This window comes from Gigantopelta aegis, chromosome 8 (genome assembly GCF_016097555.1).
Source record: "Gigantopelta aegis isolate Gae_Host chromosome 8, Gae_host_genome, whole genome shotgun sequence".
Lineage (NCBI taxonomy): Eukaryota > Metazoa > Mollusca > Gastropoda > Neomphalida > Peltospiridae > Gigantopelta > Gigantopelta aegis.
Window position 1 is genome coordinate 22,572,227 of NC_054706.1, and position 72,089 is coordinate 22,644,315.

At 36.9% G+C, this 72,089-nt stretch overlaps 1 protein-coding gene across 4 annotated transcripts; it reads left to right on the forward strand.

The window, feature by feature from the left end:
- Positions 1–9,525: 9,525 nt before the first annotated feature.
- On the forward strand, positions 9,526–40,675 carry LOC121378714 (clusterin-associated protein 1-like). 4 transcript variants are annotated; one of them, XM_041506997.1, is made up of 13 exons: positions 9,526–9,657; positions 11,698–11,809; positions 13,570–13,654; positions 15,031–15,213; positions 17,002–17,022; positions 21,373–21,468; positions 23,130–23,213; positions 23,978–24,111; positions 25,991–26,132; positions 28,083–28,182; positions 30,817–30,921; positions 36,631–36,727; positions 40,603–40,675. In XM_041506997.1, the coding sequence occupies exons 1-12, from the start codon at positions 9,636–9,638 to the stop codon at positions 36,645–36,647; spliced, it is 1,101 nt and encodes a 366-aa protein (XP_041362931.1). In that variant the 5' UTR covers positions 9,526–9,635; the 3' UTR covers positions 36,648–36,727; positions 40,603–40,675. The 4 variants fall into 4 exon arrangements, with proteins under 4 accessions (XP_041362931.1, XP_041362934.1, XP_041362935.1 ...); XM_041507000.1 differs by lacking the exon at positions 30,817–30,921 and adding an exon at positions 31,205–31,220 and having other exon boundaries at positions 40,603–40,643; XM_041507001.1 differs by lacking the exon at positions 30,817–30,921.
- Positions 40,676–72,089: the final 31,414 nt, after the last annotated feature.

Genomic DNA, 72,089 nt, shown 5'->3' on the forward strand with positions numbered 1-72,089 from the left:
AAATTTTGATGCGCATCTCTAATTAATATAATTAATAAAGAAAATTCTACTCATTAAATTTGGTCGCTAGATTAGATCGGGTGGTCAAAAAGAAATTAGATAAGATCGGTGGCCTGACTCGGGATGGAAGAGGTGGGGGGGGGGGGGGGGGGATGGGGTTGAGTTGACATACACCCGAATCATTCAGTTTCCACTCATTCGGAACACTTTGGTCGATATCGACTGTTGTAAGGTCTCATTCGGAACATCTCGGCCCGTCACGATTTCTCAGGTATCGGCCGAGATGTTCCGAGTCCGAGGCGCGAACACTGTTAATTAATAGTGTCATAGGTCATGAATCGACTCGGGAGACCGATTTCTTATTTAGAAAGCAGGTTATCATTCACATCACAGCTATAGCAGTAGACATCACAAATGTCTGTTTGCGCATTATACAGCATCCATTGGGCTATTTCTCGTTCCAGCCAGTGCACCACGACTTAATGATATCGTCTGATGGTTTGTGGCCTTCCATTTGTCCACAGAGACTAGTGGTGCTCCCATTGTTTGAAGTGAGACACAAATCTGGTACCTACTGGCCGTAAGTCTGATGGCTCAACTTAACATAAATCTCTTTAATTTACTCATACAAAAAACAAAGACAGCTAAATCTTTCACAAGCTCATGTGTTATAACCATCAGATGATATCATTAACTGCTGTGATGTGACAAAGTTTGTTTTTGTTTTACGACACCATACGAGTGTTGATTAGTTAAAGGGACATTCCTGAGTTTGATGTAATTTTTAAAATGTTATTGACTGACAGAGACTGTTATATATTTCTGCATAAAATATTAGTGGCTGTATATTAAACGTGTTTCTGATCGTTCTAATATTTGTACTACGTTAACGTTCAAAATGTTATGTCGAAATTACTTCTTTTTTAAAAATATTATTAAATAGTCCAATCCTCTCTTCTTTCTTCTATTTATTTTTGGACTCCCCTTCTAAAATGCTCCAAATTATATAAATATTCAGCCGAGAAGTCATTTCTTTTTTATTTTTGGCTTGTAATTTTGTTCTTCTTTTTAAAAAGTTCTATTAACTTTTTTACTAATTGCTATTTTCAAAATTCTGCCCATTTTCAACTCTACCCACCACCCCCACCACCCCATCCCGAGTCAGGCCACCGATCGTATCGGAGGTCGGACTCTGGATGGGCGTGTTCAAAACCTTAGCGGTATATGGGCACGTTAAACTAGTTGTCTATCTATCTAGTACGTGGGTTAATGTATGGACAAAATATAATACATTTATTTTGACAATGGTGGTTTATTTTGTATTCAAAAATAATATATACTCATTGCTGGCTTACTGGGATGGGTATTATTACAGAACATTGTAGTGCATCTGAAAAAAATCAGGTATGTTTTGTTTCTTCGGTTCTAAGACTAATTCCTGACTTGACACGTTAAGTATTACGTAAACCACCGGCTCACCAGAGGGCGTATTCACTGGAATGGTACAAAATGGCTGCCCCCGTTATGTGTTGGAAAGATGCATACCCGGACCACCAACACATACGGACACTTTAACAAATGAAAAACGTGTAATTTTAGAGTTAATAAAAAAACATGATTATTCCTGCTAACTGGGGGCAGCCATTTTGTTTCATTTTTGTGACGTCTGGTGGTATAGCTTGGGGCGAAGTGGCGTCAGCTCCGCCCACCTTCTCTATGCACAGTGTAAACAAACGCTCTAATTTACGACAAGGCGCTTCGCTTTCATCAACCTGACTCGTAAAACAACATAAATGACTTGATAGTATAATAAACTATTTAACTAAATATATTTCAATTTGCATCAATATAACGAAATGGAGCTACAGTATTTTATGGGGGTTTTTAAATCCAAAGAAAAAATGCATATTATTAGGCCTATTGGTAGGATACGTTCGAGCAAAAACGACCACTCATGATACCCAAGTGATAATTTTCTTTTCTTTGGGACTACGTAATTTTTCAGTTTTGTAATTTTAGATGGGAAAGTCTACTTAATCAAGGGTTTTACAGAATTACTTACAGTAATAAAGCAGGACGGCTGATAATGTCCATTACGATTTGAGGTTGTCACACAATACCCTGTGATCTTAATGAAAGAGGCACGTCATTTTAGTGTGTCTAGACACAGTGTCTGGGGACCGTCTAAATATACACCTGCCAATCAGAAACCACAGGTATAGGCCACGGAAAGAAAAGACCAATTAACCAAAAAACCCCACTATTATTTCAGTACGTGAGTTAATTTATGTACAAAGCATAATACAGTTATTTCAACACTTTGACCATGGTGGTTTATTTTGTATTGAAAAAATAAACCACATATACACGTCGCTGTGTTACTGGGATGGATATTATTACAGAACATTGCGATGCATCCGCAAAAATCAGGTATGTTTTGTTTATTCAGTTCGAAGAGTAATTCCTGACGTGGCATGTTAGGTATTACGTAACCACCAGCTCGCAAGAGGGCGTATTCACTGGGATGGTACAAAATGGCTGCGCCCGTTATATATAATAGCCGTCACATTTAACCGTTTTATTAATTAACTATACGATTATACTTGTTAATATTAAGCAATAATGTGTCTTATGTATCGTTGAATATGCATACCGGTCCAAAAGCCTTGCTTTAGCATTCCTTTAAGACAGTCGAAAGAGTTCTGTAATCCTAACTGAGAATTTGATAATAAAACAAGATCATCAGCAAACATGAGACTGCTTAATTGTGTATCATATAAAGACACCGGGTCACAGTTTGGTGTAAATATATCCGGTATATCACGAACATACAGGCTGAATAGTAGTGGACTCAATACGCAACCCTGTTTAACTCCCACATTAGATTTGAAACTGTTGCTGTGGTAATTAACTTTAATAGAGTACTGGACATCAAGAGTACAAACTTTTAAAAGTGTTTAAAAAGCTACCACCTATGTCTGCAAGTAAACGTTGGTACATCAACGCGTCCCTTGATATAGAATCAAATGCAGCTTTAAAGTCAACAAAAGTTTGTTTTGTTTAACGACACCACTAGAGCACATTCATTTAATAATCATCGGCTATTGGATGTCAAACATTTGGTAATTTTGACATATAATCTTAAAGAGGAAATCCGCTACATTTTTCCATTAGTAGAAAAGGATAGTTTATATGCACCATCCCACAGACAGGATAGCACATACCACGGCCTTTGATATACCAGTCGTGGTGTTAAAGTCAATGAAGCAACATAATAAATATTTCTTTGGTCCTTTAGTATATTTTTCAACCAAGGTCTTTAATACATATACGTGATCAGCTGTACGACTTTGTTTTTTTAAACCAATCTGGGAAGTTGGAATTAAGATTGTGCGACTCTGTAAAATCACGGAACCTAGTATAGTATGTAAGATACTGCAAAACAACTTACAAAGATTGCTTCCTACAGCGGGATGCGGGAACTTTTTGGCGTGCCCCTATCCAACTTAGGTTCGGTCACGCCCGCCCCGGATTTGGCCTCTGACATCGCCAGTGAGCAACTCCGAGGCAGGGTAGACCTTCCTACAGCGATACCTCTGTAATTACCTGGGTTATATTTATCTCTTTTTATGAAGGGGTGCTCAGAAGTTACATCTCCATGAATTTGGGAAAATGCCGTTCACCAAAATGAGGTTGAAGATCTTATACAGCACATGAACCATTTGTTATGGACTAGTTTTAAGCATTTCATTTAAAATAAGATCTGGACCACATGCTTTGTTATATTTTAAGTTTGAAATAACCTGTACAATTTCCTGTATAGATATAGATTTACTTAATTCATTGAATATTTTATCCTTTATTCATCCATATATGAAGAAAGGTCACTGTCAAGAGTTGGTTTCTTCTCCATAAGCTGAGTAAAATGAGCAATCCATTCAGCAATAGGAATTGGATTTAAATTAGTGCTTAGTGATTATTTTAGTTTACTGAATAATTTCCAGAAAGAATAGGGGTTTACGCCGTGCAAAGTTTCAAATTTATTTAGTATACCTTGTCGATATAAATTCTTAACAGCAGCTGCTAAAAACAAAATCCTGCACTTTTAAGTAGAAGTATGAAATTTGGCACAATTTATACCTTGACCCATTGTGAAAACAAAATGTGGATATGGATCCAAGTCAGTAGCCACTAATGGAGCCTGTGGCGGCCATTTTGAAAAATAGCAGCCAATCAATGCTTTAAACCTAAATAACAGCTAAACTATTCCATTTAGGTGTCATATATGTATTGAACACTTACAGGAAATCATATATTGCCGATCCATTCATGACCTTAAAGTGATCTTAAGTTTATTTTCAAGGTCAAATTCTTTATTTTGCTATTTTGCAGTGCTTTAAACAGGGTATACGTGCACTCTTAGCTAGTTGGTGTAATATGATTATGGGTTCTAGTTGGAAATCACAAGGGCTCTGTCTAGGAGTGAAATCTACACGAGTTTGCCATTGATTACTAGTACAAGTGCTAAACTATGCTAGTTTAAATTCAGTTAGATATTGATTATTTGTCAAAACTTACTATTTAGTATCAATTAGTATCAATGCTAACTTAATACATAGTAATAAATAAATTTTAAATAAAATTATTACTCAACAGTTTATTGGTAAATGGAAAATGAAAATAAACAAGCTTTGTTGAACTGAATTTCATATTTAAAATGACACCCCCTAGGGGTTTTTTTAAACACTACAATATGTTTTTTACTATTAGAGCCCTTTTTGATAATGGAAATTAGACATTACTTGCATTTTAGTGTTTAGATTATCCATTTCCATACATACAAAGTGTTTCTGGTTATCTTGGTGTTTGTGATACCACAAAATACAGTTTTCATAATACTAAAAACGTACATACCTCTGAAAAGTAACGATTAGGGAGACAAGCTAATCTATTTTAGAGGGTATTTTACCGTTTTAACGTCGCAGACTCTTGTTTACTCTACTGTAACTTTATCCAGACGTGTTACAAACTTAGTGTACATTATTGCGGGTTGAAACTAGGGTCTGTGAGTTTAATAATACATGGAATGAATCTCTAGAATGTCTTATCTTCCAATAGTTCATATTACTACTTGGAAAGACATATATTTCTCCTGCAAACAACGTCCCTCAATGAATCAGAGGGCTGTGGACATTAGGCTGGCCTTTTTACACTTCATAATCCACTGCAAGCTGTCTTACATCCACAGTCAATAAAAATAAAGAAATGTTTTATTTAACGACGCACTCAACACATTTTATTTACGGTTATTTGGAGTCAGACTTATGGTTAAGAACCACACAGATTTTGAGAGGAAACCCGCTGTCGCCACTACATGGACTACTCTTTCCGATTAACAGCAAGGGATCTTTTATTTTCGCTTCCCACAGGCAAGATAGCACAAACCATGGCCTTTGTTGAACCAGTTATGGATCACTGGTTTACACCTACCCATTGAGCCTTGCGAAGCACTCACTCATGGTTTGGAGTCGGTATCTGGATTAAAATTCCATGCCTCGACTGGGATCCGAACCCAGTACCTACCAGCCTGTAGACCGATGGCCTAACCACGACGCCACAGAGGCCGGTCCCATGGTATAGATTGTGATAAGATCTGCACTATCATCTTTGAAGGGTTTCTCCAAGTTGCAATTACTGATGTGAGCTGGTTGACCTCTTTCTGGAACTTTGCCCAAACAGGGAATTTGATCATGGTGCTTCCGAGATTTCCTTGCTGTAACTTGAAGAACCAGTATGATCCTCAATCATTCTGGATATGTAGGCTGGCCATCATCCATCATCCATCATCTTAGAGTTGAGGGATTTTCTGTCAGACCCACATCTCCACCTCCATCTTTTACTATGGCATTGCCCTGCTCATATGCCTAATCAAGGACCATAGCTGAGAATGGACAGACAAACCCTCTTGATACACAGCTTGCATGGTGACCGACAAAGAGCTCATGTCTCTGAGATGGACGGACAGCCATCTAGTGTAGTTGGTGTGGCCTAAGTTGAAGACCCACAGAATCAACTAGAGACTCGACATAGTTTGTAAACCTCTCATCCTGTAGTGAACTAACCAAGCTAAATATGCAGAAATCAATTTCAAGTACAAGTGACCAATACAGGAACTGTGACTGCTATGATTTCAATTTGGTGCACCAGTTTGCAAAGTTCCGAATTTCATCTCCTGATGTCACCTATGTGTACCGGTCGCATGCTTGGTTTTGAAGAATAAATAAAGCAGCTGCTGTGATCTCACAAGCATAACTTGTGCTCATTAGATGGAGACCTTGATGAGTTTGTTTTCATTTAACGACACCACTAGAGCATATTGATTTATTAATCATCGGCTATTGGATGTCAAACATTTGGTAATTTTGACATATAGTATAAGAAAGGAAACCCGCTACATTTTTCCAGTAGTAGCATGGGATCTTTTATATGCACCATCCTACAGCCAGGATAGTACATACCACGGCCTTTGATACCCCAGTCGTGGTGCACTGGCTGGAATGAGAAATAGCTCGATGGGCCCACCGACGGGGATCGATCCCAGACAGACTGCGTATCAAGCTAGCGCTTTACCACTGCGATACGTCCCGCCCACGTGACCTTGATGCATGAGTCGGCAACTCGTTGCAATTTCGACAATACATATTGCAGTGGTCCAACCACTTCCCTCTAGCCAATTCCCCGAGGTTTTGCAGCCAACCAGAGATAATGAGAAATTATACTCTCCAAAGTTATTGGGAAAGTTCCACTGTTTTGTTTTTAGCATGGGCAAATAGTGGTTGATCCATGGTGATCACTAGAACTTGGCCAAGGACTGAATGTGCATACTCAAGGAAGAGTGGCATGAGAGTAAAGGTTGTGGGCTGTGGGCATATTCATGAACGGTATTTATTTAGAAGCATGGTTGCCCACATAGAATGTAGTCTTCCATGTTCAGCTTAGATTTGTCTAACTGACATCTCAGGTTATCCAACCATTCGTACTTCTTTACCAGTGTAGAAGCCATGTCAGCTGTTTGGGCCAACTGTGGGAGTAACGAGGTACTTTCTTGATGTGAAGAGTCGGAGAAACATGTGTGTACCTAGCAGCAATCTCCTTTCCTTCCTTTGGTATCTCACCAATCACAAGGTGAAATCTGGCCCTAAAAAACTAGTTTGAGTGCTGCATAACTAATATACTTGTTTAATGGATGGAAATGGAAGAGGTTGTGCTGCTTAGATTCTGGTCAATGTTGTTCACAGCAGGTGCTGTAAACACCTGTTTTGAGAGTTTTGCTGGAGACACAACCCTATTGTAACACCAGATGTAAATAGCTAAATTACAGAAATTAACAGACATGGGACTTTAAAAATTACCTGGACGTTATCTCAGGGTCTTGTCGTACATGTATAAAGTTCTCAGTTGAGTATAGTTCCTAAGTGACTAACTTTAGACATAAATTACAGTAATAGCATTCGACCGATGGCCATTGTGGAAAGTATGACATTGAAAATTGATCTAAGTTCATTTCAAGGTCACCATCAGACAGGTCACATAAAACTTCTTATAAGTGTTCAATACAAAAATATTACACCTATTTGGCTTAATTTAGATTGGCGGTCCAAAAAACAAATATAGTAGTGCCAGGGTTGGGGCCCTGGTATCGCTACTTTACAATCATTTAATTAAACATTGTACATAAGTGAATATTACTGATTTAATATGTTAAAAATTGTACATAAGTGAATATTACTCACTCACACACACACACACACACACACACACACACACACACACACACACACACACACACACACACCACACACACATATATATATATATATATATATATATATATATATATATATATATATATATATATGTGTGTGTGTGTGTGTGTGTGTGTGTGTGTGTGTATCACATTAATCGAACAGTAATCATGAAATTAGATACCTAGTTTATAGTTTTATGGAGTTAACAGAGAAGCTAGAAATAATAGAAATAAAGATTAGGAAGGAGAGAACGAAAGAAGAAAGAAAGATTGAAGGAAAGAAAAAGTAATTTAATTTAAAGAATAAATTTCGAAATAGAAAATAGTGCATTTATCATTATTATTATTATCATCACTACCATCATAACCATTACTACTACTGCTGTATTATTATTTCACACATATAGGAATAATGTATAAATGTAATTAACTTAAAATCTAAACAGAATAGTAAAAGATGGAAAGAAAATAGAGTGCTTGGAAAGGTAAGAAACATTTTGTGTATGGAAGAGAAAAGAAAACATTGAAAGAAGGCAGTACTGTGAAAAACAATTAAGGTTTGCTTTGGACGAAATCTATTTTCAGATAAGCTAAATTTCTTAGTTTTTTCCTGTTTGTAAAAAGAGTGATTTTGTTAAGTTTCATTCAAATAAAAAGGTCAAGCCAAGGAATACATTTTTTATGAAATATTTCATCATCATTTAGAATCGAATGCTTATGCTCACCGAAACTGGTTCACCTATGATACGTACGAATTTTTTTTTTTAGGAAATAAAATTAAATGTAACCTATTGTCCGAACCAAATTGTTAACAACTACAAAAAATTACTCTCCTGCCTTTAATTGCCGTTAGATTTCCTCGAAAGTTTGTCCAGACACAAACGCAAAAAAAACACTACAAATAAACAGATTCCACACATGAGACTGCAACGATGTCGCCAATATCGTCTTTGCTGAGATTGCATAGAAAAAAATACATGCAGTTTTCAGCCGTCTGCCATGTTGCTTGTTTATGGAATACTCTTCAAGAGGGGTGAAAGCCTCCAAAGTATGTGACACAATTAATATGAAATCAATTATTTCTAGTGGTATCATTAAATTTTTTTAATAATAATAAAAAACAATAATAAATAATATGACGTCATCACGTTTGCTTTTATATCATAACATGTTATGACGTTGTTAGATTAAGTCCTATCCTTTCACCTCTCTTGCAGAATATTCCATAAAAAGTCAAAATGGCAGCTGGCACAAAATTACATGCTTTTTGCCCTATGCGCTCTCAGCGAAGTCGATATAAGTGACATAGTTATCATCTGGTATGTGGAATCTGTGTCATGTAATGGTTTTTTCAAGATTTCTGTCTGGACAAACTTTGGAGGAAATCTAACGGCAATTAAAGGTAGGAGAGTAATTTTTCGTAGTTGTTAACAATTTGGTTCGGACAATAATACAAATTTTAGAAGGATCAGAAGCACGTTTATTATACATCCGCTAATATTTCAATCCAAAAAAATATATTTGATATGTAATTACAATCGTAAAAACGTCTCTCTTAGTCAATAACATCTTAAAAATTACAGCAAACTCGGGAATGTCCCTTTAATTTTTAAAATAACCGCGCGTACTGCAGTTTCGAAAAAAAAATTCAGAGTGACATACCGTTGTTCATAGATGGCGCTTGCATTAGCTTTTGTAGACTGTGTCGCTGTCTTGTTTTGCGATCTTTACATTTTATAAACATAGAAATAGACCATGCAGAACAGAAAAACAGTCTAGTTGGTTTTAGCCAAATATTTTGTTATTTGCTTTGACATCTGTCTAAAAAATGTCTTTCAGGGATTTAAGAAGTGAATATTTGTTTATCTGTGCATTCATTTATTACTGATGTTAAATGACAATTAATGTTTTATTGAATATTGTTTCTTATCGTTGTAATAATGTCAGGGCATTCGTTTGAGTCACATGCTATTATTTACTTACGTATTACCGCACTATTCTATTTTCGACATTCCAACAAATTTATTGATCGAAATAAAAATAATAATTAAGTTTGTTGATGTACTATAAAGAAGGACAGTCATTAGCCTAGGGCCTGTACATGCCAGTTATTCAGATTTTCCACAAGCATACACCCAATGTTGTGGAAGAGGATGTAATTAATTGCAATGTGTTTTTAAAAGGTTCATAAAATATTCCACACAAAGACAAATTTTCTTTTTCCTTAAATTGAACAAGTTACCTTATTGTGATTTGGGCTAACCTTTTGTTAGGTTATGTTAACAGCTTCTTATTCTCCGACCTGTATGTTACATCTAAGACTAAATAGTCTTTCCATACATGTATTACTGACAATATGTATACTGCAAACCTGGAAATAAGTGGCCGGTCACAGACACTGTCTGGTACAAATTTATCATTTGTCAAGCTTTTACAGTCACAGACTTGATAGCGGTCATTTTGTCTTGACACAAAATAAAGTATTTCTGTGTTGAAGTAGTCCGAAATGAATGTAGCAAGATATTCATATAATGTGGGTCTTGCACTAGTGTTGAAGCAGTTCATGCACATGATTATTTTGGAACTGTTGCTAGAATGCTTTCGCATTGGCCCGGAAATGGTGTTTCTCATGTCTATTAATAGACCTGAGCAAGCCTGATGATCCAATGTGTTCCGGAAGGTCAAAGTTGACAATACATCTTTTAATACAAAAATGTTACTGTCTAAACTGAACTGTGGACAAATAATCTAATGCCACTGTGTTTATTTAATGTAAATTGAACCTCTGAAATGGCACAGTCCCGCGGGTAGCTGTCATTATTTACATCGGCCGAATAAACAGATGTGCGCATGCTCCGGGTTAGCTGTCAGTTTATATTTATCAAAGTACCGTAGCAATGAATAGCATGTGTTGCTGTTTGTACACCTATCAATTAAGCAATCAAAATTAAATGGAAACCTATCATATTTGTTTTTAAATAACTATAGTACACATTATTCAATACGTTTATTAGGTGCTTTGTTATTATAAAGTTATTTCAGTTTCAAACATGATTGGAATTCTTTGACATTTTGTTGGCCTCATTGCAGTGACTGGGCAGTCATGATTGTTTTTTCTGTACAACTTAGCTTCATGGAAAGATATCAACTGTATTTCATTTCCAAATGAAATTGCAGCATGTCAGAAAATCTGACAAAACGTCAAACTTGTTTCATTATGAACAAAACACCCAGCCGCCAATCCAAGTGCTTATAAATTGCATTATTTAATTTATCCATAATTGATTGTAGTTATTTGCCGATTTTATTACTTTTTCTATATTTAACAATACAATACAAACTTTTACCTTAAATGACTCAATCCAAACCCCAGTAAGCTGAATACCCATCCAAATAGGATTTTTGTTTCTTTTTCTTTTCACATTTATAGCTCAATTTGGCCCATGGATTTAATGTTTATAGTCCTCATACCAAAATGTGTTTTGTAAATAATTTGAGTTTGATTTGATGTAAGAAGAAATGTAAAAGTATTTTAGAAATATATATATATTTTTTTTAAATTTGTAACCAATATAGAAAACATTTGGCTCAAAAATAAATAAGTTCTAGTAAATTCCATAGTATGAAAAAAAGGCGTTCTCTGTGCGAAGTACTAGATGTGTTTCACTACATAATGAATAGTTCTACTGGTATAATATAACATACATGATTAATAAAGGACAATTATTTCAATATTTGGTTGACAGGCACAGTTTTATTTTTGACAGGCACAAATTGACTGACACAGGTCATTTTGACAGGCACTACTAAAAACATTTGCAAGCCTGAAACTGTACGTAGACACAAATATAAGGATATTGGTGTTATAATAAATTTATTTATATTTTCAGATTTTACCGAAATGATGAGGGCGCTTGGATATCCACGCCTAATTTCTATGGAAAATTTTAGAACTCCAAATTTTCCTTTGGTTGCCGAAATTTTAAGATGGCTTGTTAAAAGGTAATTTAATTATTCTAAAAAGTAAAATGGTATTCTTATTTGGTTGTTGTAAATTAGATAAACAAAAATATCTCAGAATGATAATACATGTACATGTATTAATAGTGTTAACTGTAGTAAATCTAGAATTTAGGGATGTGAGAGCTATGCGGAAACGCTTAAATGTGCTTTTCCATTTCGTCTAAAGAAACAAAAACATGATGTTCAATACTGTTGACCACACAAGGTTCATTTGCATGTTGTCACGGTTTCAAGTTTATGATGTGTGCCTTATAAGTTATAACCAGTTTAGATTTGTTAGCACTGAATGCAATTTTTGGCAGTTCCAGGGGTTGCAAACAACAATTTTCCTTCAGGGGCCCTTGAGCGGCCCCTGGTCCCCGGCTGCAGTAAGCTTTTTTGTTCCAGCCCCTCTCACATCCCTGAGAATTGAAATATAAGAAGTGAATTCTCACTTCTCAGGAGAACGGGGTGAAGTTTAGGTGAAGTGAACATTTGTCTGTAAATTACATTATGTTTGATCATGTTCTGCATTAATTTGGAAAGGTTCCGAATTATACACTGAGATTGAATAGTTGTAGTATTTCATTATAAAAAAAACCTACTTCTGGTAATAAAACAATAGAATAGTTTCATTAAAAACATGATAGTATATTAAGTAACTGATAATTAATGTGTTATGTTAAATTGAAAGGAATAATTAGTATAATCTGGCATTATTGAAATGAATCTGACTGAGAACCAAACACCGCTTAACTGGTCACTGCAAACAGCACAAAATGCCTTGATGTACAGTCTTGTGCCAATGTAAAACAATGGACTGATAAGGTATTAAGTAAGCTATAACCCTAAACAAAACAGTGTCTTGATGTCTGTTACTTAATTTTGTTTTTGAAATCAGATTTTTTTACAAATTATTCTGGTGTTTTTACTTTTCACAACTGCTAATAACTCAGAGAAAAAAGTGTCATTTCGCTGCCTAGATTAGGGCCTGTTGGATGAAGGTCTTTGCTCTGAAATTTATGAATCAGGTATGTGAATGTGTAATTTAAAAAAGGAAAAGAAATTGTGAGACAATTAATTCGGAGAAATTCTATGTTTGTGGCCTTCCATTTACCCACAGAGACTAATGGTGCCCCCATTGTTTGAAGTGAGACACAAACCTGGTACCTACTGGCCTTAAGTCTGATGGCTCAACTTAACATAAATCTCTTTAATTTACTCATACAAAAAACAAAGACAGCTAAATCTTTCACAAGCTCATGTGTTATAACCATCAGATGATATCATTAACTGCTGTGATGTGACAAAGTTTGTTTTTGTTTTACGACACCATAAGAGCATTGATTAATTAATCGGCTGTTGCATTTCAGACATTTGGTAATTCTGACATGTCTTCAGACAAACCTTCTCTATAATTTCATTAGTACCAAGTGATCTTTTATATATGTACTTTACAATAGACAGAACAGCACATACCATGTTCTTTAATATACTAGTTTTGGGGCACAATTTTGGACCCCCTCCAAAAAAACCCCAAAAAAGCATTGGGATAATTTGACCCTATGACACTTAGCTATATACAACTCAAATCATCATAATTGTTGTTTTATTTCATCAGAGGGTCAAGCACATACACAAATTAAATTTTTCAGTTTGTGGCTATGGCATCAACATTTGCATTTGTGAAGGTTTTTGAATTTATCTGAGATTATCAGTTTCTTACAAACAATTCTTATATATTTTTTTTTATTCTTCAGATATGATCCCAGTGCCGACATGCATCCTGATATAGACACTGAACAGGATCGGGTTATTTTCATCAAGTCTGTTGCAGAGTTCATGGTAACTGCTTGTACCTGTACTCGTTAAAGACGTAGACCCTAGTTTCAACACGTAAAAATGGACACTAAGTTTAGTTAATCTACAAACCTGTAACATAACTGGATGAAGTTACAACAGAGTGAAACAAGAGTGTGACGTTAAAACAGTGAAATACTCTTTAAGAATAGACTAAAACTCGACTCCAGAACCGTTACTTCTCAGACACACATGCGTTTTTAAAAATATGAAAAATTAGTTTTGTGATATTAAAAACACCAGGATGACCAGAAACACTTCGCATGTACGGAAATAGATAATCTAAACAATTAAATCTAAGTAAAGTATGATTTCAGTTATCAAAAATGGCACTAATAGTGAAAAATATGACTTCCTGTTTAAAAACTAAGGTCTGTCACTGTTAAACCTGTTTTCCAAATTTAGTGTTGTTACATGCACTTCAGTCAGACTTATTTGTGTTAAATAATTAGCTACTAGAGAGTGTATTAAAAAACAGCCCATTATCAGGGTTTCTGCCAGATCATGGGTTTCTACCCTAAAATCTAGGACATGTATATATATGAAATGCTGTGTCCATTACCAAAAGATGTCAAACCCATAACCACCTAGTAGAGGCACATATGGTCTGTTTTGTTTTTATTACGTACTCTCAAATTATTTTCTGGCAAATTAATTTAGAACATCAAATACAGGGTTATGTAAAATACGGTTACCTGTAATTTGTTTGGTGTAGTCTATAAATGGTTTTCAAAGACCAGAGAAATAAGAGTGCCTCAGACCTCACTGTTTAAGGGGAGCTATAACTCGTTCCCCATCACTTCCCTGAAACTAGTTCAAGAAGAATAAGTTTTAGCTCCCCTTAGCATGTGAATTTATAGGGTGTCAATATGGTAATATCTTAAATAGCTCCCCCTTAATCTCAATTTTTGTGTGAAATTTAAATACATGTAGCTGAGTGTTGGGAGGATTTTAAAAATAATTTTATTCACAGTTTTTTGAATGTAGGATCACAATGTTGTGCTCACTTCAGATTAAATTGATTGGCCCATAATGTTATTTGTGCTCAAGTCGTGTAAATAAAATGTTGAATTATCTCCCCTTGGTAGAAGACCACAATTATTTGTGAAACTTACAACTGAGATTTATGAATACCAGCCACTAGTATCATAAAGGCCTAGTTATTTGTGGAACTTGCAACTTTATGAATACCAGCCACTAGCATCATAAAGGCCTAGTTATTTGTGGAATTTTCAACTTTATGAATACCAGCCACTAGCATCATATAATTTAAAGGCCCATCTACATGTATGTTGTAAAAAAAACACTATTCATGGTACACAAGGGAGATAACTACACTATTCTGATTGTTGTTTTTAAAGGCTACAAAAGCACACATTAAACTGAACACCAAGAAGCTGTACCAGTCCGATGGGTATGCAGTGAAGGAGCTACTAAAAGCCACCTCGATTTTGTACAACGCCATGAAGACGAATGTCGCACAGGCACTGGAACAGCCCGACAACGACACGACGGAGAATGTTTCCTTTGATGTGTCAAGCAAGGTATATAGTGCATCTTCCTCCATCTTTTACTACTTTTTTAAGCAGGTATCATAAAGGTCGTGGAAATCCTGGAAAGCCATGGAATTTTAAATTGTCTATTTTCATGTCCGAAAAGTCAGTGTAGAAATTTTATGTATTGTAATGCAGATAACAAAATTGTTATGTGTTTTTGTTATTATTCAGGGCTTTAGATCTCACTAATTTTGGCACAACGGGGAATTTTGTCTTTCCTGAGTGCAGGAAGGTTGTTTTAGTTCAGTATTGTCATTAACAGCTGCTGTAGAGTTGTCAATATTCAGAAATGCATTTCAAGTTACTGTAATCTAATTAACCTGAACATTTCAGTGGTTTTGAGATCAGCAGGTTTGTAGTTAATTTGGGCATGTGTGTTTTCGGGCACAACGTTTATCGCCTCAACTTTAATGCAATCTAAAGTCCTGTTATTAATTTTGTTTTCATTCTGTGAACAAATTGCCTCATATGATCATTATACATGTATGTTACATTACTATTCTGATGTTTTTCATTATTTCTGGAGATAATAATTGTTGTATATATTGTAGTTCTGCATAAAGCTTGAACTATTTTAATTGTTAATATCAGTGTTAGTAGCATCAACATTGGGATCAAAATATGTTTTTAAAACATTATTTTTACCCAGACAGCTTGTTATTATGTTCTGATATTGTCATGATTAAGGAGTCATTGACACACAGGATAGATCAGCAGAGATGAGGTTCGATAGAGGAGGAGGTGGCACTTTGTCTGCCCAATATATATTTTCATAATAATAGGCCAAATCATGGCTAAACCTAGCCTGAAATAACTATAACCTATAAGTAGGCAGTAAACAACGAAATCAGGACATAGTGATATGGAATCTTCTTCAGTCACCTGTAGACCAAATTAGGACTTTTTTGTGATGGGGATGAGTGTGTGTGTGTGTGTGGGAGGATGCAGTGGCGGATCCAGAAAATCCATTTGGGTGGGGCCCATTGACATGAGGTGGAATGCCAAGTGAACTTTGGGGGAGGTTTGGAGGGTGATCATAAAAAATGAAAATTAATATATAATAAAATTCTAATTATTGCAAAATTTAGGTCCCCAGAGCCCCTCTTGATCTGTCTTTGGGGTGGCAACTCTCAAACCCCTCCTGGTGATAGCCCAGCAATACAGTGCATGTAAATATTGTTAAACATGCCTATATAATTATTAGAGGCAAAATTTTGAACTTGTTTTCTCAAATCCCTATGTCTTGTATGACTGAAAAGAGTAGCAAGTAACTGCATGTATTTGGCTGAATGCATAATTCCATAATTTTAAAAATGCATGTACCTCTGAGAAGGAACCGTTACGGAGATGAGGGTTATTTCCCCGTTTTAATGTCGTAAACTTTTTTTCACTTTATGGTAACTTTATACAGATGTGTTACTGGTTTGTAGATTACTGAAACCAAACTTAGTGTCCATGTTAAAGGGTTGTAATACTACTAGGTTTCATAACTTTAAGACAAACAGAAACGGTTGATAACACTCATTGTTACAGATTGAACATTATTTGTCATGTATCGGTCCTTATTATTTGAAGCAAGCAATTGCTCAGGCATGTGCTAGCACAAAATTAGTTCTGTTTGGGAGAGAAACTGCTTGTCTCATCACACACTGATACATCATATCACTCATTTATTTTACTCAAAATTACATTCATGAAAATATCGTTTAATGATAAATAAACACTTTTAATTCATAAATTAGAATTTTTAACTTTATTGTTTTTCCTTTATAAAAGCCATCCATGGGAAAGTTTGAGGTATTTGTATTTGATGTACCTTAGTTTCATATAGTAAAGAGAACATAATGCCACTGTAAAAACTATTCATTAGTTGCAGTTTATTGATCAAAACTAGCAGCACATATATTTATTACCTTAATTGCTTTTTTAGTACAATATATAAAATTAATATATTTATGTTTTTGCTGTTTATTTCACTCTTTAATGCTTCACTTTTGGTTCTGTTTCTTTAATTTATCATGTAGGCTTTAACACATACACAATGTATATGCTTGGGGCTTGAAATAGAAAGTAAAATATATGTATTGACTGCTATTATTTTTTTTAAATATCAGACCCAAATAATTGACTTGCTAAAAATAAAATGTATGACCTGCTGGATCTTAAAGCATTATAGAATTAAAATATAATAGAATCACAAGCTAAATAGCAGATAAGATAATCGTACAATCCCTACATTGGTCTCTTGAAAAATAGCCTACAACTTTTGCAGGGTGTTACAATTAGCAGGTTGAATTGCTGTTTGCCGGCTAGGTCTAAAAGGTGGACTTCTGGGAGGTTTTTTCTTTTGTAGTCTGCTATGTTGAGCCCTGATGTTGATGATATCTGGGACCTAATTCACTAAACTCTCGCAGCTTTGCAATCTCGCAGTGCAATGCTAAAAGACTTACAAAGAGGATGCTTTGTTGTCTAGCAGAGGCTAAGAAAGCTTTGTCAATTAGGCCCCAAATCTTTAAATTGGCACCATTCTACAAAATCTATGCAATATTTTATTTCCAATTTTGAATGTTTCCCTCTTATATGAATATAACAATTTTCAACTTACAATTTTATTATTTGTATAGTTATTACATGTTTGTTATGGTTTCATAATATGAAGACTCAACTTAACTGTTCACAAATTGCACTCACCAGAATTTGCCATTTGCTTGCTTGAAATTCATTCCATATTTTAGTCGGTCAGTTATTATATAAAAAAAATTAATAATTTAAAAAAGAGCCAACATTTATGTTTTTGAAGATGAACTGAAAATTCCCATTATTATTGCCACTGAGGGTAGTCGATCCTACGACTCGTCACACCTCAGGCAAGGACTGTACCACTTAGAGCTCTACATCAAGGCTTTTTGCAGCCAAGTTTTCTGATCCTTCTTTCTGTGACTCGCTGTTTGCTTTGTGCATTTTATTGTCTTGTTTAACCTGCAATACATGTACCTTCATTTTAACATTTTATTGTCTTGTTTAACCTGCAATACAGGTACCTTCATTTTAACATTTTATTGTCTTGTTTAACGTGCAATACAGGTACCTTCATTTTAACATATGAACTCTGATTGTTTCACTGTGATTAACATTTATTTACCAGACCTCAATGTGAATTTTTTTTATGGGAGTGTTTTATCATTCCCCTAACTTAGGTTAACGGGAGCAGGGTTCATGTACACTGGAATTTTGTTTTACGTTAGCTAATTTTCAGAAAAGTTGAGTATTTCCTTCAAAATCATTAAAATATGGTTAATTCTGTAGCCATTTTGTATAAAAATTAACAATTGGCTAGTTTGGCAATGTACAGGTGATCCCTGGCGGAGTCATTTATTAGCATATATCGATGTATATGTAAGTTAATTCACATGCTAACGGGATCTAAAACTTACTCTCCTAGACTTTTATGATGAAGTCAAGATATACAGTGTATTCTACATGTATACATAGATGCTTCAATATTAATTTTTAAAAATGTACTTTAATTTGTTATATGAGAGATATAAATTTGATGCACAGTGGTTATGATTTATAATATACTAGTTATTGCTGAACATTAATCTTGTTTTAAACAATGAGGCAATGAAAATTGACAAAATACATGTTCGAATGTGTTGATAGCTTTGAGTTCATCAACAGCTGTGATGGGATGTAGTGCATTCTAGTGGAACACAGCAATTTTATAAATAAATTTTTTTGAACCACTTGGGAAATAATATGTACAATATATGTTAAATTTATATTATCATTAATATTTTCATTAATATTATTAACACATTTGTGTGCACAATTTATTTTGCATGCATTATTTCACTCTTTTTTTTTCATTCATTAGACCCTAATTCGTATCATTATACTAATGTGTAGATATAATAATTACTACACCTTTTTATATACCTGTGATTTTAAAGTGGATGGTTTTTAGACAAAGTCAGTTGGTTTTAATTATAAATAATAATTTTAAAACATAACAAACGATTCTTAATTTATTTTGAATGAATTTAATGACACACTCAACACCTTTTAATTATGCTTCAATGGGACTCCTTTTGAAAAATAAAGCAGAGAATCATGGAGGGACAACAGTAAGGGTGCCACGATACACTGCTGACAAATCGATATACAATACCCTTGCTTGTGTATCGATTGCTGTTTTGACCATGCATGTACATGTACCTGTACCTGTATGTATATATTCCTATTTTAATTTCATATCTATTTACTAACACCAACTGAGATGTTCTTATATGACAAGTTTTTTCATCAAGGAGAGACAATATTATGTAACTGCTTATATCTATGTCTATTATGTGGTATTTCTACACTAAAACTATGTTTAATCAATGTTTTTCTTTGTCTGATTCCATACATGTATAACCGTAAATAAAATGTCTTGTATCGTGAGGTTGGTATATCATGACACCCCAAGACTACAGCAGGTTAATTATTTCAATGCTGCTGACCAATTTGAACAAGACCACTTCAAAACAACAGACCCTGAAAAAACCTGTGGAAGAAATGGGGTTAAAATACCAGCAGTTCTGATTCAATGTTTTTATTTAAAATATAATATACTAGCCGGCATTAATAATGCAATTTCCTTTTGTCAAAATAATATACGTTTTGGTTGGACTTCGTTGACGCTATTCGTCAATGTACATGGTACAGTGGTACACATTATTTCAGCAGCATGTAAAGGTCGACTTCCGGCCTGTTCCCAACATAAGGGGAACAACGCTAAAAACGCATTATCCGGTAAATCACGCACATGCAACCACTTGGCGAAATAACACTTTGCACGTGCATTTCCTGATACCCGGGCACACTCAGAACACGCGGGTGGCAATGAGTATCTCACTCCTACACGATGCCTCGGTTGAACAACACCGATCGGAATCAAGCCATTGGCTTGTTGAATGCCGGAAACTCGCAATTGCGGGTAGCACAACGGTTCCACGTGCACCCGTCAACCATTAATCGGCTCCTCAACCGATATCAGACGACAGGGACCGTCAATGACCGCCGTCGTTCGGGCACACCACGCGTAACGACCAATAGACAGGACCGGAACATACGGTTGCGGCACCTGCGCAATCGGTTTTGACAGCCGCAAGCACTGCCAGGACTGAAGTGGGAACCAGGGGACGACTCATCAGCGCCCGAACTGTCCGGAGACGTCTTGCCGCAGCACGACTGCATTGCCACCGACCCTACCGTGGCCTTATCCTCCTGCACAGACATCGTCAAGCAAGACTCTTATGGGCCAGGAATGGTGGGCATTTGCGACCCAGGAGATGGCGAGATGTCATCTTCTCGGATGAATCGAGATTTAACATGAGTGTCACGGACAGACGTCGTTGCATTTACCGCCGTCGTGGAGAACGTGTCGCGCAGGCCTGTGTTCTGGAGAGGGACCACTACGGGGGCGGCGGAGTCATGGTTTGGGGCGCCATCAATGCTGACTTCCTGTGGTGGTACAGGGAAACCTTAATGCGCAACACTACGTCGACAACATCCTGCGGCCGGTCCTCCTCCCATTGATGAGACGGCATGGCGGAAACAGGCTCGTCTTCCAGCAAGACAACGCTCGGCCGCACACTGCCAGGCGTACACAGGCGTTTCTTCGTGCCCACCATGTCACTGTGTTGGACTGGCCAGCAGTTTCCCCGGACATGAACCCAATAGAGCACATGTGGGACGAGCTGGGACGTCGTGTTCAAAACCAACCAAATCCACCACAGAACTTCGCTGAGCTGCAGCAGGCATTGCAGCATCACTGGGCAGCCATCCCACGACGTGTGGTGAGGCGCCTGTGCATGTCCATGCCTAGGAGGCTGCAGGCGTGCATCGCAGCACATGGAGGTCACATGAAATACTGACCCCCATGACGTTGACATCGCCAGAGACGTTATGCGCGATTCACTGTTGGCGGCTGACAGTGCCAGTCAGATGGGCCAGTGGTTGGTCTCACTGGTGGTATCAGTTTCATTTTTGTGGGATCTCGCATAATAAAATAAACCATGATCATTTCCGAGATTGCGTTTTTATTGCCGCCTAGTATAAATTCTCTGATTTCATTTCTTTTTTTGTTGTTTATCTGTGTAGATCAGTGACCTCAAAGAAGCGAGACGATTGGCTTCAGAAATTACAACTCGCGGAGCTAGCTTGTACGACAAGTTAGAGAAGGAAGTTGACTTGAGGGTAAGTCTTTACAAACAAATACAGGGCTTACTGATGTGCGCTTTACGCTTTCCTTCCCATTCTCGACTGCAAAACTGACGTAAAACCCCATATGACGTAATGTGCACATGGGTTCGATTTCTCACACTTTGTATAATTATTTTAAAACATTATTATTTAATGAAAATTTAAGATTTGTAAAGGATGTATTATGAATAGTACGGACTTTGAAGTAGATGATGGATGGGATTGCTAGTCATCGATTGAAAGCGAAAATAAACTTTGCGAAAGCAACATAAACAATGACGTCAATGATCGTGATCATAGGGTTTTAAAAACTATATTTTTTAAATATTAATTACGTAAGTTCTTCTGTAAATTTTATTTTGGTATTAGACTCACTACTATGACGCACATCAAAATAGTGTCACATTAATTGTTTTTTTACAATTTGAGGTGGAAAAATGTAGGTTCAAAATTACATATTTCACATTGAAAACTTGGGTCAGTGATGACATTTTCTGGGTGTAAAGCTGGGTGGATAATAGTTAACCACTGAATCAGTTTGGTTTCATTTGTAGGAGAAAAACTGGAACCGCAAGCATGGAGATAGAAAAACACTGTATTTTTGGTGTTTCTAATTTCCATTTATTACCTCTGCAATCAGAAGTCCTAGACATTGATAAACATCACTAAAACTTAATTAAAATATGGATGTCAGTTTTTTCCCAGAGCCCATATTATTGAAGCTATCTTAGTGCTATGAAATTATAAATCATTGTAGGCTAAGGCATATTTTGTAGTCAGAACAGTATGATGAACATCTGGGTTGCAGAAATGCGCCCGTTCGTTTGTCTGTAAAGGGTACAAAAGCTGCCAGGTTAGTCAGTATCAAAACTCAATACTGACACTACCCTACCAGGCGACTGATAATTTTGTGTTTTGTGATATTGATTCTGAATTCATAAAATGTTTCTAACATTGTAGTTGTAATTCAAACTCATCACCATTTTAACTTGACGAAAATTAAGCTGTTTGAAAATCTCTGTTTATCTTTGTCTGAGCTTAATGTCTACTTTACCACACCCTGCCCACGTGAAATTTTCTTATGTGCACATGTTTTCTGTAAAAGCTGTCCATTTTTATGATTTCCTTGAAACATATTATCAGCAAATCATTTACTTTTTCTCTTTTTTGTTTTGTTTTAAATATATGAATCATACAAAAATATGAAGTACATGTATACAACAGGAACACTGCACCAACATTGGATTTTTTTATTTAAACAAGTTGCCCTTGATTTGTATTCATACCTTGGCCAAGGTACAAGGTATTCCGAGTGCATTTTCCAGTCTTGGCTATTTTCACAAATTTCCAGGAAAACCTGTAAATATTCGATTCACTGTTAGCACTGTGAACAGAATTTTTTCTTTGTATCAAAATTATTATGATAATTAAGATTTTTCCAATAAATTGTTTGTTTAAGTTAATCAGATTATTAATGATTCCAATTATCATGATGTCGGCCATGAAATTACTCGAGGACTCCAGATACTGACCCATGTTGAACACCTCAGCCATGTATGATTAGATTTATACTCACACTTTGTGATGGCAATTGCCTAAAAAATTAAACTGAAAGTCATATAATATTACAAAATGTATGTCCTATGTTATTTCAGGAGGAGCGAATTATGGTGTTGTCACGGTCATTGGAGATCAATGAAGTTGAAAATGGTTTGCATTCATCAATCAAGGCAGTGGAGGTATTTTTACAATTAATGTTAACACCAAAAAGATTGTCAGCTTCATACTTTCTGATTATTTGTATTAAGTAATACGAAAGGAAAATGGAAGATTTGTGAAGTTGGTTTCTTGGTCTTTGAAGGGACTGATCCTGAGTTTGCAACAATTGTAACATATTTGTAAATAATAAATAATTTTCAACAGCTAGTTACATCTTGAATACAGTTTATTGTTTAGAATATTAGTTTCTGTAGTACAGATGGTCTAAAAAAGAAAGAAATACAACAAACATTGTAAAGACTGTTAAAGTGGCAACCTGTAGCCTATTCAGTGGCCACCAGGCTGTCCTAACACTGGAAGGAACTGAGTTCTAACAAGATACAATAACATATTACAGATCAAGCCTGTTTTAACGTTCTGACTAATGGATTCATTTCTGACAAAAACCACCTGGAGGGAGTACAAGTTTATAACTTTTACTCACATTTTTTCACTTTTTTTTTTTTTTATAAATACATAATAAAATAATGTTCATATGTGGAAAGGTCAGTACTATTTTCGTGGAGTTTTCTAATTTTTATGATATTTTAGCTTTAAAAATATGCAAAAAAATTGATAAAGCGATCACACAAGGGAGTAGTCAAAAGTCATGTGGCTTCAATAACTGAATAAATGTTTTGTCTTGTCTAGTCAAAAGTGACCATTTAGCTGTATCATTCTGTAATATCTTATGTCTGCCTAGTTACTGAACGACTGTATATAATAGCCTGTCTTGTTTGTGTAGGCTGAGATAGCGAAGACTATGCAGATGCTTGATAACGTGGCGTCTGACGAAGCAAACCTGGAGGCCAAGATTGAGAAGAAGCGGAGTGAACTGGAGAGAAACCACAAACGACTGTCAACACTACAGAGTGTCAGGTACAGAGAGAATACTAAATGAGTTCCTGTGTGAGACCGTTTATATTATAAGAGTGTGTTTTCAATCGTACATCACGAGCAAAAGCGAGTGATGTACAATTAAACACACACAAGTTAATAGTATAAATGGTCTCACACGAGAACGAGTATAGTATTTTATTTATTACACTGCATTTATTCAGTGAACAAAAATCGTACAGAATGACTTCCAAATTAACTGAACAAGACATGAAATGCACATATTAAAGACAAATGGAAAATGGCATTGCTTACCAAATGACGTCATGTTGTGGTTACTTCATTTAGCTATTTATCAATGCAACTTTACATTTTTACTCCACACATCTATCAATGAAGGTTGGCGCAGTGGTTAAGCCATCGGACTACAGGCTGGTAGGTACAGGGTTCGCAGCCCGGTACCGGCTCCAACCCAGAGTGAGTTCTTAAGGGCTCAATGGGTAGGTGTAAGGCCACTACACCCTCTTCTCTCTCACTAACCACTAACCAACTAACAACTAACCCACTGTCCTGGACAGATATAAGCACGAAAATAAGTTGAAATCAATCAAGGCTTAACAAATTTATTAAAAATAATATTTTGTTAAATTCTGCTGCTAACATTAATTATAAGAATTGACAGCAAGTATTTTTCCTGTTTAAAAATATGAATAGAACAAACCATGCACATGTTTTGCATGAATATCTATGTGGAGGTCATAACCTCTCAAAAGGCACATTCCATGATGTGAAGAGACGATAAATATCACAAGGGTATCTTAATCTCTCTCTTTTGTTCTTACGGTGATGCGACATGGTACGAATGTCTCGTACGTGAACAGCCACGAGAATAACCTACTGCACAGCAACCAGTGAAATCACAATGTTTGTCTTGTCATACGAGACACTCGTATCTTGTGGCTGCATCTTTACACTTATTTACGTGCCTCTATCTAATTACGGTTCAAGCATGCTGTCCTGGGCAAATACCTCAGCTATCTACACTGTACTGTCGAGGACAGTAATAATAATAAATTCTTTATTTAGTGAGGGTAACACGGTTAGCAAAAGCTAATCTTCCCTGAAGCCCTCAGGTACAAACGATACAGAAGTACAATACATACATTTATGAACAAATGGAAAATACATATATGGCAATAACAGTGGGTTAGTTGTGAGTGATTAGTGAGAGGGAAGTCAGTGTAATGGCATTAGACCTACATGTACTTATTGTGGGGAGGGTCCGATGGCTTAACCACTACACCACTGAGGCCGGTTCACGTACATCTTATATTAGCCACCCTACCCCCCTCGAATTCCACATTATAGCACTACTCAAAAGCTGTTCCTGTCCTTTTTCTGTGATTAAGGGCTGTCACATCCCACTATGCTTAAAGTCCCTGCATAGTTTTCCCATTTGTTTTTCCCAGTCTTTGTCCAGTGTCACATTCATCCCTGAGGGGGCGAGACGTAGCCCAATGGTAAAGTGTTTGCTTGATGTGCAGTCGGTTTGGGATCAATTCCCATCAGTGAGCCCATTGGGCTATTTCTCATTCCAGCCAGTACACCATGACTGGTACATCAAAGGCCGTGGTATGTACTATCCTGTCTATGGGATGGTACATATAAAAGATCCCTTGCGGCTAATCGAAAAGAGTAGCCCATGAAGTGGCGACAGCGGGTTTCCTCTCTCAATATCGGTGTGGTCCTTAACCATATGTCCGACGCCATATAACCGTAAATAAAATGTGTTGAGTCAGAGTGCGTCGTTAAATAAAACATTTTCTTCCTTCAGTAATCCCTGACTGTAATGAAGAGAGGAAATAATTTTTCAGTGTCTTCTTTTCTTCACATTTCTTTGATTATCATCGATGTATTTTAGGCCTGCCTACATGGATGAATATGAGAAACTGGAAGAGGATCTACAGAAACTGTACGAGACGTACATGATAAAGTTCCGTAACCTGACCTACTTGGAGCAGCAGCAAGACGAGTATTACAGAGTGGAGCAGGACAAGCTAGAGGTGACTGTATACGGAGGATAATAAACGAGTTACCAGTTATTATCAAATTTATGTCCTGGGTGAAAATTATTTCACGAGGGACATAAATTTGATAATAACTGGTACCGAGTTTGTTATTCTGTATATTACCCCAGCTATTTGGGGTTTTTAAAAGCCTTTATTTTCGATATAGTCTACATTGGCTACACGTCCATGCATATAGAAACAACGTAAACTACTTTACTGTTCTGGGTATTGCTTTAACTTTGTATTTTATTCACGGTTCACAGATAATTGTCAAAACCCAAAGTTCTATATATTCTGTAAAAAAAATAAAAAAATCTCTAATGACTGGCATTAAACTACCATTTTATTACAAGTTTAACACTAAAACCTGAAAGACGTAAATGCAAACGCCTTAAACTACGTGACATCATTGTGTGTGCTTTGCCAAATAGTGATGATGTAATATTTAGTACCAACAAGGTGATTGGTTTCTTGGAGTCAAATTATCCAATAGTAGTCTACATTAAACCAGTGGATGATAATTTCTCTGAGAAATTATGATTTTTGTTTTTCCATGTTATGAGTGCCTGCTGGGGTAATAAATAAAGGATTCAACACAAGTGGTTTTTAATATGGAAAATATCAACTGAGTGTATGTTAATCGGTATTTGTTGAGGCTCTGCCGAGATAAATACTGATTAACTAGACGAGGTTGATATTTTTCATATTAAAAAACACGAGTAGCAAATTCTGTTTATCCTTCTAAAATAACATTTCCATTCAATATTTAGTAAATCACAGTGTTAAACTTAGTCGCCCCCATCGATTATATGACATCACGATTAGCCCAAATTAGTCACACATTTGAACTAAATCTTGGGAAAACATTACGCTCAGGTATACTGGTCTTGTTTGCTGGCTTGTAAACAAATGATCCATTGACAGCAACACATTGTTACCTAAAGACTTTGCAAATTTGCATATACCTTTAAATTTGCATACCATTATTACACAGGTTAATATTTTAAATTATCACATGGGTTTACGTGGATATCATGGGTAAGTTATAGGATAAAAAATATCTACACAGACAATAACATGTATTAAAGATAAAGTTGTGGAACCTGTGAGTATTACAGAGTAGAGCAGGTTAAACTAGAGGGGACTACATGTATATAAAGCTCTATACTATACAAACAATAAAATATTCGTTGAAAATAAATAAAGATGCTCAGAGACACTTTTTTAGGGCACTTTGATGTTGTGGAAGATGAATTTTAGAAGAAAAAAAACTCACTAAAAAGGGCTCTTCAATGGGTGGGGTGGGACGTAGCCCAGTGGTAAAGCACTTGCTTGATGTGCGGTCATTTTGAGATTGAACCCCATCGGGCTATTTCTCGTTCCAGCTAGTGCACCATGACTGGTATATCAAAGGCTGTGGTATTTGCTATCCTGTCTGTGGTATATGGTGCATATAAAGATCCCTTGCATGCTGGTAGGTACAGGGTTCGTAGCCCGGTGTCGGCCACTACACCTTCTTCTCTCTCACTAACTGATAACAACTAACCCACTGTCCTGGACAGACAGCCCAGATAGCTGAGGTGTGTACCCAGGACAGCATGCTTGAACCTTAATTGGATAAAAGCACGGAAATAAGTTGAAATGAAATGAATGAATTAGGAAAAATGTAGCGGGTTTCCTCTGATCACTACATGTACGTGTTATTATTACCAAATGTTTGACATCCAATAGCCGATGATTAATTAATCAATGTGCTCCAGTGGTGTCTTTAAACAAAACAGAACTTTACTTTTTGAAATGGGTGGGTGGGGGGAGGTCATAGAACCCATGATATGACCCTCCGCTGAATGTGTGTTATTGGGTTAGTAAGAGCTGGAAGTCATGGGTACTACATGTCCATGAGAAAGTCATTATAATATTATTGTTTCAATCCTTGATGTGCAGGAAACCGAGGCAGCTCTGAAACTAATGGCGGAGAGGATCCGCAGTGAAGAGAGGAAACAGGATCAGATAACTCCAGATGACGATCAAGAGGACATGTTTGGTATGTCTTCGCTTTATTTAGCCCACAGTCTGCTTCTGTGCATGTAACAGCTATATACCAGTACCTGAAAATTAATTAAAGGGACAGTCCCGAGTTTGCTGCAATTTTAAAGATGTTATCGACTAACAGAGACTTTTTAACGATTGTAATTACATATCAATTTTTTTTTGTTTTCTGCATAAAATATTAGTGACTGTATATTAAACGTGTTTCTGATCGTTCTCATATTTGTACTAGGTTAAATTTCATTTTATTTCCTAAAATATGTTTTTTTTTTCCGTATGTACGAAATTATTTGAAGACAAAATCCAGTTTGGGCTTCTTACAAATAGTAAGACAACCAGAAACACATTGAATATACAGACACTGATATTCTGAATAAGAAAATATATTTAATAGGTAAGTTTAATCATAGAAATATTTTATTAGTAGGAGACATCTTACAATGCAGCAAACTCAGGAATGTCCTTTTAAGCACCACCTAGTTTTCATCATGTGACTTATATTTCACAAACCAGGGCTTCTAGATTATGGTAGCCCCTCTCCTATGGCTAGTGATATTCAATGTTGGGCTAGTACATAACTACTATTGCCATGCCCAATGGCTAGTGGAAAAAAAGTTGTCAAATGCTGAATTTCACTTTATTTAGTAAATATGAATATCCTGCTCTGACCCCCATCCCCCAATTTTTGTGGTTTTAAGCTCGATCTCCCTCTTTAGGTGACAACATTACTATTAGTAAAATTGTATTAACTTAAAGTAAAGTAGGGCTAGTCAATTTTTAATCGTGGTAGTAAATTTTAAAAAAATCACTGATCTCATTGCTAATGGATTTTATACAAATTCTAGAAACCCTGCAAACAAATTCTAGAATACAAAACACTGAAATTAATGTTTTCTGTATACAGAGGATATAGAAAAACATTAACAGCAAATGGCACTGTCATTATGTTAATATATTATTCTATAATCCATCCCAGCCCCTTACAAAAGTGTTTTAAAAATAAATAACTTGTAGTAAATTCCATAGTATGAAAAAAGACATTCCCTGTGGGACGGACTATAGGCAATGTATGGTAATCAACTATGGAGTTGGAATATCAGAATGATATGCCTCTCCTCAGTAATTTATTCACGTCATCTCGGTAAATAACCAGCCAGTACAGAATTCGTTAAAACTTTCAATATAATTTTAAAACCACATAAGCACGGATAATTACTTCTAGATTCCTTTTTGGCTGCAATACAATTCAGGTGGTGCTTATTTAATTTTCAGGAGCCCATTGTATGGAGCAATTTTAGTGCTAAGATCACCTTAAGTGCAAATGTAACTACCTAATGCACTTACATGTAAGATGATCTTGGTGCTAAGATCGTTTCATGGAACAGGGCCCATATGTATAGTAGTCAGGACTTTATATTGCACCATAGTCAAAGCAATTAACGTTGTGCCCAAAATATGTGTGTCCCCCAAAATTCACACCAATGCAGATTATTTATCACTGTGAAAAATATAATTTTTCCATTATGAGTGACCGCTGAGGTAATAAATAGATAATAGTACATGAGTGGCCATTAGATACCATTTACCTTAATAGCTGCAAGATAAATGGTAATATTGTATTTCGTACATACATTTATTACATACCTATTCAATCTTACTATAGTGATAAAGACATTTTGAGACCGTGTGTTAAATTTATCTTGAATGTAATATTGTATTTCGTACATACATTTATTACATACCTGTTCAATCTTACTATAGTGATTAAGACATTTTGAGACCGTGTGTTAAATTTATTTTGAATGTAATATTGTATTTCGTACATACATTTATTACATACCTATTCAATCTTACTATAGTGATAAAGACATTTTGAAACCGTGTGTTAAATTTATTTTGTATCGCACATATTTGAAACATTACGCAAGGCTGCTGCAGAGTATGATTCTTAACGTTAAGTAAATCCATGAAAGGAGTTTTGATCATAGATTTAATTAAGTGTTGTTATGACATTACATTGAATTTTTTTTTTTTTGTAAAACATACAAGAAGGTATGTAATAAATACAGAACTTCACATACATTGTTTTTGCTTCCTGTTTATTGCCCTCGTTCATTTTGCGAAAGAACATACCACTCGACCACTACGCAATCTCGTGGTATATATATTCTTGCACAAAATAAACTCGTGCAATAAATAGGAAGCGAAAACAACGTATATGAAGTTCTGTGTATGTATCCTCAAAAAAATAGGTTTAATACAAATTTAAACATCTTTTCCAAGTAAAATTGATTTACGGCACTTACACTTATCATCACAAAGTAATCAGTTTCATGTTAACTTATACATCACAAAACTGTTCATTTCTATTGTGCATCTTTCATTGGATGGTATCACCATGGTCACCGGGTCATAACCTAGGAGCAGCCATTCACATGTCTTTAAATTGTTATCACATATACATGTATGTGTTATTAGTATGTGTTTATAATAACAAATGATGTTCTCACCAAAGGATGTGTAAGAAATAATAATATAACAAAATACATTTTAACAGTTGTTAATTGTGTCCACTTACATTTACCTTTAGCCAGATATTTACAATTTCAATTGATTTTGTTGCAATTAGAAAATTGGTGTATAGAAAATTTAGATCAAAGGAAGTTTGGAAGCAAAGTGCCCCAAAAACACAAATCAAAAAATGTCATCAAACTGAGAAGACAATCTTTGAAACGTGAGCACAATGTCTTACAGTTATTTTTCTTGTTTCCGTTTACTTTGTGTTAATATTTTCATGATTGTGTTGTGGTTTGTGTTTTGTTGGGGGATTTTTGGGTGGGTTTTTTTTTCCCCCAGTCCACTGACCCTTTTACTTCTCTTGAGTTCCAATCCGATCTGGCAGCTACTAGAACTTAAGAATTTGTCACCCCCGAAATTAAAACCCCCCACCAAATTGTCATGTGTCAAATTGTCCACTGATTGGCAATTCTGAACCTGCCACATTTTTTTTTTTAAAGTAACAACCATTGAGATGTGAGTACACAGTGTTGCTGTTATTTTGTTTTGTTTTCAGTTAGGCGTATTATAAAATATTGTTTGTGTCCAGTTACCCAATTAGATAAATGTAGCAAAAACTAAAATTATTGCTTGATATTAATTGGAAACTTTAGAAATAAATGGTAAAAGATGGAATCTGCAAAAATGTGAAATGGAATTGGCCAAAATCTGAAATGGAAAATTCCTCTAAATCTGAAGCTTGATTCAACAAAAACTTAGGGGGAGTGGCACTATTACAATGAATGCTAATTTTTAAAAATATTTTTCACATTCATTCTTATAATAGAAAAAAACTGTAACAATGATATTGATAATAATAACTAACTAGATTTCATTAAAAAAAAACCCAAAGCACTTCATAAAATTTCATAACATTTTAAAAATAAAAATAACAGTTGCTCATCCTTCAGGTTTGAAGGGGGAGGGACATGGAAAAGAAAAGTAAATTGTAACACATTTGACAAGTCAAAATTCTGTGTCTGAAATTGGAGGTAAAGTTACATATGGATAGAGTGATAACTGAGTTAAACAGATGCTTCAGGGTCTTTACTAATGTGTTTGTCCGCCATTACCTCAAAATAACGCTGTTAGATGTTGCCATATTGCATTAACATAAATGTTGAACCACATTTGCTGGTAAGTTTTGTCATTCAAAAGAAATTTTAGAAAATATGGCAAATGTTTTAAAAAGTGTATAGTTTCTTTTGGCATTCAGTATACTTTTGATTAGCTATTTTGTTATGCTCCATTCTATAGAGGAAAAATGCACAAAACCTGTCTGAGGTTTTAATAAATATTCTGTCTTTAAAAAAGAAACCCTTTAAATTACATTCTTTTATGTTTTTTCTGTTATTATTTTGCATAATTCTGTTTTGTGTTTTGCCAATAGTTAAAGTATATTATACTTTTTAACAGGGTTCGTACGCGTTTTGGAAAGTCTTGGAAAGTTTTGGAAATTCGTCACAGTGTTTTCCAGGACCTTAAAGTTTTGGAAAATCAGGTTTTGTTACCTTGGCTATGGAAAAGTTATGGAAAATTATGTCCTTGCCGTAAATAAAATTGTATGAAAGACTGGTTTGTTTCACCAATATTTAGCCCCGACCCAACGCCCCATTTTAGCCAATATAATGAGGTGCCATTATAGCCTAGCCAACAAAAATGGTTCCGTTTTGGTAGTGGTTCAGTTTTAGCTAGCCCGAGTACTCTGACTGTAAGAGAGCTAGACGACATAAATACGCTCTCATTACAGTCAGAGACCATTTGGCAATTCCCGACAACCAAAAAGTTGGCAAAGATTTCCGACTAATACCACAACAAATGTTTAATGTCAAATACCTTTATACGATCATTTTCTCAGATATTAATCACTAATACAGTCAGAGACACCCTACAGCACTCACATTGAGCTTCGGCAAACTCATTCGTGACGATGCGTCACATGATTGCCCACTCAGCCATTCCGTCTCCAGGGGCCGTCTTGGACACCACTACAGCACATTGATTCATTAATCATCGGCTATTGGATGTCAAATATTTGGTAATTTTATCACTGTGTTAGAGAGGAAACCATTAGCCAACTCTTCCATGTTGTAACGTCGCTTGGTATGAGACGGCCCCTGTAACTGTTGCACAAGGCGGAATCGCCCAGTGGGTGATCACGTGATCTACGTCACGAAATAGGTCACCGAGCTTTGTAATTCTTGCGACGGAGTGTCACGAAGCGTTGCTGAATGTGGGTGTTGTCGGATTTCTTTCTGTAGTATGTGTATTAGTGATTAATATGTGGATATGTGGATCAGTTAAATCGAAAATGCTCGATGTAAAGGTATTTGACGTCAAACATAGGATTGTTGTGGTATTATAGCGGAAATCTTTGCCAACTTTTTGGTTGTCGGGAATTGCCAAAACAATACATAGCTTGGTCTCTGACTGAAATGAGAGCGTATTTATGTCCAAATGTCCGTCTAGCTCTCTTACAGTCAGATTACTCGGGCTACGTTTTAGCCTGATCCCGAAAGATTAACTCAGGCTATCTGCGCTTGCGCTTGCGCTTGCGCAGATCGTCCCGAGTGAGGTGCCGTTGTAGCCTAGCCAACGAAAATGGTTCCGTTTTGGTAGTGGTTCCATTTTAGCCTGATCCCGAAAGATTAACTCAGGCTATCTGTGCTTGCGCTTGCGCAGATCATCACGAGTTTGCCGCGAGTTTGATGTATCTATGATTTAAATTACCAATGCACCTATTGACTCCATTTAAAATGCCCGGAAAGTGTCATGTCCACTCCAAGAATAAAACTGCATTTTAAAACGCCAAAATAAATTACATAATTTTTTTTATTACTAGTAATCCTACATGTATACCACGCAGCTTAGTCAAGGAAAAAGTTTTAACTCTGACAAACATGTCTAAAAACTGCAAAAAACACTTTGTTGTGATTGAGTTTGCTTGGAAATGGTTTTGGATTTGTGGGCTATGGAAAGTTTTGGAAAAGTTATGGAAATTTTAACAGCCCAAGGTGTACGAACCCTGTTTTAATGAAAGGTTACACAAGATGTTATTATTTTTAATTTTGTTAGGTGCCATCCACAAAGTACGTACACCATGAGGGGAGTGGGGAGAAAGAGAGGTAATGATCAAAGATGCAAAAGGTGTACAGGGGGTGGGGTGGATAGAAAATGCCAGTTTTTGTGTGTAGTACTTTATAGATGGCCCCTCATTGTTTTTGATACTGTTTCTGTATTAGTTTTATTTAACACCGGCCTCGGTGGCGTCGTAGCAGGCCATCGGTCTACAGGCTGGTAGGTACTGGGTTCGGATCCCAGTCGAGGCATGGGATTTTTAATCCAGATACCGACTCCAAACCCTGAGTGAGTGCTCCGCAAGGCTCAATGGGTAGGTGTAAACCACTTGCACCGACCAGTGATCCATAACTGGTTCAACAAAGGCCATGGTTTGTGCTATCCTGCCTGTGGGAAGCGCAAATAAAAGATCCCTTGCTGCCTATCGGAAGAGTAGCCCATGTAGTGGCGACAGCGGGTTTCCTCTCAAAATCTGTGTGGTCCTTAACCATATGTCTGACGCCATATAACCGTAAATAAAATGTGTTGAGTGCATCGTTAAATAAAACATTTCTTTCTTTAGTTTTATTTACTTCCTTTATGTAGCTTTAAGTGCGGGACGTAGCCCAGTGGTAGAGCGCTTGCTCGATGCGCGGTCGCTCTACGGGATCAACCCACATTGGTGGGCCCATTGAGCTATTTCTCACTCCAGCCAGTGCACCACGACTGGTATATCAAAGGCCGTGGTATGTGCTATTCTGTCTACATGTGGGATGGTGCATATAAAAGATCCCTTGCTGCATTAGGAAAAATGTAGCGGATTTCCTCTGATGATTACATGTATGTGTCAGAATTACCAAATGTTTGACATCCAATAGCCGATGATTAATTAATCAATGTGCTCTAGTGGTGTCATTAAACAAAACAAATTTCTTATGTAGCTTGAACTTAATTGCATGCTTGGTGCAATCTACCAAATTTTTGAAAATATGTCTGCTTAAGTGATGAGCAAAAACCCATTTCAGTGTCACACTAGCAACTTTAACTTGTGTCACCCGTGCTCCCCTCCACTCTCACCTGGAGAGTGATCTTCAGCTTGCCAGCTGATTTTGCTCATGGAGAAGGTTGCTTGTAGTTTTAAACAAGTTGTTTTCAGGATTAAAATCCATTGCTAGTGGGAGCGCAACATAGCCTAGTGGTAAAGCACTCGCTTGATGCAGTCGGTGTAGAATGGATCCTTATCTGTTGAGCCCATTAGGCCATTTTGTGTTCCACCAGTGCTCAACAACTGGTGTAACAAAGGCTGGGGTATGTACAATCCTGTATGTGGAATGCTGCATAGAAATTATATTTTGCTGCTACGGCCAAACAAAATTAATTTCTGGTCTCTGGTCAGCACATGTTTTGATTTTGACCCTCACATGTTCTTTTTAAATTTATTTCCTGCGGTATAACATTGATTTTTGCCGGGCTTTTGTTGCTATGACAACAAACCATATTTGGAGCCAAAATGTCATCATGCATTCTGATTTCAGTTTAAATATACCCTTTGTTTCAGTATCAAATATACCCACCTTTTTTGTGCAATCTACATGTATGCTTTAAAAAAAAAAAAAAAAAATGAAAAGAAAAAAAAAGTCATAAATTCTGGAACTTAGGTCCTTTTTAAAGTTTTTTTGCCTAATCGAAAAGAGTAGCCCATGGAGTGGCAAAAGTGAGTATCCTCTCCAGTTACATGTATGTCTGTGGTCCTAAACCATGTGTGACATACATGTAATGTCCAGCACATGGATATTACCGTAGTTAAAATATGTTGAATGTGTTATTAAATAAGACATTTCTTTCGTTCTGTTGCTAGTGTGAGATGGGACATAGCCCAGTGGTAGAGCGCTCGCCTCAGGTGTGGTAGGTCACAGGATCGATCACTATCAATGGAATTGGGAGTTTTTTTCCTGTTTCGAGTGCTCCATCTTCACTCTCACCGTAATGTTGGAATGCAATCAGTCATAGCGTAACATACATCATTAAAAGACCTTTCTTCATTTGGAAACAGTTGCAGAGCAAACCATTATTCTCTTGATAATTAAAAGAACTTTCTTCATTTGGAAACAGTTGCAGAGCAAACCATTATTCTCTTGATAATTATTTCAGGTAAGACATCTCAAATTAGAAGAGCAGTTTCACACATCTGCAAACTAAGAATATTAATTTTTAAAAATTGAAGGTGCAGAGCATTAAACATTGATGCTCTGAAAATTATTTCAGTTGTTGTTTGAAGAGCTTGTTCACTGTTTATCTGAAAGGTTGATGAAGAGACAGTGCAGCATCTGAAGAAGAAATACACAGCTGCTCAGCGGGAGAGACCGAAACATCACAGAACAAGGCCTGAAGGTGAGTTACCTGTAGGAGAGACCGAAACATCACAGAACAAGACCTGAAGGTTAGATATATGATATGTAGGAGAGACTGAAACATCACAGAACAAACCTGAAGGTTGGATATATGATAACATGTAGGAGAGGTGCAGATGTAGGAATGCTCAAGACCTCGGATATATGATAACATGTAGGAGAGACCGAAACATCACAGAACAAACAAGGTGTATGTATGATGCAAGTGCAAGCCACTACAGAGGCAGAAAAAAAAAATTTCATGTTTCCTTTAATCAGTTGTTGTTTGAAGAACTTGACCTGAAGGTTAGATATATGATAACATGTAGGAGAGACTGAAACCTGAAGGTTAGATATATGATAACATGTAGGAGAGACCGAAACCTGAAGGTTGGATATATGATAACATGTAGGAGAGACCGAAACCTGAAGGTTTCCAGGTCCTGATGAGAGATGACGATGGTGCAGCATCTGAAGAAGAAATACACGTAGCTGCTCAGCGGGAGAGACCGAAACATCACAGAACAAGGCCTGAAGGTGAGTTACCTGTAGGAGAGACCGAAACATCACAGAACAAGACCTGAAGGTTAGATATATGATATGTAGGAGAGACTGAAACATCACAGAACAAGACCTGAAGGTTAGATATATGATATGTAGGAGAGACTGAAACATCACAGAACAAGACCTGAAGGTTGGATATATGATATGTAGGAGAGACTGAAACATCACAGAACAAGACCTGAAGGTTAGATATATGATATGTAGGAGAGACTGAAACATCACAGAACAAGACCTGAAGGTTAGATATATGATAATATGTAGGAGAGACTGAAACATCACAGAACAAGGCCTGAAGGTGAGTTACCTGTAGGAGAGACCGAAACATCACAGAACAAGGCCTGAAGGTGAGTTACCTGTAGGAGAGACCGAAACATCACAGAACAAGACCTGAAGGTTAGATATATGATATGTAGGAGAGACTGAAACATCACAGAACAAGACCTGAAGGTTGGATATATGATATGTAGGAGAGACTGAAACATCACAGAACAAGACCTGAAGGTTGGATATATGATATGTAGGAGAGACTGAAACATCACAGAACAAGACCTGAAGGTTGGATATATGATAATATGTAGGAGAGACTGAAACATCACAGAACAAGACCTGAAGGTTGGATATATGATAATATGTAGGAGAGACCGAAACATCACAGAACAAGACCTGAAGGTTAGATATATGATAATATGTAGGAGAGACTGAAACATCACAGAACAAGACCTGAAGGTTAGATATATGATAATATGTAGGAGAGACTGAAACATCACAGAACAAGACCTGAGGGTTAGATATATGATAATATGTAGGAGAGACTGAAACATCACAGAACAAGACCTGAAGGTTAGATATATGATAATATGTAGGAGAGAAACATCACAGAACAAGACCTGAAGGTTAGATATATGATAATATGTAGGAGAGACTGAAACATCACAGAACAAGACCTGAAGGTTAGATATATGATAACATGTAGGAGAGACTGAAACATCACAGAACAAGACCTGAAGGTTAGTTCCATGAAGTTTTTTTCAACATTTATAATTAATTTTAAAGGGACTATCCTGAGTTTTCTACGATTGTTAAGATGATGCTGACCAACAGAGACTTTTTAACGACTATAATATTAAATATATTTTTCTAAATAAAATATTAGTAATGGTATATTAATGTGTTTCTGATCATTATAGTGTTTGCACTAGGTTCAAACTTCAGTTTATTTCCTAATACATGTATATATTTTTTTTTCTTACATACAAAATTATTGGAACACCAAATCCAGTTTGGGCTACTTAACAATAGTAGGACAATCAGACACACCTGATATTCTAAACAAGAAACTATATATTTAATATGTGATACTGAAGTCCGAGCCACATTGTTAACAACTGCAGTAAATTACTCTCCTGCCTTTAATTACTGTTAAATTTTCCTCACATTTTGTACAGACAGATATCGATCACGATTTATCTGGACAAAATGTGAGAAAAATCTGTCGGTAACTAAAATTAGGAGAATAATTTACCGTAGTTGTTAACAATGTGGTTCTGACTTTTTTCTTCTTTTTATTTTGTTGTAAAAAATTGTTACTGGTCGAAAATATCTTACAATGCATCAAAGTTAGGATAGGCCCTTTAAAAGCATACACTGGTATTAATTAAGATCCTTCCAGCTAGAGTAGGGGCAGGTCATAGGCCAGTGGTAAAGCGCTCGCTTGATGTGCGGTCAGTTTGGGATCGATGCTCATCGGTGGGCCCATTGGGCTATTTTTCATTCCAGCCAATGCACCACAACTAGTATATATCAAAGGCTGTGGTATGTACTATCCTGTCTGTGGGATGATTCATATAAAAGATACCATGCTGCATTAGGAAAACTTGCGGGTTTCCTCTGATAACTACATGTCAGAATTACCAAATGTTTGACATCCAATAGGTGATGATTAATTAATCAATGTGCTTCAGATATTGGATGTCAAACAATTGATAATTCTGGCACACACACATATATATATATATATATGTATATATATGTAGTCTTTAGTTAAAAACAGTTATCTGTAATGACACCACTAGAGCACATTGATTTATTAATCACCGGCTGTTGAATGTCAAACGTTTAATAAAGTTGACATAATTATATACAAGGAAATCCACTACATTTTTTTCGTAAGCAGCAAGGGATCTTTTATCTGCACTTTGCCACAGACATGACAGCTGTCAGCACATACCATTACTTTACATATACCAGTTGTAGGGCAAGATCCAATCAGAAAATGGGTACATCCAAGGGCTTCAATCCTATGACCAAAGCATCAAAGCTCTATCAACTGAGTTACTGTGCCGTTTGAGAGCTAGACGGACATTTGTACTGTTATGATCTCTCTCTCTGTGAGAGATTACTCTACAGTGAAAACACGGGATGGCTGACTACCTCACGATAGACAAAGATTACCACTCTGATACAACAAAAATTCTAAGTTTGCCGCTCAATACCTTTACATTAATAATTTTCGAGTTCACTGATAACAAATATTTTGCTTATTCACCACTAATACACACACTACAGGAAGAAACCTGTCAGCCACTACGTATTTAACTGGAACATTATAGAAAGGTTGTGCTGTCGGGTTTCTTCATGCAGTGTGTGTATTAGTGTAAAATATTTGTTATTGGCAATCTCGAAAATGATCAATGTAAAGGTATTAGAACTTAGAATTTTTGTTGTATTAGAGCGGGAATCTTTGCCTACCATGTGGTAGACAGCCATTCCGTGTGTTCGCTATATAGACTTATATCTGACAGAGAGAGCAATCATAACCATCAAAATGTCCGTCTATCTCTCAGTTGGCAGAGTACTCGGACTAAACTACATGTAGATCCCACCCCAAATGTTAACTAGACTGCCCTGAGTTTGCTGCCAATGTTAACATCTTCCACAAACAAAGCTTTTTTAACCACTAACTAAAAATAATATTACATATTAATTAATTTATTTTTATTAGAAAATCAGTGCCTGCATATATATTCTGTTTGTTTCTGGTCGTCCTAGTGTTTGTAGTAGCTAAACTTCATTTTATTTCTTAATGTATACATTTTAATGCTGATGGAATTACATGTACTAGTCTAAGAACAGTGAAATCTACTACAAACATTCGGATAACCAGAAACACATGGACCATAAAGACACGGATATTCTAAACAAGAAAATAATATAATGTAATTTTAGTAAGAATCACACTCAGGACAGTCTCTTTCAGTAAACCACTGGGCTATTTCTCATTGCAGCCAGTGCACCATGACTGGTATATCAAAGGCTATGGTTTGTGCTATCCTGTCTGTGGGATGGTGCATATAAAATAGCCGATTATAAATAAATCAATGTGATCCATTGAACAAAACAAATGCTCAGTGCGTAGCCCAGTGGTAAAGCACTCACTTGATGCACGGTCAGTGTGGGATCGATCCCTGTCAGTGAGCCCATTGGGCTATTTCTCACTCTAGCCAGTGCACCATGACTGGTGCTTCAGTGGCTGTGGTATGTGTTATCTTGTCTATGGGATGTGCATATAAAAGATCCCTTGCTGCTAATCAAAATGAGTAGCCCATGAAGTGGCGACAGTGGGTTTCTTCCCTAAATATCTGTGTGGTTCTTTACCATATGTCTGACGCCACATAACCATAAATAAAATGTTTGAGTGCATCATTAAATACACCATTTCCTTCCTTCCTTCCTTCCTTCCAATAGCCGATGATTAATAAATCAATGTACTCTAGTGATGTCGTTAAACAAAACAAACTTTCACAACTTTCAATAAATTGATTTACATGTAATTTGATTTGTCGTTGCAGCTGCAGCAATTGACCCACGAGGTGCGGGAATCAACAACCGCATGCTGGGAAGCATGAATCCCGAGATCAATGAAGTGAGTGTGGTAAACCATGAGAGTAATACGAGTCTATCATTTAACATTTCTTCTTCTACAAACGCTTGTGAGTGAATGTGTTGTGTTGAGCTGCAGTTAGGCACCTCCCTGTAAGTGGGGCAGGATGTAGCTCAGTGCTTAAGTGCTCGCTTGATGCACGGTCGGTCTGGGATCAATCCCCATCGGTGGGCCCATTGAGCTGTTTCTTGTCCCAGCTAGTGCACCATGATTGATATATCAAAAGTCGTGGGATGGTGCATATAAAAGATCCCTTGCTACTAATGGAAAAATGTAGCAGGTTTCCTCTCTAAGACTGTATGTCAAAATTACTAAATGTTTGAAACCCAACAGCCGATGATTAATAAATAAATAAATAAATAAATAAAACAAACTCCCTATAAGTAGTTTGACTTTTCCATGCATCTTTGGCAGTGATCCATATTAGGCTAGCTTCTACCCCTTGACCAATCCAGCTTGGGTGACCTGTAGTAATCCATATTAGTCTAGCCTCTACCCCTTGACCAATCCAGCTTGGGTGACCTGCAGTGATCCATATTAGTCAGCCTCTACCCTCTGACCAATCCAACCTTGATGACCTGCAGTGATTCATATTAGTCTATCCTGTATCCTTTGACCAATCCAGCTTGGGTGACCTGCAGTGATCCATATTAGTCTAGCCTCTACCCTTTGACCAATCCAGCTTGGGTGACCTGCAGTGATCCATATTAGTCTTTCCTCTACCCTCTGACCAATCCAGCTTGGGTGACCCACTGTGATCCATATTAGTTTAGCCTCTACCCTTTGACCAATCCAGCTTGGGTGACCTGCAGTGATCCATATTAGTCTAGCTTATACCCCTTGACCAATCCAGCTTGGGTGACCTGCAGTGATCCATATTAGTCTAGCTTATACCCCTTGACCAATCCAGCTTGGGTGACCTGCAGTGATCCATATTAGTCTAGCTTATACCCCTTGACCAATCCAGCTTGGATGACCTGCAGTGATCCATATTAGTCAGCCTCTACCCTCTGACCAATCCAACCGTGATGACCTGCAGTGATTCATATTAGTGTATCCTGTATCCTTTGACCAATCCAGCTTGGGTGACCTGCAGTGATCCATATTAGTCTAGCCTCTACCCTTTGACCAATCCAGCTTGGGTGACATGCAGTGATCCATATTAGTCTAGCCTCTACCCTCTGACCAATCCAGCTTGGGTGACCCACTGTGATCCATATTAGTTTAGCCTCTACCCTCTGACCAATCCAACCTTGATGACCTGCAGTGATTCATATTAGTCTATCCTGTATCCTTTGACCAATCCAGCTTGGGTGACCTGCAGTGATCCATATTAGTCTAGCCTCTACCCTTTGACCAATCCAGCTTGGGTGACATGCAGTGATCCATATTAGTCTAGCCTCTACCCTCTGACCAATCCAGCTTGGGTGACCCACTGTGATCCATATTAGTTTAGCCTCTACCCTTTGACCAATCCAACCTGGGTGACCTGCAGTGATCCATATTAGTCTAGCTTATACCCTTTGACCAATCCAACTTGGGTGACCTGCAGTGATCCATATTAGTCTAGCCTCTACCCTTTGACCAATCCAGCTTGGGTGACCACTGTGATCCATATTAGTTTAGCCTCTACCCTTTGACCAATCCAGCTTGGGTGACCTGCAGTGATCCATATTAGTCTAGCTTATACCCTTTGACCAATCCAACTTGGGTGACCTGCAGTGATCCATATTAGTCTAGCTTATACCATTTGACCAATCCAGCTTGGGTGACCTGCAGTGATCCATATTAGTCTAGCTTATACCCTTTGACCAATTCAGCTTGGGTGACCTGCAGTGATCCATATTAGTCTAGCTTATACCCTTTGACCAATTCAGTTTGGGTGACCTGCAGTGATCCATATTAGTCTAGCCTCTACCCTTTGACCAATCTAGCTTGGGTGACCCACAGTGATCCATTTTAGTCTTTCCTCTACCCTTTGACCAATCCAGCTTGGGTGACCGACAGTGATCCATATTAGTCTAGCCTCTACCCCTTGACCAATCCAGCTTGGGTGACCCTATCAAGAGTCAGAACTTCAAGTTGGTAAAACTGTGTGTGTCATTGAGACAGGCAAGTTACCTCACCACATCAAGGATTGGACAGTGCGACAGGTTAATTTTAAACAAATGTGATAGACTTATTAATGCAATTTGTTTTTAATTTGTTTTTTGTTGTTGTTTTTTTAATTATTATTATTGACCATTCCCTGTTACAAAGGTCTTCCCCCTGTCCAGGGTGAAAATAGGGGGCAGGTGGTCAACAAGACCGGGAGGTCAAGATAAAAGCTGGAAAGAGACCTCAGAAGATACATGTATATGTATTAATGAAATTATTACTTGATGCATCTTATTTATACCAACAAATGAGCCAGCAGTGTGGACACATGGGGCAATTGTAATTTCATAGGTCCAGTAAACAGAATGGCTGACACCCCAACACATTGTTTGATAAGCAAATACTGGATATGAAATGACTGACAAACATATGTTACATGTACACCCATGGATATACATTAAATCTCAACATCCAAGTTAATTATTTTGTTATTTCTTTTGGTTCATCGAAACCATTCTCATATAAGTTTGCGGATGATTTTTTAAAAAATATTTTTGGTCCATAAACAGTAACACTCAGTTAGACAAAGTACCAATATAAAATATGACATTCCCTGACAATGTAATTTTTATGTTCATCGAGAAGTGAACAAACTCCCATTGCTACAGCTAGACCAATGAAATGACATTATATTTAATTATTTACAAGGAAGCCTAGTGGTTTAGCAATTACCATATGTTTAACATATATCAACCATACTTTAAAATATGCTGGAGTGTCATACACATTCCTTTCTTTCTTATGGAAGAGTTTCCTTTCTTCTTTATGGAAGAGTTTCCTTTCTGTCTTATGGAAGAGTTTCCTTATTTATTTACAGGAATCTGAATCTGAGGGTGACTCTATTGATTTAGATGATGATGATGATGACGACGACGACGACGACGATGATGTAGAGGATGATGATAATCTGGTTCCGAAGCCAAAGAGTCGCAAACCACCATCACCAGGATTGGACGAAAGCGATAATGATTTTTAAATTGCCCAATCTAGCAGTCCAAATTTCCGAACATGAAATCTGATGTTTCAGAGATTGTTTATACACCAATCTACATTCCTGATGTAGCGAACATTACTCGTACTGGAATAAGAAATGTTTACTAAATCATATTGTGAACTTACATGTACATATCACAAGGGTTGATATTTTTTTTACTATTTTAATTAGTAATTCAAGAACCACTCATGAAGTAAACATTATTATGTGCTAACATTCTGTTCCAGAACTAATTATATTTAGGGTGGAACACGTGGTACAAAGTTAAGTGCAGTGGCAGCTTTAAAAGACGATATATTTTGTGAGTATAACATAATTGCCCCTCCCCTGCAGGTTGTCAGTTCTCAAATAGTTCTCAACTCACATTGACACATTTTAAGAATAGTGAATGAGTTTACAATTAAAGGGCACAATATTTCACGCAAACCATTGTTCTGTTCGCCTGTTGGTTACACAATTTTTACACAATTTTTAAATGCACACGGACTGCTGATTGGTTACATGGTACAATAAACAATAGTTTAAAATTAAAACTTGTAAACTTGAAGATGACTGGTACTTTGTTCACTGTTACCAAACCCTATGTATTCCGAATTGGAGTAATTTTATTTAGATGTCTATATCCAAACAAGGTTCCATCGCGTTCATCCCATGTCTGTGGCAAGGCCAGGGGCTGAGCATGGAACAGACATGTATTCCAGTAATGTCCAGTCTATGGCAAGGCCAGGGGCTGAGCATGGAACAGACATGTATTCCAGTAACGTCCATCCCACATCCAGTCTATGGCAAGGCCAGGGGCTGAGCATGGGACAGACATGTATTCCAATAACGTCCATGCCACGTCCAGTCTATGGCAGACATGTATTCCAGTAATGTCCATCCCACGTCCAGTCTATGGCAAGGCCAGTGGCTGAGCATAGGACAGACATGTATTCCAGTAACGTCCATCCCACGTCCAGTCTATGGTAGACATGTATTCCAGTAACGTCCATCCCACGTTCAGTCTGTGGCAAGGCCAGTGGCTGAGCATGGAACAGACATGTATTCCAGTAACGTCCATCCCACGTCCAGTCTATGGCAGACATGTATTCCAGTAATGTCATCCCATGTCCAGTCTATGGCAAGGCCAGTGGCTGAGCATGGGACAGACATGTATTCCTGTGACACTCTTTACTGATGTTTTGACACATGGATGCACTTCATCCAAAAGTACTATTGCAGGGCCCGTGCTTATAAAACTTGAAAGTCTAGACTTCAATAATGTCCAGACTTACATAATGCTATTTGAATGGCGTTGCCATGACGTTAAAGTCTGAACTTTAATATATTAAAGTCTAGACTTTAAGGTTTATAAGCACGGGGCCTGATCATTTTAGTTTAAAATGCATGTTTAATGTCAGTGTAGTAGATAACCATAGTCGGACTGTCCAGCACATCCTTATTAAAAAGAGTACATGTAGGAACGAAAATATAGAAAGAGTAGGAAAATACATGTAAAAGGAAAAAGTAGGACTGAAACGATGTATAGCAACATTATTCATGCTCACTCTGATTAAATGAATGAATTAGCAGCAAAGGATCTGTATATGCAGCATCCCACAGACAGGATAGCACATGTATATACCACAGCCTTTTTACACGAGTTGTGGTGCACTGGCTGGAACACAAAATATCCCAATGGGATCAATCCTAGACCGACCCTGTATCAGCCGAGTGCTTTACCACTGGGCTACCTTCGCCCCTGCCCCCCGACAATCCGTTACCTATATAAAATCACATGAACAGACTTACAATTACCTAAGATTTTGAAATATTGTACCCTGCAATTACGTTGGTTACATCCGTCCAGTAGTTTTGTTAATAATATTTATTGATGTTTGTTTTCTTTACAGTGTTCACACTATTTATTTATTTCAGTTCCTTTGTACTTGCATGAACCGAAAAATAATGGTGGTCATAAAAGAGGTATTAATGGAAGATATTAACTTTTTAGCTATACCGTCCATTTGAGTCCATTCATATTTCTGTATTTGTGATAATTAAAACATTTAAATTTAATTGATTGTGTTTGTTTGTTATTCTGTTACAAATAGAACATTGGAAATATTAACAAATATAATTAGAATCTTTTTTTTTTAAATTGCATAAACATGTAGTTAGTCGACCAAATTGGAGCAATGCTTTCACAATAATTAAAGTGGAAACACCATTGGAAGTGACTGTCTAAGATGTGAATGATTTTTTAAAGTACCGGCATTGGTGGTGTCATGGTTAAACAATAGGACATAAGGCTGGTAGGTACTGGGTTCGCAGCTCGGTACCAACTCCCACTTCGAGATATTTTTACGACCACTACACAGACTTCTATGTCGTTAACTACTAATAACTAACCCACTGTCCTGGGCAGATATTAATAAATTTATAAATATTATGGTAAAGACAAACGTTTTTTTCACATTTCATCCATATAGGTTTACTAAATTCAAATGAAATCCCGCAAGTATTTAACCAAAATAGATGTGACATTTACAAAACAATCTATTCAAAAGATATACCGCCAATGTATTTTCAAAGTAAACAAACCATTTCTAGAATGTAGGCTATTGACCTGTGAGCGGCTGTTGCATGCTCCATTCGGAACTCTGAAGTATCCTGCAGTGAATTAAACAAGACACGGCCATTTATTTTCAGGGCATCGGGGCATTTTATGGGCCATTGCAGCAACTTGCTTGTTGTTTTGTTTTATTAATAATTCTAGCAATTATAATAATGACAAGATTATTAGCCTATCTGATTATCGAAAACTAAAATGTTACCCTTTAATTTATACGTTTCAGAATAAGAATAATTTATTTGCATAACACCTGAATATGGGCAGAGCAAAAATAATGTAATAAGCATTTATCTGCAGTAACAATAACATAAATATACATTAATTACATGAACAAACATCTGAATCAATAAATATATAGGCTATGTAATTTAATCTTTATTACTAGTGATATTAATATTTAGGTAAAAGCAAATATTATCAGAAGTGTAGAGCCAAAAATGTTTTTTTAAAAATCCAACTATGGCGATCGTGAATTATTTTTCACGAATCCACACACCCTCGTACATTCTCCATTTATACAGACGTGAAATGCAAACAATTTGAAATTATTTCCAACTCAAATGCATTCACGCAACTTAAAGCATCTCTACAAAATTGAAAATGATAGGGCATAATTCCGGAATATTGTTGCGTGTAAGAAATAAGAATTTTTCATTATTAGTCAAAAAAGAAAACTGTGATTCTTGTTTTATTATTTTATGATGTAAATCATTTCTAAAAGCATTATATATAGGGCACTTGATAATGAAATGATATTCGTCTTCAACTTCTAGGGGACAGTTGGGACAATATCTCTCATTATCAGGGACAGGTGGTTTCTTGTGTCTTCCCTTTTCAATCATAAGTGAATGTGAACTCAAACGAAGCCTACTAAAAGTTTTTCTGCTTTCATAGTCTTTGGTATGTAATAAATAGGACTCGACTGAACTCGAAATTTGTTTGAATGACATATGTGCGCATTTTATTACCATATTTGTTATAATTTTTGTTTGATGTTAGCTGTGTCGTAATATACTGCAAAAAGTACTGCTCGCATTTAATTACGATTTCACCTAAAGTGCATGCAGTCGGTAATTCTGGAGTTGAAGATAGATGCGTAGGAATTCCAATTTGGTTTGCAGCATTAATAAGTTTAGCTACCCACGACGGTTTGTTGTTCTGAGCTGACTTTGAGCTATCAATAAACGCAGCAGTTAAAGTCACGTTATCTGGTTACCATATTATAACATCATGTACAAATGTGAAATACAAGCTCAAATGCACTTTTTAAAAAGTCGTGAGTGTTTGCTATGAACGGATATCGTCAAACGTATACGCTTGATTCGTCGCCCGTGCCGCCATAGCTGGGCAAAGCACAAACGACAGCCTGTTGTCAGTTTCATTTAACACGTGCGTTTGCCGATTTCAAATTGTTGGGTTCGTCTCAAAAAATTAAAAGAGAAATCTTGCGCTGTAGTTAAAACTGGTTTGATCTTGACAACGTATTATCGACAGTCGTACCTTCCTATTTCAGAATTGATATTTTATAAAGTGTTAGTTGAACTTTCAAAGTTTAGTTTGTATACTAGTAACACATTAATCATGTATATATTTTTAAGATAAAATATACTAAAGTAGACAATGCACGTTTTCACTTCTTAATTTTACGTGTTAAAATCGACAAATTCAAATAAATATTATTTCGTTTGGAAAGGGTAAAGTTTTTTTTTTTTTTTTTTTTTTTTGGGGGGGGGGGGGGTGTTTAATTAGATTGAACATATCCTATCCTTCCTTCCATCTGCTGTTGGATGTCTAACATTTGGTAATTTTGACATATAATCTCAGAGAGGAATCGGGTGCATGTGCAGGGTGAGGGTATTGGAGGTCGAAACCCTTACTTGCCCAAGCTCAAAAAAAATTTGAAAGGTATTTTTTTGGGGAGCATGGCCAGTTGGAGCAATCGGAACACCTTATCACATTCCGCTACGCTTCGTACAAATGTACGAGGAAAAAGTAAAGTAAAGTTTGTTTTATTTAACGACGCCACTAGAGCACATTGATTTTTAATCTTATCATCGGCTATTGGACGTCAAACATATGGTCATTCTGACACTGTTTTTAGAGGAAACCCGCTGTCGCCACATAGGCTACTCTTTTTTACGACAGGCAGCAATGGATCTTTTATTTGCGCTTCCCACAGGCAGGATAGCACAAACCATGGCCTTTGTTGAACCAGTTATGGATCACTGGTCGGTGCAAGTGGTTTACACCTACCCATTGAGCCTTGCGGAGCACTCACTCAGGGTTTGGAGTCGGTATCTCGATTAAAAATCGCATGCCTCGACTGGGATCCGAACCCAGTACCTACCAGCCTGTAGACCGATGGCCTGCCACGACGCCACCGAGGCCGGTAAATGTACGAGGAGTTCCGATTGCCAGTTGGAGCTCATGTCCACCAATTAAAACCTTGCTTGCAGAATCATGCCAGTGATTTAAAAATAATTTGAAAATATTCCGAATTATCCTGAGGGTATACGACATGTTTCGTGTGAATTACGAATGCCTTAAAACATGTTTTATTTTATAAAATAAATAATTTGTAATGTAAAACTGAAGACTGATTTAGTTGGGGTTTTTTATAAATAAATAAATAATTTGTAATGTAAAATTGAAGACTGATAACCCATCCCGTACGTATTGGTATGGTTCGCTGTACTGCGGCCACTAAAATAGACTCGCCCATTATTTTTAGGGATTGTTTATATGCACCATCCCACAGACAGGATATCACATACCATGGTCTTGTTGTATACCCGCCGACGGGGATCGATCCTAGACTGACCGCGCATTTCCAAAAAACACCTTTTTAGGTCTAAGTAATGAATAAAAATAACATATAGTCTTGAAAAATGTTACGTAAATCGAACACAGTACCCTCTTCCTTTACCCCTAGAGCGTTACGTATTTAGTAACACCCCCTTACATGTAACACGTATGCCAGTAGCTGGCCACTGTCAAAATTTCAAGGTAAATCCCCCACTCACCGACCCATGGAAAGGCGTTGTACCATACCTCTATGGATATAAATATGTTTTGGAGATATGAGACGACCCCTCAATCAGTTTGTTCAAAAATTGCGAAATCTCGCGTGATCTCTTGTTGGGGAATTCTATACTTGTGATAAGCCAATGAAAACCGAGATCGGTACGAGCCCGTCAAAAGTGTCCCACTTTCAAAATACTGGCTTTGTTTTTGACCTGGATAAGCCAGCGTAGTGAAACCAATGCGGAGTGCGGCGTCATATATGCACCAAACGTAATTGGATTTTCTGTTATATATGCTTAAATAATAAAAATATTCCAGGGAATGTAGTTTTAACAGTGGGTTGTTTTAAGTCTGGATATGTAATACATATTTAAAGTCATTAATAATTATATCATACGTCAGTGGCAATCTTCATAATGCTGCTAATGCTACAGCATTACTGGTATATTTATTGACCCCCAAAATCCAGTTACAGAATTTTATGTGTACTTTTTCTACATCAAGAGTAAAATAATTTGTGTTTCCAAATTTCACTCCCATATAACAACACTGGTTTAATTAATGTATTAAATAGTTTAATGCAAATATTGATAGGTGGATTGTGTTTGAGAACTGATTTTAATAAATGATTTAAAGATTTAAAGTCCTTTGTTTTTTAAAAACTTTACACCAAATATGTGTAGTCATTAGAGACGTTAATTTTGGAGGACCCTATGCTAAAGTTAAGTTGATCTGTGTTCATTTTACGCTTATTGAAGACAATAACGTTAGATTTTTCAACATTAATGGGAAGATCATTACATATAGCATATTGGTTGACAGCATTCAGCGTAGTTTGAAGCACCAAATCATCTGCGAATAAGAGATGGTTGATTTTCAAATTATTCACATCAATAGGTTCACATCGTGCATCAAAATACTTAACAATATCATCTATAAAGATATTCAAAAGCAAAGGGGATAAATTACAACCCTGCCGTACACCACGACTAGGATTGGACATGGGTGATGTAGGCCTGCTACCTGCTGTTTTAATTTGATATTAGTCACCTATCTATATACATAGAGTTTCATTATTACATCTCAAAATAAGGTAGAAAACAGAAGAAAAACTTTTTAATATTTATCTGGAGCTACGCGGTTTTATACAATTTGTGACTGTTATACATCGATAAATTCGCAAAAAAAAAAGCTTATATAATTTCCATCTAAAAAACACAAACTTTAATCAGCAATGTGACGTCATTTTACTTAGACGTCATCAGATTTGTGCTACTTTCGCGCGTCCAATATTTAAAACGGCAGCTTGAAAAACGAAAAGAAAAAAAGACGTTATTTTGTATTTTGAATCGGAGGCGAACTTAAAACATGAATAGGACATTTACCAATGTCTTTAGACGTGTTGGACATCTTTTGTTCAAATATTTCAGCATTCAGAACCGTAACAGAGTTGGTGTTACTTAAACGCCGGAGTCTTTCTCGGAGCAAGTTAAACCTGCCTACCCTGCGAATCTTTTTGTGGTAGACTTTGATCCACAACAAGGATGCGACGCGGGGATGTTTCAGAAGACAACAGACAGAGCGACACTAAAGCGTTCTGACACACCAAAGACTCCCAAGAGCCTCAATCTGTGCTGGGGAGACTCTCCTGTATCGTCCTTTCCGTCAACTGCCGAGGAGGTGCTGGGAACTGGCAGTCTTCTTTCGTTAACAGGACAAACTGATACACCGGACAGCACTGTAGGGTTGGTTGGGGATTTTTTTTTTTTTCGTGTGTGTGTGGGGTGGGGTCGGGTGGGTTAGCTAATTGGCAGTTCTCATTATGCATGAGTTTAGAATAAACACTATTGTCCGAACCAAATTGTTAACAAAGAAAGAAAGAAGTGTTTTATTTAACGACGCACTCAACACATTTTTATTTACGGTTATATGGCGTCAGACATATGGTTAAGGACAACACAGATTTTTTTTTAGGAAACCCGCTGTTGCCACATAGGCTACTCTTTTACGACAGGCAGCAAGGGATCTTTTATTTGCGCTTCCCACAGGCAGGATAGCACAAACCATGGCCTTTGTTGAACCAGTTATGGATCACTGGTCGGTGCAAGTGGTTTACACCTACCCACTGAGCCTTGCGGAGCACTCACTCGGGGTTTGGAGTCAGTATCTGGATTAAAAATTCCATGCCTCGACTGGGATCCGAACCCAGTACCTAACAGCCTGTAGACCGATGGTCTGCCACGACGCCACCGAGGCCGGTAAATTGTTAACAACTACAGTAGTACAGGTGAAGCGCCAGTTCCGGATCACTTCAAACAAAATAGTGAATTCTGTCAACATGCGCGCGTACGACTTTAAAAGAAATTCTTGGTAATAAAGATAATCAACCATATAAATAAACAGTGATATAAAATGTAAATTTAGGTAAACATTTGGCACCAAAAACAGTGTTGTTCGAGCTGGCGTACTTACGCCAGTTGCGGATCACTTTGTCCAGTTCCGGATCACTTTCGAAAAATAGAGGCTTACGCCTTCAAAAACACTATTTCCAACATGTTAGCACTTTCAACACCTTCGTGGATCCTGCCGGACATATTTTTTTATCATTTGCAAGTCCATAGGGTTCCCACCCCCCTGATTACGCCCCTAATTAGCAATTTCTAAAATCGATTGAAAATGAACGATGACAGATATACGGGGCGCGATCCTTATTATTTTCGTTGTGTACTTTCAACAAGTTGAATTATATTTGATTTCTGGCATTCTAGTATATAATAATAATAATTAATATTATTATTACTAATAATAAATAATTGTTTTCATTTATTATCGTATATATCAATAATAATAATAATAATTATTATTATTATTATTATTATTATTATAATATTGATGACTTTTAAGTCACATTTTCTTTGTGAAAGGAACAAAGGCTTGAAAATAGAAAGAAATGACATCAGCAAAATATCAACTTTGGGACTGTTTAGTATTTATCATAATACAGGGGCGGATTATGCTTTAGGTGGGGGGGGGGGGGGGTCAGAAACAATATGTAAACGTTTATAATTTGAAATTATAAATTTTACAGGTTATCTACGTGGTGGGGGTGTTTTTGTTTTTTAAGCCGGATATAATCCGCCCCTGTTTAAATATTAAAATTAAGCAAATAATTTTGAAGCAGGACGGTTAGACCCCTTGTTAATAATGATAAATATTAATATTGACCGTGTGAATACACAGATCAGTGGCCGACTGACTTTCCTGCATTAGAATGCGATTGTGTGAAACAAAAATTCCACTGAAAAAAATAATCCACCCTATATAGTGGTACAGACTGTTTAAATGCGAATTATAATTAAGCCGAATAAGAGATTTTCACTTCGTTAACAAAACCAAATAGAGGACCCCTTCCCCCTCTCTCCCAAAGTCGAGCAGTCGAGTAGTCGAGTATGCCAAAAGCACGTGCAATGGCACATGCGAAACAGACCACTGGCGGTGGCATGGTTTTATAATGGTCTTCATTTCAAACTTGTGCTGATTCTTTTCTTTGTACAGTAATTTTTTTTTTCTTTTTTTTTTTTCTTTCAATCAATCAAGCAAGCAAGCAATGGGGTGGACGGCTCTCACACTGAGGGGGGGGGGGGGGTCAACATTACTGAATAGTCTTATGGGGCAAATACAAGACACGTGTGCAGCGATTTTAGCGATTCTAGACTGGCGATCTAACAGGTCATACGGGCTCCTATTTTTGCAGACTGATTTTTGTCCGAATTAAACAAAAATGGAATTTTAAATAAACTACATTTTATTTATATTAGCCATATTTGTGAATGACTGCGGCTGGTATTTGTACGAATGGATAATTACATGTAGGCCTACAAATATAATAATAACGTGAGAGACAAGTGGAGAGAAAAATTCCACCTAGCCCGAGTACTCTGACTGTAAGAGAGCTAGACGGACATTTGGACATAAACACGCTCTCATTACAGTCGGAGACCAGCCTATGTCTTTTTTTGGCAATTCCTGACTACCAAACGGTAGGCAACGAGTCCCGCTCTAATACCACAACAATCCTATGTTTGACGTCAAATACCTTTACATCAATCATTTTCGAGTTAAGTGATACAAAAAAATCCACATATTAATCACTAATACACTTACTACAGAAAGAAACCCGACAGCACCCACATTTAGCTACGCTTCGTGACACTCCGTCGCAACAATTGCAAAGCTCGGCGATCTATTTCGAGACGTACCCCACGTGATCGCGCACTGGGCGATTCCGCCTTGTGCAGCAGTTACAGGGGCCGTCTCATATCAAGCGAAGTTACAACATGGAAGAGTTGGCTAATGCCGTTTTGGATGAATTTGGATTTCATTACGTCATTAAACCAAAACAATTACACATTATTGATTCCATTTTGAATTTGAAGGATACATTTGGGGTGTTATCGACAGGATACGGCAAAAGTATGTGCTACGTACTGCCTCCTCTTATGAGACGACCCCTGTAACTGCTGCACAAGGCGGAATCGCCCAGTCTAGAAATAGATCGCCGAGCTTTGTAATTGTTGCGACGGAGTGTCACGAAGCGTAGCTGAATGTAGGTGCTGTCGGGTTTCTTTCTGTAGTATGTGTATTAGTGATTAATATGTGGATTTTTTTGTATCACTTAACTCGAAAATGATTGATGTAAAGGTATTTGACGTCAAACATAGGATTGTTGTGGTATTAGAGCGGGACTCGTTGCCTACCGTTTGGTAGTCAGGAATTGCCAAAAAAAGACATAGGTTGGTCTCTGACTGTAATGAGAGCGTGTTTATGTCCAAATGTCCGTCTAGCTCTCTTACAGTCAGAGTACTCGGGCTAAATTCCACCGTGTTCAACGTTTTTGAGTCTTGAGATAAACCCTGCGTTGATCGCCCCATCTAGCGGCAGTTACAACGTAAATACTTCCGTTTTGTGAGTGATCCGCAACTGGCGTATCAAGTGTCCCCTTTGAGGAGTTACAGTAAGTCGTTTTCAGCATCACTTTTCATAAAACTAGTCATGCACAATCTATATATTTTTCCCCAACTCGTACTATAAAATTTCAAAGGATATAAAAAGAAAAACATAAAAAAAACTTCACCTCTCTTTGTAAACGTCTTCTTTTTTTCATGTCGTCTGCTCGTGTAAAGTTTTATTAGTGGTTATGTATCGCCGTCCAAAATAAAACCAAGACTATATACACTCATGTCACCTTAGTCTGCGCGGCACAATCTTAAAACAACACATCTTGATTGTGAATATATGTATAAACTGGTAGATAACAATTTGATTGGGAAAAAAACCCTGAATTAATGCACTAAAAGTACTTTTGTCAGCCTCGATCAACGTGTTTTTGTATCACCAGTCAACACGTGTCTGTCAATGCTGTAATGATCAACCTTGTATATCAACTTACACAAGTTTACAGATAAGCTTCAATACATACCTTATTGTAATTTATGAATCCATAAATGAAATGAATGTTTTATTTTATCTGTTAACGTGAACATCCAAGCATACTTTGAATTTCCCTCCGAGTGACACAATGCAAAATGGCTGCACACAGATGTTGATTCTGCACTTACAGCATGGCCTATTTTAGTTATAGTCTGTTTCAAAATTATCATTGATTGTCCTATATGTCTAACGAACACTATTTGTGCTCATTTACAGTTAACAACAGACAACTTTTGTTGAATAATAATCAATTTTTTTGAGATTGGCTATTTTTTATATTGACATCTTGTGTTGTCCAAACTAAGGAGCATGGAACACAATTTATATTTATTTCATTTGCATAATCTAAATGTTTCTGAAACAGACTATAACAGGAAGTGTTTGTTATTTAGAACTTTCAAAAAGTCGGATTCATTATTTGTTTGCTATTTTTGTAAACATCAGCGACAGAAATGGTTGTTTTAATGTTTGCTGCGCAGACTTATGTGCCGTCATGCAGGCCAGTAAATACAGGGGGGTCCCACTAAAAATGCACTCATTACTTGAGTTTAAAAACATTAAAATTAAAATAACTTTCAGTAGTAACACGTTTATTGTTCCATTGTACTGTGGCGGTGAAACAAAATATTTTTAAAGAAAGATTTTAACTTAAAAATATAACACAAATGCTTAGGTGCGCAGACTTAGGTGCCACCAGTGTACTATTACAGTTATTTTACGTACAATTTCAAGAAACATGTATTATTTATTTGTTAGAATATTTGTTTAATGAAATTTACACAGAAATGACTAAAAATTGAATATACCGACAGACTGATCGGTAACTACAAGTGATCCGGAACTGGCGCATCACCTGTACGAAAAATTACTCTCCTACCTTTAATTGCCGTTATTCACTTATTGTCCGAACCAAATTGTTAACAACTACAAAAAATTACTCTCCTACCTTTAATTGCCGTTAGATTTCCTCCAAAGTTTGTCCAGACACAAATTGCCAAAAAAAACCACTACAAATATACAGATTCCACATACGAGACTGCATCGATGTCGCCGATAAAAGCATGTAATTTTGTGCCAGCTGCCATTTTGACTTTTTTTGGAATATTCTTCAAGAGGGGTGAAAGGATAGGAACGTCATAACATGTTATGATATAAAAGCAAACGTGATGACGTCATATTATTTATTATTATCGATTTCATATTAATTGTGTCATATACTTTGGAGGCTTTTACCCCCTTTGAAGAGTATTCCATAAACAAACAACATGGCAGACGGTAGAAAACTGCATGTATTTTTTCCTATGCAATCTCAGCAAAGACGATATCGGCGACATCGTTGCAGTCTCGTGTGTGGAATATGTATATTTGTAGTGGGGTTTTTTGCAATTTGTGTCTGGACAAACTTTGGAGGAAATCTAACGGCAATTAAAGGTAGGAGAGTAATTTTTTGTAGCCTAGTTGTTAACAATTTAGTTCGGACAATAGGAAGAAATTTTCACATAATTTGTATGTATATGTATACAGTTGTAGTATTTAGATCAACATCTATGGTATACTTCTAGTGCAGTAATGTATTCAAAAATATATAGCGGGCGAGACGTAGCCCAGTGGTAAAGCGCCCGCTTGATGCGCGGTCGGTTTGGGATCGATCCTCGTCAGTGGGCCCATTGGGCTATTTCTCGCTCCAGCGAGTGCACCATGACTGGTACATCAAGGCCGTGGTATGTGCTATCCTGTCTATAGGATGGTGCATATAAAAGATCCCTTGCTGCTAATCGAAAAGAGTAGCCCATGAAGTGGCGACAGCGTGTTTCCTCCTTCAATATCTGTGTGGTCCTTAACCACATGTCTGACGCCATATAACCGTAAATAAAATGTGTTGAGTGCGTTGTTAAATAAAACATTTCCTTCCTTCAAAAATATGGTATGTTATCTGTACTATTTTATTAGTAATAGTAATAAGTTTCTTGTATTTTCAGATATGCTAAACCAGCCAGTGATGAATGGAGTCACAGGTGCCTTCTCAGTCTGTACAGTCATGTACAGTTGGAATACAGAACACTCCAGTAATGTGTGATGTTAGTGTTGGTAGTAGCAGGCCAGAGATTATTGAGGATGTACAAGACTCGATCCAATGTTGATATGTAGTTTTACACTGGCTTACCAAATTACACTTTTCGAAAGTCTGCTGGAATGTGGGGAAAAACAGGTGTGCACAACCATATATAGCAAGTTTGAAATATGTAAAAAAAAAAAAAAAGGGAGGGGGGGAGGGCGTAAAAGGAAACTGGGGCTTATAGACGGAATTTCTTATATTAATGATGAGACTTAGGTTAGGTTTACTTGTCAAAGACCTGGAGTTCAAATTTAAAGTATCCTCCAGCAGTACTGTTTCAAATATTTTTTAAATCTGGATATCATTTATGTATACATATTTGCAAGCATTAGTATTTTTGCCAAAGTTGGAAATTTTGAAATCAAATGTTCCAGTGCTTTAATTTTTCAAGTGATACCATAATTATTTTAGATTGCACCAAGATATTTATTCAAACTCCTTCGGAAAACCAATCATTGACATATTCCAATTATAAATTTCAAAACTATGGGGTGGTAGTGCTTCTGATGTTGAAATAACCAGAGCGAGTGGTTAACTGGAACAGTTAGAGTCTGGTGATACAGTAATGGTAGATACGGGTTTTGTACATTTGAAGAGATGAAGAGGAGTGAAAATGTATTGTCCACCATTCAAATGTGAAAAACAATTTTCAAAAACTGAAGTCGAAATAACAAGATGAATTGCATCTGCCAGAATACATGTAGAAATGAAAATGGAAGAGAGAAAAAAATTGCGGATTCTTCAGGGAGTTATGCCACTTGCTCTTAGTAAGACAGCTGATGAGATTGTGTTTGTGTGTGGTGCATTGACAAATTTATTGCCACCATTAGTAACTTATAGATGTTATCTTGAGTTTTCAGCCATAGTAAGTGTTCTGTTCATTCCCCTCAATACCAGTTAAACATATCCTACTTTTCTCCCAAATTTTAAAAATGTAATTTGGAGGTTGCTAGAAAAAATAAATTGATACATACAACATTATTGGAGGTGAAAGTCCATATTAAGCTACTACAAAATCTTCAGATGGTCAGAACAGTTTGAATGACTAAAACATTGGGGAGTGTCCCTTTAAGTTTCAAGAACATATGTTTAAATTTCAAACAACTATAATCTATTTTAATAGTTTCTTATTTAGCTGGATGCACTAAATTGGATGTGTAACAGATATTTAAAGTGTCTATAATGAGGTAAAATGACATGCAAGTTTTCAGTGAATCTGTTCGTTATTAGTCAATTTTAACAGTCACGACGTAAATAGTGCTGGCATTACATATGTTTTATACACCTTTTAGCTAATTCATACTTATTTCCGCTGATTACTGCGTAAATATGTTATTAGATGAGCCTTTTTCAAATTCAATATATCTTCAAATGTAGTTTCTCCAGATGATAAGATATTCGACGAATCTATACCATAGGTACTTGATGACAGGATAATAAACCATTTCCCAATGACACTAGTACATGATGCGGTGGTTACTGCATTGGGTTAGCCACTGTGATCGAAATGTCTACTGTTTTTAAATAACATTTTGTTAAAATAGCAGACACCTACTCTCTCTCTCCTCCTTCCCCCCACCCCCCACCCCCCACCCCACCCCGCAATGTCCGATAAACATTCAGTACTTTTTTTTTTTTCGTTTTTTTTTTTTTTAACATCACCCTATCCTACACATTTTGGTTCACGTTTTATTCCCGGCCAGGACGAAGTGAGTATTTTAGCCCGCCAATAATGCAAATTTTAAAACACGAAACTATATGAGAAATACAAAGAAAGAAAGAAAGAAAGAAGTGTTTTATTTAACGAAACACTCAACACATTTTAATAACGGTTATATGGCGTCAGACATATAGTTAAGAACCACACAGATTTTGAGAGGAAACCCGCTGTCGCCTCTACATGGGCTACTCTTCCGATTAGCAGCAAGGGATCTTTTATTTGCGCTTCCCACAGGCAGGATAGCACAAACCATGGCCTTTGTTGAACCAGTTATGGATCACTGGTCGGTGCAAGTGGTTTACACCTACCCACTGAGCCTTGCGGAGCACTCACTCAGGGTTTGGAGTCGGGTATCTGGATTAAAAATCCCATGCCTCGACTGGGATCCGAACCCAGTACCTAACAGCCTGTAGACCGATGGCCTGCCACGACGCCACCGAGGCCGGTAAATACAAAGAAGTACAAAATTAATTTTACAGCTTAAGTTGCACCATATGCTTCTTGAAAAATAGGGCCTACCTTATGACGTTGATATAATCAGGTATTAAAACACTTCATGGACAATAAATTATTATATACCCGACTTTGACCAAGTAAGTTTTTTAAATTACTTTGTATAATATCTACATTTGATATTTTATTGCATCTTTATAAACCACTTTAGAGATTTAAAAGGTTTCATTAATTAATTTTCAATTATTTCAAGTCTGTTTTCAAATTTATATATTTGCGTTCATTGTTGGGAAAACGCTTGTAACAATATAGGCTACGTGTTAGTGGTTGGGACACTAATTTATGGATGTAAAACAAGCTTTCTAATAATTATTGGAAATATTCATCATATTTTAAATTTCATAATACAATTATACTACTTGTATTATTATTATTATCTTTCTTCTTTTTTTTCTTTCTCTTTGACCATAGCAATACTTTTAGGGGTTTGTATATAGGCTAGTGCGTGCCTTAGAGGGTTGGGTTTTTGTTTGTTTGTTTGGGGGGTTTTGTGGGGTATTTTTTATTTTTTTATTTTTTTTATTGTGATATATTGAGAGTAATAGAGGTTATTACCCTCTTGTATTTCGGTATCGTCAATATCATATATTAGGAATAAAAATTGTATTATGCGAGCCTCTGGCATATAATCTCAAGCTTAATATAACGTGTTTTTGTAAACTGTACACTTAACTTTAATTCCAGTCAGCCATTACGCGATATTCAAATGACGTAAGAATATGTGGCGCGGTGTATTTTTGAATGGAAATGATGTCAAACTCGAATGACGTCATTTTGGATGTCCTTACATCAAAATAAACTATTGTCCGAACCAAATTGTTAACAACTACAAAAAATTACTCTCCTACCTTTAATTGCCGTTAGATTTCCTCCAAAGTTTGTCCAGACACAAATCTTGAAAAAACCATTACAATGACACAGATTCCACATACCAGATGCTAACCATGTCATCTATATCGACTTAGCTGAGAGCGCATAGGGAAAAAAGCATGTAATTTTGTATCAGCTGCCATTTTGACTTTTTATGGAATATTCTTCAAGAGGAGTGAAGGGATAGGACTTAATCTAACAACGTCATAACATGTTATGATATAAAAGCAAACGTGATGACGTCATATTATTATTATTTTTTATTATTATTATTATTATTAGTTTAATGATACCACTAGAGATCATCGATTTCATATTAATTGTGTCACATACTTTGGAGGCTTTCACCCCTCTTGAAGAGTGTTCCATAAACAAACAACATGGCAGACGGCAGAAAACTGCATGTATTTTTCCCTATGCAATCTCAGCAAAGACAATATCGGCGACATCGTTGCAGTCTCGTGTGTGGAATCTGTATATTTGTAGTGGGTTTTTTGCGATTTGTGTCTGGACAAACTTTGGAGGAAATCTAACGGCAATTAAAGGTAGGAGAGTAATTTTTTGTAGTTGTTAACAATTTGGTTCGGACAATAGGGCCTAACGTTTTTTGTTTTCTGAACGCTGGACAGCTTTCAGTGTAAAATTGCTATTGAAATATTTTTATTTGATGACTATGAATGTATGCGTCAATTATGGAGTGTCACCCATGTGCGTTTGCTTAAATGTCAAACCTAGTGCCGTGACCTCCATTAATTTACATCTAATTTGCAAAGTTATCAAATTGTTAAAGTATGTGATCTGAAAAATATCACATACTTTGATTGCACTGAAAATGTAAGATATTATATGATAAATTAAAGTATCCTGTCATCAAGTGCCTATGATCCATACTGGCGTCTTGGCAGTCGAACGTAAACGATACATATTCATAGGGGAGATAACTCTTAAAGCACAATTATTAAAAGAGTGAATTCATCTTCTTCGGAATAAACAAAAATGACTTTGTAAAATTAAAGGGACACGCCCTAGTTGTTAACCATTACGCCGTTGTTTTTCGCTATTAAACCCATTTTTTCACAAATAAAATTGCACTTTACTTACCGTTTATTATTTAGAATATACATTTCCATTCACTTGAAGTGGGTTTTTTTTGTAATCCTGGTAATCCTGGTCTTTGTAATACCACAAAACCGCATTTTTCGTATTTCTTAAAAACCCACGGGCCTCTGAGAAAAAACCGTTTGGCAGACAAGGTCTAATCTATTTTTAGAGGGGATATTCCCATTTCATTGTCACAGACTTTGGTATACCACGTGACCGTTATCATTTTGGTTCGGTTTGTTTTCTCGTGCACGGTTCGCGCAATCAACATCCGATTTGTTGTCGTTTGCTTGTTGTTCATTTGTGAGATTTTTCTTCACAGTTCGTGAACATTTTCATTAACAATAAAGTTCAGACAAGTAAGTATCTCAATACAAAACGTTAGAAACCCTTAAAAACCAATAATTTTGCTAAGTCTTACGATATCTGGAGGGGATACAACCAGGACAGAACAGTTGGAACATGTCCAGGAGAGGTGAAAGGAACGCACCCCAAGTCTGTGCTCACTCTGTGAAATTTGTCGTGACGTAGGCATTGTTGTGCTTCGAGCGACATCTACCGGTAATATCGGAATACTAACTTTCAAAATTATTTCAAGCAATTGGGACATGGGAATTCCCATGGTATTTATCGATATAAAACCTGCTTTTTCACTCCATTTGATAAAAATGTGATCTAACTGTGTTACAGGTTTGTAGATTAACCAAACTTATAATTTATTTTCGCTGGATGGAACTAGGGCGTGCGGTTTTAGGGGTTTGTAAAGTTTTGTATTTATATACCTACTTGTCTGAACTTTATTGTTAATGAAAATGTTCTAGAACTGTTGGGAAAACTTTACAAATAAACAACAAGTAGACAACAAATGGAATTTTGATTGCGTGAACGAGAAAACAAATTGAACGGAGTTGGAAGCATAACGCAGTTAGAGACGTTGACGATACAATTTGTTTTTAAATATAATTTTTTTCCATTAACATTTCCTTTGTAAAATATTTATAATGGCCTAATCTTTGGTTTTAAATTTTCATACTATAAATATTTAATGTTGATGATAATATTGTTAGCCAGTTTAAAAGTTTTCTAGCTATTTTCATTATTTATCAATATAATTATTTGTTTTTCGAACTTGAGTCTTGTGTAAACGTCGGTGCAATGTTGAGCCGATCCCTTCAAGCAGAAGTAAATTTTGGCGCAAATGTTTCAATGCGGTAATTTATTTTTTACTATTTACACAAAACCATCGTAATTTCACATATAAATCCACAAATTTTCTGAAGCAGAAAATATCCATATTCATTAGGATTTTATATCGTGTATATTGTCTATACGTGGTTGTTTAAATTCCTGAAATTAATGTGGAAATATTTTTGTTCAAACAAAAATCGCTGGCAGCTGAAGGTGGTTAGAGTTTTCCCAACGCGGTCGCAAGTTGGGACTTGATCGGCCCGACTCAACCATTTACCAACGTCGTGACGTTAAGACGGCGATAGTGCGGACTATGGCGAAGTTGGGCCAACGTAGCTGTGCTATCTGGGTAAAGGCCCTGCTACACGATACGAGTGACTCGTACGAGTCAATCGGATTGCAACGCCAACAAGCATATCGTAACGTGTGGCATGTCATACGATTGAATCGGTCCGAGTCACTCGTACGAGTCGAAGTTTAGAACTTGTTCTATTTTCATACGATTGAATCGGACGTTTGGGGACGTTGACCAATCAGATCGTGGCGCAGATAACGTTGACGTTTTGAGTGTAATGGCGGAAAACTGTTCGCTTGTCGTCGGTACAGACCCAACAGCTCATAGAGTTGTATCAGTGGCACAACGTTTTGTTGGGTGTGTCCAGACATTTATATAAATACAGAGACGTTACGACAGCCGCCTTCTTATCATTGCACAACATTGTTTACCATGGTTACAGGAAGGATATTTTTTCAATGACGTCACGTTTCATACGATTGACAATTACCGTTTGGCAACACGTCCGATTCAATCGGTCCGATTGACTCGTGTCAGTGACTCGTACGAGTAACTCGATCCGATTCTATCGTATCGTGTAGCAGGCCCTTAAGTACTTTAAGGGGGGGGGGGGGGGGGGTACCAGATTATACCGTGGCAAGGTACTATATTCGCTTTTCATATTTACTTGTAGTCCGTGCTAGCCTTCATGAACAATGTTTTTTTTGGTAAATAATTTCAATTTGATTTGAGGGCGAAAAAAAGTAAATGAATTTTTTTTTTTTTTTTAAATGCAGTGTAGCTATAAAATTTGATGCAATTTTTTGGGAATAAAGCTTTCATTCGTGAGGGTTAGTGACCCTGAAAAGAGCCGTTGTAGTTTTGCCAGTGACCTTTTCCGAAGTCTTCCTGCCTGGCCTAGAGATGTTCTTTAATTTCCTATCTGTATGTCATAAGGGCATATAATGGAGGCCGTTTATGAGGGAAGGGCCCTTCACCCCAGCACTCCTCCATCACTTCGTTTGGCAACGTTTCCGGCATTTCCTTCTTTGGGCTGGCAGGACCTGGTGTTGCTTGCTTCAGGAAAGGCACTGGCGGCATAATGTTGATCCTATTTATTCGTTGTCTTCCACAACATATCACCGAACGACAAAACTACAAAATACTTCTAACTTGAGAACTCATATTGTTTGATCAAACAATCAGAAATGACGTCATTTTTCAGGCGCTCTCATTTTATAGGAGATGCGCGAACGTGAAAAAAAACACCCACGTGTTTGTTAACCGTTACGTTGTAAAATCATGGCTGTTGTGTTTGTTTGTAATCTTATTTTATCTATAAATCTTTTTTAATTTTAATCTTATGTACAAGTTTTTCCTGCTTCCAGTAATGGTTGTCATCTATTATTAAATTTTAAAGCTATATATTTATTAAATAATATATTTATATTTTTAAACTTATGTTTTGTCTATATGTTGTTGTATGTGTGTGAAAGTGCTCAGCTTGGTGTCTGTGTGTGTGTGTGTGGGGGGGGGGGGGGGGGGGGGCTTACCTGGCAGATATCCCCTCCTGCTCCCGTATACTTGCCTTTCTATTAATATCAGTGTTTTTAATTTTGGCTTTATGGTTTTTTAAAACTTAATTGATTTACAAGCATGCTCTTTTTAAAAATGTTTTTATCCTGTTTTTAAAAATTATTTTAAAACCCCCAAACAAACTATTAATTGAACAGGGCAGGTGTCTGGTCTATGCCCCTAGTAGTAGCCTGATTAAATTACCCGGTTTGCTGCTCTAGATTTTATATATTAAAGGTAGGGTCAACTCCAACAAAAGCCTTATGTGTTGGAAAGATGCATACCCGGACCACCAACACATACTGACACTTCAGCAAATGAAAAACGCGTAATTTTAGAGTTAATTAAAAAACCATGATTATTCCTGCTAACTGGGGGCAGCCATTTTGTTTCGTTTTTGTGACGTCCGGTACGATAGCTTGGGGCGAAGTGACGTCACCTCCTGACCATCTCCTGTATGTACAGTGTAAACAAAAGCAGTAATTTTCGACAAGGCGCTTCTCTTTGATCAACCTGACTTGTAAAACAGCATAAATGACGTAATAATATAATAAACTATTTAACTAAATATATTTCAAGTTGCATTAACGGAACAAAATGGGGTTATAGTATTTTTCTCTGTTTAATAATCCAAAGGAAAAATGTACACTATTACGCCTATTGATATGCTACGTTGGGGCAAAAACTACAACCCACGATACCCAAGTGATAATTTTCTTTTCTTTGGGACTACGTAATTGGTCAGTTCTCTGGTTGTAGATGGAAAAGTCTACTTAATCAATAGTTTTACAGAACTATTTACAGTAATAAACCATGTCCATTACAATTTTAGGGGCGACGGGTAATATTCCACAATACCGGTATGTACTTTTGTGTCTAGACAGCGTCAATTAATTGGCTCGTCTGGTTACCAATCAAATACACACCTGCCAATCAGAAATCACAGGTAGAAGCAACTAACAGCATAGACCAATTAACTAAGAAAACACTCCATGTATCATTTCAGTACGTAGGTTAATGCATGGGAAAAACATTGTTAATTGTTTCGACTTGTTGTGTAGCCACTTTGACAATGGTATTTTATTTTGTATTGAAAAATAATATATATAGTGCTGGATATACTTACTGTAGGCTTACTGGGATGTGTATTATTACAGAACATTGCAATATATGACTATTTATCATCCCGCAAAAACCAGGTAGATTGTGTTTCTCTAGTTCTAAGGCTCATTCCTGACGTGAAGCGTTAAGTATTACGTAACCACCAGCTCGCCAGAGGGGGTACTCACTGAGATGGTACAAAATGGCTGCGCCCGTTATATATAATAGTCGAGGGGGGGGGGGGGGGGGGGGGGATAGGATGTCGGAAGTTAAAGTTACATTCTCTGGGCCCGAGCTTATAAAACTTAAAGTCTAGACTTTAATAAAGTCCAGACTTTAACGTAATGTTATTTGAATGTTAAAGTCTGGACTTTATTAAAGTCTAGACTTTAAGGTTTATAAGCACGGGCCAGGTTATATACAAGCTCAAATGCACTTTTAAAAAGTCGTGTGTGTTCGCTATGAACGGATATCGTCAAATGTATACGCTTGATTCGTCGCCTGTGTCGCCATAGCTCGGCAAAGCATAAACGACAGCCTGTTGTCAGTTTCAGTTAACACGTGCGTTTGCCGATTTCAAATTGTAGGGTTCATCTAAAAAAATTAAAAGAGATCTTGCGCTGTACGAAGAACGTTCAGTTGAGGATACGGTACTAGAGTCTTTAGTTAAAACCGGTTTGATCTTGATATGACAACGTATTATCGACAGTCGTACCTTCCTATTTCAGAACTGATATTTTACAAATACATAGGCTATGTAATTTAAGCTTTATTACTAAAAAAATCCATCAACTATGGCGTTCGTGAATTATTTTTCACGAATCCACACACCCTCGTTCATTCTCCATTAGTTTATACAGACGTGAAATGCAAACAATTTGAAATTACTTCCAACTCATATGCTTTCACGCAACTTAAAGCATCTCTACAAAATTGCAAATGATAGGGCATAATTCCGGAATATTGTTGCGTGTAAGAAATAAGAATTTTTCATTATTAGTCAAAAAAGAAAACTGTGATTCTTGTTTTATTATTTTATGATGTAAATCATTTCTAAAAGCATTATATATAGGGCACTTGATAATGAAATGATATTCGTCTTCAACTTCTAGGGGACAGTTGGGACAATATCTCTCATTCGCAGGGACAGGTGGTTTCTTGTGTCTTCCCTTTTCAATCATAAGTGAATGTGAACTCAAACGAAGCCTACTAAAAGTTTTTCTGCTTTCATAGTCTTTGGTATGTAATAAATAGGACTCAACTGAACTCGAAATTTGTTTGAATGACATATGTGCGCATTTTATTACCATATTTGTTATAATTTTTGTTTGATGTTAGCTGTGTCGTAATATACTGCAAAAAGTACTGCTCGCAGTTAATTACGATTTCACCTAAAGTGCATGCAGTCGGTAATTCTGGAGTTGAAGATAGATGCGTAGGAATTCCAATTAGGTTTGCAGCATTAATAAGTTTAGCTACCCACGACGGTTTGTTGTTCTGGGCTGACTTTGAGCTATCAATAAACGCAGCAGTTAAAGTTAATATTAATATTATAACATCATGTACAAATTTGAAATACAAGCTCAAATGCACTTTTTAAAAAGTCGTGAGTGTTCGCTATGAACGGATATCGTCAAACGTATACGCTTGATTCGTCGCCCGTGCCGCCATAGCTGGCTGGGCAAAGCACAAACGACAGCCTAATTTTAATTAGATTGTCTATAACCCCAACCCAGCTGAAATCCCTGCACACGCGCCTTGGAAACCTGCTACATTTTATTTTTTTTAGCAAGGGATTGTTTATATGTACCACCACACAGACAGGATATCACATACCATGGTCTTTTTGTATACCCGCTGATGGGGATCGATCCTAGACTGACCGCGCATTTCCAAAAAACACGTTTTTAGGTCTAAGTCAAAATTTCAAGGTAAATCCCCCACTCACCGACCCATGGAAAGGCGTTGTACCATACCTCTATGGATATAAATATGTTTTGGAGATATGAGACGACCCCTCAATCAGTTTGTTCAAAAATTGCGAAATCTCACGTGATCTCTTGTTGGGGAATTCTATACTTGTGATAAGCCAATGAAAACCGAGATCGGTACGAGCCCGTCAAAAGTGTTCAACTTTCAAAATGATGGCGTTGTTTTTGACCTGGATAAGCCAGCATAGTGAAACAAATGCGGAGTGCGGCGTCATATATGCACCAAACGTAATTGGATTTTCTGTTATATATGCTTAAATAATAAAAATATTCCAGGGAATGTAGTTTTAACAGTGTGTTGTTTGAAGTCTGGATATGTAATACATATTTAAAGTCATTAATAATTATATCATACGTCAGTGGCAATCTTCCTAATTCTGCTAATGCTACAGCATTACTGGTATATTTATTGACCCCCAAAATCCATTTACAGAATTTTATGTGTACTTTTTCTACATCAAGAGTAAAATAATTTGTGTTACAAACTTATGGTCTCCAAATTTCACTCACATTTAATCGTATTGAATAGTTTAATGCAAATATTGATAGGTGGATTGTGTTTGAGAACTGATTTTAATAAATGATTTAAAGATTTATGTCCTTTGTTTTTTAAACACTTTACACCAATGTTGAATTTACCATGGCTGTCTATAGTGATACCCAAATATGTGTAGTCATTAGAGATATGAATTTTGGAGGACCCTATGCTAAAGTTAAGTTGATCTGTGTTCATTTTACGCTTATTGAAGACAATAATGTTAGATTTTTCAACATTAATGGGAAGATCATTAATTATAGCATATTGGTTGGCAGCATTCAGCGTAGTTTGGAGCCCTGACGCTGAAGGGGACAGAAGCACCAAATCATCTGCGAATAAGAGATGGTTGATTTTCAAATTATTCACATCAATAGGTTCACATCGTGCATCAAAATACTTAACAATATCATCTATAAAGATATTCAAAAGCAAAGGGGATAAATTACAACCCTGCCGTACACCACGACTAGGATTGAACATGGGTGATGTAGGCCTGCTGAAATCCCTGCACACGCGCCTTGGAAACCCGCTAAATGTTTTTTTTTTTTTAGCAAGGGATCGTTTATATGTACCATCCCACAGACAGGATATCACATACCATCTTTTATATACCCGCCGATGGGGATCGATCCCAGACTGACCGTGCATTTAAAAACCCCACCTTTTTAGGTCTAAATAATGAATAAAAATAACATATTATCTTGAAATTTTTTACGTAAATCGAACACAGTACCCTCTTCCTCTACCCCTAGAGCGTTACGTATTTACTAGCACCCCCTTACATGTAACGCGTATGCCAACAGCTGGCCACTGTCAAAATTTCAAGGTAAATCCCCCACTCACCGACCCATGGAAAGGCGTTGTACCATACCTCTATGAATATAAGCATGTTTTGGAGATATGAGACGACCCCTCAATCAAGACAGTTGAATTTGTTCAAAAATTGCGAAATCTCACGTGATCTCTTGTTGGGGAATTCTATACTTGTGATAAGCCAATGAAAACCGAGATCGGTACGAGCCCGTCAAAAGTGTCCCACTTTCAAAATACTGGCTTTGTTTTTGACCTGGATAAGCCAGTGTAGTGAAACCAATACGGAGTGCGGCGTCATATATGCACCAAACGTAATTGGATTTTCTGTTCTATATGCTTAAATAATAAAAATATTCCGGATACTGCCGCTTTAAGTGTTTTTTGGGGGACCATAGGACGCAGGCAGATTTGGCCTCAGGGATAAGAGATGGATCTGACCTCCCCTCCCCCTCCCCCGGTCACATCACCATTCGGGATCTGATTGGCATTTCTCCATAACCTTTACCGGCCTCGGTGGCGTCGTGGTAGGCCATCGGTCTACAGGCTGGTAGGTACTGGGTTCGTATCCCAGTCGAGGCATGGGATTTTTAATCCAGATACCGACTCCAAACCCTGAGTGAGTGCTCCGCAAGGCTCAATGGGTAGGTGTAAACCACTTGCACCGACCAGTGATCCATAACTGGTTCAACAAAGGCCATGGTTTGTGCTATCCTGCCTGTGGGAAGCGCAAATAAAAGATCCCTTGCTGCTAATCGGAAGAGTAGCCCATGTAGTGGCGACAGCAGGTTTCCTCTCAAAATCTGTGTGGTCCATAACCATATGTCTGACGCCATATAACCGTAAATAAAATGTGTTGAGTGCGTCGTTAAATAAAACATTTCTTTCTTTCTTTCTTTCTCCATAACCTTGAACAAACCTTTCCTCTGGGGCCTGTGCCAACCTTTCCGCCCAACCTCATTGGGCCAACCTTCCTGCCTAACCTCCTTGGGCCAACCTTTCCGCCTAACCTCCTTGGGCCTAAATGTAATTGAAGCAGCTGTTAATATAATTAATAAATAATTATTTATATTAACCCATCAAAATGTGCGCCATTTATGAATTTTTATTTTATTTTAGTATAATTATTAATTTTTAAATTTATTTATAGGCGCAGTCAAAAATTTAAACTCCCCCTCCCCCATTTAATTTTTAGACTTATAAATCAAAATTTCTAAATTCTTTTAAAGTAAGTAATTCCTGTCCCCAGTCAGGCCCCCGATCATATCGGAGGTCGGACTTGGGATGGGCGTGTTCGAAACCCTAGTGGTGTATGAGCACGTTAACCTATTATCCTGTTCAATTATTTAGACCCAAAGTTTTTTGCAAATGTTACGTTTATTTCCTATTCGATATTTTTTTTGTTTTTTTTGCATTTACATGAAAATAAACCCAAACCCCGACAGGTTTTATATACAAATCATCATATAAAATGCACGAAGTTGACTTAATTCCACTTTTTAAAAATCTCTGTGTCTTTTGAAAGCACGTTATTTCTCCTATAAATAACTAAGGTCATTTGCATATCAAAAGCATCAATCTATAGTGCGTTTCAAACTAATGTTCGGTTCTATCGTCCTATCCGCACAAATCGTAGTATGACCTATATTTAAGAAAATATCTGTAAACATGAAGCAGGCGCGGATTCAGGTGGGGAGTTCAAGTGACAAAACTTCAGTTTGAAAAAAAAATATGTATCAAATATTATAATTATATTGTGGAATACACAAGCGCGCGCGCTGAAGGGGAGAGACAGACAGACAGACAGAGAGAGAGAGAGACAGACAGAGACAGACAGAGAGACAGACAGAGACAGAGACAGAGAGACGTCATTTATGTAACGACGCACTCAACATATTTTAATCTATGGTTATAGGGAGAGAGAGAGAGAAGAATATGGTATGCATGCGATTGGTGGAGGTGTGACCCTCTGCACAACCACAACCCCACTTAAGACTTCTTTTGTATATCTAGCGGGACGTAGCTCAGAGGTAAAGCGTTCGCTCATGGTAGGTCGACTGATCGATCCCACATGGTGGACCCATTGGGTTGTGTCTAGTTCCAGCCTGTGCACCACAACTGATGTATAAAGGCTGTGGTATGTGCTATCCTGTCTATGGGATGGTGCATATAAAACGTCCCTTATTGCTTATCAAAATTGCTTATTGGAAACAGTGGCCCATGTAGCGGTAGCGAGTTTCTTTCTCACTGTCATAATGCTCCTTAACCGTTTTGTCTGACGCCACATAAACGTATATCAAATGCGTTGAGCGTGTCGTTAAATAAACATTTCTCTCGTATGTATGTGTAGTCTATATGCATTTCTAGTCGATTAGTTTATAGGTTGTTAGGTTGTTTGATAGTGAATGATATGGAAATAAATTGTTTTTGGTGTTAAAGAGTTCATGCATACATTAAAGTAATACTCCTGATGGGTATGGAGAAATAACTTAATCAGTCGACGAACTCATTTCTTCATCACTATCTTCGTTAAGGGGGACTATCACAGGGGGTATTTTTTTTCTTATAAAACTATTTTGTTTTCTAAAATCTTCTTCGATCTTTATTACATGTTTAACTTTAACTGCGTCAGAGAAGTGTGTAGGTGTGACAGAGTTCAATGCATGTGCAAGTTCTCTCCGCACCGTGGTCATTTTATCATCATTATGACGAGCTATGTGCCCTTTGACTTGACTCCAGATCAGTTCTATCGGATTGAGTTCAGAATGTCTTGGCGGCAGTCTTAGACACAAGTGCCCATGGCGTTCAGCAATATCATCAGTAACAAATTGCTTTGCACATTTGTTACTTTTCACAAGTTCATAAAGAACTGGCTTTGTCATGTTACTCTCAAAAGGTATATTTTTGTTTCGTAGCCACGACTGAATTTCTTCCTTTTTAGCGTTTAGTGCAGGACATCGTGTAATCTCAGTTAATTTGTTGTGGTAGCTTGCGTTATCCATGACGATAACAGAAGGTTCTGGTAGAGAAGGCATAAGTTGTTCTTCAAACCATTTGATGAAATTTTCATGATTCATCTCACCATGATAGTCTCCGTCTGTTTTTTAGCCTCAAAGATCAATTCACAGCCATCTATCAATCCATATTTATCACAGCCAACATGACAAATAATAAGTCTTTTTCCCTTCCCAGTCACCGAACAGAGTTTAGGACCTCGATCAGCAGCGTCTGATTTCGGCAGGTGATTGGCGGTACTTGTGCCCGGGTGGATATCTGTCCAGTGGTGGGATGTTGTGTGGTTGACATTCACCCAGGTCTC

Coding starts and splice junctions, on each gene's coding strand:
- LOC121378714 (XM_041506997.1), top strand. CDS start 9,636: ATGTCTTTCAGGGATTTAAGAA. Junction 21,469..23,129: donor AGAAGGAAGTTGACTTGAGG/GTAAGTCTTTAC, acceptor ATGTTATTTCAG/GAGGAGCGAATTATGGTGTT. Junction 28,183..30,816: donor CGATCAAGAGGACATGTTTG/GTATGTCTTCGC, acceptor TGTTGCAATTAG/AAAATTGGTGTATAGAAAAT.